This window comes from Procambarus clarkii, chromosome 85 (genome assembly GCF_040958095.1).
Source record: "Procambarus clarkii isolate CNS0578487 chromosome 85, FALCON_Pclarkii_2.0, whole genome shotgun sequence".
Lineage (NCBI taxonomy): Eukaryota > Metazoa > Arthropoda > Malacostraca > Decapoda > Cambaridae > Procambarus > Procambarus clarkii.
The window spans coordinates 21317471-21387961 of NC_091234.1; the positions used below are offsets into that span (position 1 = coordinate 21317471).

General features: G+C 50.9%; 3 protein-coding genes across 3 annotated transcripts; 1 reads left to right on the forward strand and 2 right to left on the reverse strand.

The window, feature by feature from the left end:
- Positions 1-10103: 10103 nt before the first annotated feature.
- On the reverse strand, positions 10104-40476 carry LOC138358731 (uncharacterized). The gene is made up of 2 exons (XM_069316896.1): positions 40444-40476; positions 10104-10667 (listed from the first exon to the last, which is right to left on the reverse strand). Exons 1-2 carry the CDS (start codon positions 40474-40476, stop codon positions 10104-10106), a joined length of 597 nt encoding a protein of 198 aa, XP_069172997.1.
- Positions 40477-40483: 7 nt separating this feature from the next.
- On the forward strand, positions 40484-46712 carry LOC138358732 (glycine and tyrosine-rich protein-like). The gene is made up of 2 exons (XM_069316897.1): positions 40484-40994; positions 46639-46712. Exons 1-2 carry the CDS (start codon positions 40484-40486, stop codon positions 46710-46712), a joined length of 585 nt encoding a protein of 194 aa, XP_069172998.1.
- Positions 46713-58353: 11641 nt separating this feature from the next.
- LOC123746660 (PE-PGRS family protein PE_PGRS26-like) lies at positions 58354-59190 on the reverse strand. Its single transcript, XM_045728326.1, has one exon. It carries the CDS (start codon positions 59188-59190, stop codon positions 58354-58356), a length of 837 nt encoding a protein of 278 aa, XP_045584282.1.
- Positions 59191-70491: the final 11301 nt, after the last annotated feature.

The following is a 70491-nucleotide window of genomic DNA, read 5'->3' on the forward strand; positions in this document are numbered from 1 at the left end:
CCCTGCATGGGTAACAGCTTCTCCCTGCATGGGTAAAAACTTCTCCCTGTATGGGTAACAGCTTCTCCCTGCATGGTTAACAGCTTCTCCCTGCATGGGTAACAGCTTCTCCCTGCATGGGTAACAGCTTCTCCCTGCGTGGGTAACAGCTTCTCCCTGCATGGGTAACAGCTTTACCCTGCATGGGTAACAGCTTCTCCCTGTATGGGTAACAGCTTCTCCCTGCATGGGTAACAGCTTCTCCCTGTATGGGTAACAGCTTCTCCCCGCATGGGTAACAGCTTCTCCCTGTATGGGTAACAGCTTCTCCCTGCATGGGTAACAGCTTCTCCCCGCATGGGTAACAGCTTCTCCCTGCATGGGTAACAGCTTCTCCCTGCATGGGTAACAGCTTCTCCCTGCATGGGTAACAGCTTCTCCCCGCATGGGTAACAGCTTCTCCCTGCATGGGTAACAGCTTCTCCCTGCATGGGTAACAGCTTCTCCCTGCATGGGTAACAGCTTCTCCCTGCATGGGTAACAGCTTCTCCCTGCATGGGTAACAGCTTCTCCCTGCATGGGTAACAGCTTCTCCCTGCATGGGTAACAGCTTCTCCATGCATGGGTAACAGCTTCTCCCTGCATGGGTAACAGCTTCTCCATGCATGGGTAACAGCTTCTCCCTGCATGGGTAACAGCTTCTCCATGCATGGGTAACAGCTTCTCCCTGCATGGGTAACAGCTTCTCCCTGCATGGGTAACAGCTTCTCCCTGCATGGGCAACAGCTTCTCCCTGCATGGGTAACAGCTTCTCCCTGCATGGGTAACAGCTTCTCCCTGCATGGGTAACAGCTTCTCCCTGCATGGGTAACAGCTTCTCCCTGCGTGGGTAACAGCTTCTCCCTGCATGGGTAACAGCTTTACCCTGCATGGGTAACAGCTTCTCCCTGTATGGGTAACAGCTTCTCCCTGCATGGGTAACAGCTTCTCCCCGCATGGGTAACAGCTTCTCCCTGCATGGGTAACAGCTTCTCCCTGCATGGGTAACAGCTTCTCCCTGCATGGGTAACAGCTTCTCCCTGCATGGGTAACAGCTTCTCCCTGCATGGGTAACAGCTTCTCCCTGCATGGGTAACAGCTTCTCCCTGCATGGGTAACAGCTTCTCCATGCATGGGTAACAGCTTCTCCCTGCATGGGTAACAGCTTCTCCATGCATGGGTAACAGCTTCTCCCTGCATGGGTAACAGCTTCTCCATGCATGGGTAACAGCTTCTCCCTGCATGGGTAACAGCTTCTCCCTGCATGGGTAACAGCTTCTCCCTGCATGGGTAACAGCTTCTCCCCCGTATCAACCAACCGTGGCTTTGCGCCCTGGAGAGGCCACTCCAGACCGACAACCAGAGAGAGGTGAGAGAGAGAGAGAGGGAGAGAGGGAGAGAGAGGGAGAGAGAGGGAGAGAGAGGGGGGGGCGGGGGCGGGGGAAGATAATGATATGTAGGGGTGCAGGAGGAGAGGGACTCAGCTGCACCTCCACATCGCGGCAGCTGGCAATATTCCAACGTGAGGGTGGAATAACATGTTATGGCCATGCTGGCCATAACACGCTGGCCATAACACGCTGGCCATAACATGCTGGCCATAACATGCTGGCCATAACACGCTGGCCATAACACGCTGGCCATAACACGCTGGCCATAACACCCTGGCCATAACATGCTGGCCATAACACGCTGGCCATAACATGCTGGCCATAACATGCTGGCCATAACATGCTGGCCATAACACGCTGGCCATAACACGCTGGCCATAACACGCTGGCCATAACACGCTGGCCATCACACGCTGGCCATAACATGCTGGCCATAACATGCTGGCCATAACACGCTGGCCATAACATGCTGGCCATAACACGCTGGCCATAACACGCTGGCCATAACACGCTGGCCATAACATGCTGGCCATAACATGCTGGCCATAACACGCTGGCCATAACATGCTGGCCATAACCTGCTGGCCATAACACGCTGGCCATAACATGCTGGCCATAACATGCTGGCCATAACATGCTGGCCATAACATGCTGGCCATAACATGCTGGCCATAACACGCTGGCCATAACATGCTGGCCATAACATGCTGGCCATAACACGCTGGCCATAACACGCTGGCCATAACACGCTGGCCATAACACGCTGGCCATAACACGCTGGCCATAACACGCTGGCCATAACATGCTGGCCATAACACGCTGGCCATAACACGCTGGCCATAACACGCTGGCCATAACACGCTGGCCATAACACGCTGGCCATAACACGCTGGCCATAACATGCTGGCCATAACCTGCTGGCCATAACACGCTGGCCATAACACGCTGGCCATAACATGCTGGCCATAACATGCTGGCCATAACATGCTGGCCATAACCTGCTGGCCATAACACGCTGGCCATAACACGCTGGCCATAACATGCTGGCCATAACACGCTGGCCATAACATGCTGGCCATAACCTGCTGGCCATAACACGCTGGCCATAACACGCTGGCCATAACATGCTGGCCATAACACGCTGGCCATAACACGCTGGCCATAACATGCTGGCCATAACACCCTGGCCATAACATGCTGGCCATAACATGCTGGCCATAACACCCTGGCCATAACCTGCTGGCCATAACATGCTGGCCATAACACGCTGGCCATAACATGCTGGCCATAACACCCTGGCCATAACACGCTGGCCATAACACGCTGGCCATAACACGCTGGCCATAACACCCTGGCCATAACATGCTGGCCATAACACGCTGGCCATAACATGCTGGCCATAACACGCTGGCCATAACACGCTGGCCATAACCTGCTGGCCATAACACGCTGGCCATATCCTGCTGGCCATAACCTGCTGGCCATAACACGCTGGCCATAACACGCTGGCCATAACACGCTGGCCATAACACGCTGGCCATAACACCCTGGCCATAACATGCTGGCCATAACACGCTGGCCATAACACGCTGGCCATAACACGCTGGCCATAACATGCTGGCCATAACACGCTGGCCATAACATGCTGGCCATAACATGCTGGCCATAACACGCTGGCCATAACATGCTGGCCATAACCTGCTGGCCATAACACGCTGGCCATAACCTGCTGGCCATAACCTGCTGGCCATAACACGCTGGCCATAACATGTTGGCCATAACATGCTGGCCATAACATGCTGGCCATAACCTGCTGGCCATAACATGCTGGCCATAACATGCTGGCCATAACCTGCTGGCCGTAACATGCTGGCCATAACACCCTGGCCATAACATGCTGGCCATAACATGCTGGCCATAACACCCTGGCCATAACATGCTGGCCATAACATGCTGGCCATAACATGCTGGCCATAACACCCTGGCCATAACACCCTGGCCATAACATGCTGGCCATAACCTGCTGGCCATAACACGCTGGCCATAACACGCTGGCCATAACACGCTGGCCATAACACGCTGGCCATAACATGCTGGCCATAACACGCTGGCCATAACATGCTGGCCATAACATGCTGGCCATAACATGCTGGCCATAACCTGCTGGCCATAACCTGCTGGCCATAACACGCTGGCCATAACCTGCTGGCCATAACACGCTGGCCATAACATGCTGGCCATAACCTGCTGGCCATAACCTGCTGGCCATAACATGCTGGCCATAACATGCTGGCCATAACACGCTGGCCATAACATGCTGGCCATAACATGCTGGCCATAACACGCTGGCCATAACACGCTGGCCATAACACGCTGGCCATAACACGCTGGCCATAGCACGCTGGCCATAACATGCTGGCCATAACATGCTGGCCATAACCTGCTGGCCATAACCTGCTGGCCATAACACCCTGGCCATAACACCCTGGCCATAACATGCTGGCCATAACATGCTGGCCATAACATGCTGGCCATAACACGCTGGCCATAACACGCTGGCCATAACACCCTGGCCATAACATGCTGGCCATAACATGCTGGCCATAACATGCTGGCCATAACCTGCTGGCCATAACATGCTGGCCATAACACGCTGGCCATAACCTGCTGGCCATAACACGCTGGCCATAACACGCTGGCCATAACACGCTGGCCATAACACCCTGGCCATAACATGCTGGCCATAACATGCTGGTCATAACCTGCTGGCCATAACCTGCTGGCCATAACACGCTGGCCATAACCTGCTGGCCATAACCTGCTGGCCATAACACCCTGGCCATAACACGCTGGCCATAACACGCTGGCCATAACCTGCTGGCCATAACACGCTGGCCATAACACGCTGGCCATAACATGCTGGCCATAACCTGCTGGCCATAACACGCTGGCCATAACACGCTGGCCATAACATGTTGGCCATAACCTGCTGGCCATAACACGCTGGCCATAACCTGCTGGCCATAACATGCTGGCCATAACACGCTGGCCATAACATGCTGCCCATAACACGCTGGCCATAACACGCTGGCCATAACACGCTGGCCATAACATGTTGGCCATAACACGCTGGCCATAACATGCTGGCCATAACATGCTGGCCATAACACGCTGGCCATAACATGCTGGCCATAACATGCTGGCCATAACATGCTGGCCATAACACGCTGGCCATAACATGCTGGCCATAACACCCTGGCCATAACACGCTGGCCATAACACGCTGGCCATAACACGCTGGCCATATCCTGCTGGCCATAACCTGCTGGCCATAACATGCTGGCCATAACACGCTGGCCATAACACGCTGGCCATAACACGCTGGCCATAACACCCTGGCCATAACATGCTGGCCATAACACGCTGGCCATAACACGCTGGCCATAACACCCTGGCCATAACACGCTGGCCATAACACGCTGGCCATAACATGTTGGCCATAACATGCTGGCCATAACACGCTGGCCATAACATGCTGCCCATAACACGCTGGCCATAACACGCTGGCCATAACACGCTGGCCATAACATGTTGGCCATAACACGCTGGCCATAACATGCTGGCCATAACATGCTGGCCATAACACGCTGGCCATAACATGCTGGCCATAACATGCTGGCCATAACACGCTGGCCATAACATGCTGGCCATAACACCCTGGCCATAACACGCTGGCCATAACACGCTGGCCATATCCTGCTGGCCATAACCTGCTGGCCATAACATGCTGGCCATAACACGCTGGCCATAACACGCTGGCCATAACACCCTGGCCATAACATGCTGGCCATAACATGCTGGCCATAACATGCTGGCCATAACATGCTGGCCATAACACGCTGGCCATATCATGCTGGCCATAACACCCTGGCCATAACATGCTGGCCATAACATGCTGGCCATAACATGCTGGCCATAACACCCAGGCCATAACACGCTGGCCATAACACGCTGGCCATAACACCCTGGCCATAACATGCTGGCCATAACACCCTGGCCATAACATGCTGGCCATAACCTGCTGGCCATAACACCCTGGCCATAACCTGCTGGCCATAACCTGCTGGCCATAACACGCTGGCCATAACACGCTGGCCATAACATGCTGGCCATAACACGATGGCCATAACATGCTGGCCATAACACGCTGGCCATAACACGCTGGCCATAACACGCTGGCCATAACACGCTGGCCATAACACGCTGGCCATAACACCCTGGCCATAACACGCTGGCCATAACACCCTGGCCATAACATCACCAGGCAGACAATGGCCAGGACTGACACCAAACACAACTTAACACATTAAAATATATAATAAATATATTCCAAAGCTATTAATTTATAATTTAATTTTTTTACCTTGGCCATTGGCTTGGCCCGAGAATAAACCAATTAGGTGTTGAAGGTTTAAATGCCGTTAAAAATATTACACATGATTTGGTGTTTATTATAAGGCCAAATGTAGAGTACCAGTTAGTAACTATATTTAGCTGAGGTGCTAGTTAACTTTGTGGGGCACACACAGCTAGGTTTACAGGACACATAAGGCAACTTTACGTGATACATGCAGCCAAGTTTACATGGCACTTACAGCCAAGCTTACATGACACTTACAGGCAACTTTACGTGATACATGCAGCCAAGTTTACATGACACTTACAGGCAACTTTACGTGATACATGCAGCCAAGTTTACATGACACTTACAGGCAACTTTACGTGACACATACAGCCAAGCTTACATGACACATACAGCCAAGTTTACATGACACTTACAGGCAACTTTACGTGATACATGCAGCCAAGTTTACATGACACTTACAGGCAACTTTACGTGATACATGCAGCCAAGTTTACATGACACTTACAGGCAACTTTACATGACACATACAGCCAAGCTTACATGACACATACAGCCAAGTTTACTTGACACTTACAGGCAACTTTACGTGATACATGCAGCCAAGTTTACATGACACTTACAGGCAACTTTACGTGATACATGCAGCCAAGTTTACATGACACTTACAGGCAACTTTACATGACACATACAGCCAAGCTTACATGACACATACAGCCAAGTTTACTTGACACTTACAGGCAACTTTACGTGATACATGCAGCCAAGTTTACATGACACTTACAGGCAACTTTACGTGATACATGCAGCCAAGTTTACATGACACTTACAGGCAACTTTACATGACACATACAGCCAAGCTTACATGACACATACAGCCAAGTTTACATGACACTTACAGGCAACTTTACGTGATACATGCAGCCAAGTTTACATGACACATACAGGCAAGTTTGCATGACACATACAACCAAGTTTACATGACACATACAGCCAAGTTTACATGACACATACAGCCAAGTTTACATGACACATACAGCCAAGTTTACCGGACACATACAGCCAACTTTACGTGATACATACAGCCAACTTTACATGACACATACCGCCAATCTTACATGACACATACAGCCAACTTTACATGACACATACAGCCAAGCTTACATGACACATACAGCCAAGTTTACCGGACACATACAGGCAACTTTACGTGATACATGCAGCCAAGTTTACATGACACATCCCGCCAAGTTTACATGACACATACAGCTAAGTTTACATGACACATACAGCCAAGTTTACATGACACATACAGCCAAGTTTACATGACACATACAGCCAAGTTTACATGACACATACAGCCAAGTTTACAGGACACATACAGCCAAGTTTACATGACACTTACAGGCAACTTTACGTGATACATGCAGCCAAGTTTACATGACACTTACAGGCAACTTTACATGACACATACAGCCAAGCTTACATGACACATACAGCCAAGTTTACTTGACACTTACAGGCAACTTTACGTGATACATGCAGCCAAGTTTACATGACACTTACAGGCAACTTTACGTGATACATGCAGCCAAGTTTACATGACACTTACAGGCAACTTTACATGACACATACAGCCAAGCTTACATGACACATACAGCCAAGTTTACTTGACACTTACAGGCAACTTTACGTGATACATGCAGCCAAGTTTACATGACACTTACAGGCAACTTTACGTGATACATGCAGCCAAGTTTACATGACACTTACAGGCAACTTTACATGACACATACAGCCAAGCTTACATGACACATACAGCCAAGTTTACATGACACTTACAGGCAACTTTACGTGATACATGCAGCCAAGTTTACATGACACATACAGGCAAGTTTGCATGACACATACAACCAAGTTTACATGACACATACAGCCAAGTTTACATGACACATACAGCCAAGTTTACATGACACATACAGCCAAGTTTACCGGACACATACAACCAACTTTACGTGATACATACAGCCAACTTTACATGACACATACCGCCAATCTTACATGACACATACAGCCAACTTTACATGACACATACAGCCAAGCTTACATGACACATACAGCCAAGTTTACCGGACACATACAGGCAACTTTACGTGATACATGCAGCCAAGTTTACATGACACATCCCGCCAAGTTTACATGACACATACAGCTAAGTTTACATGACACATACAGCCAAGTTTACATGACACATACAGCCAAGTTTACATGACACATACAGCCAAGTTTACAGGACACATACAGCCAAGTTTACATGACACGTAGAGCCAAGTTTACATGACACGTAGAGCCAAGTTTACATGACACATAGAGCCAAGTTATGACGTCTGCTGGTGGCGCGGGAAACTATATTCTACACCTTAAAACATCGCCTCAAGTCCACACAACATGGGGTGCCACACAACATGGGTGCCACACAACATGGGGTGCCACACATGGGGTTCCACACAACATGGGGTGCCACACAACATGGGTGCCACACAACATGGGGTGCCACACAACATGGGGTGCCACACAACATGGGGTGCCACACAACATGGGTGCCACACAACATGGGGTGCCACACATGGGGTGCCACACAACATGGGGTGCCACACAACATGGGTGCCACACAACATGGGGTGCCACACAACATGGGTGCCACACAACATGGGTGCCACACATGGGGTGCCACACATGGGGTGCCACACAACATGGGGTGCCACACATGGGGTGCCACACAACATGGGGTGCCACACATGGGGTCCCACACAACATGGGTGCCACACAACATGGGGTGCCACACAACATGGGTGCCACACAACATGGGTGCCACACATGGGGTGCCACACATGGGGTGCCACACAACATGGGGTGCCACACATGGGGTGCCACACAACATGGGGTGCCACACATGGGGTCCCACACAACATGGGTGCCACACAACATGGGTGCCACACAACATGGGGTGCCACACAACATGGGGTGCCACACAACATGGGTGCCACACAACATGGGTGCCACACAACATGGGGTGCCACACAACATGGGGTGCCACACATGGGGTGCCACACAACATGGGGTGCCACACAACATGGGTGCCACACAACATGGGGTGCCACACAACATGGGGTGCCACACAACATGGGGTGCCACACATGGGGTGCCACACAACATGGGTGCCACACAACATGGGGTGCCACACATGGGGTGCCACCCCACATGGGGTGCCACACAACATGGGGTGCCACACAACATGGGTGCCACACAACATGGGGTGCCACACAACATGGGTGCCACACAACATGGGTCCCACACAACATGGGGTGCCACACAACATGGGTGCCACACAACATGGGGTGCCACACAACATGGGGTGCCACACAACATGGGGTGCCACACATGGGGTGCCACACAACATGGGGTGCCACACAACATGGGGTGCCACACAACATGGGGTGCCACACATGGGGTGCCACACAACATGGGGTGCCACACAACATGGGGTGCCACACAACATGGGGTGCCACACATGGGGTGCCACACAACATGGGGGCCACACACCACAGTTCTCACTTCCCAAACGACCAAACATCTGAACCTGGGCTGAAACTGATCTCTTTTCACAGGCAGTCTTTATGGCCTAATTTAAGCCTATTGCCGTGTATTAGAGGACTGTTGTGGGTTGCATTACACGAGGTAGTGGTCGATGCTGTCACCAGCACTTCTGACTGTGAATGGCCCTTAATCGTTGGCAACTTTCTGCCCCCTTAATGTCAGCAGAAGTTTCTGACCCCTAATGTGGTACATCCTCCCTCAACACATCTCCCCATTTGGGCAATCCTGCCCATTTACCTTCCCGCTAATGGCGGGAAGGTAAATGGGTAGGCCGTGAAATAGGCCGTGAAATAGGCTCTTACAGAGCAGAAAGACCCGTGAAATGTAAGTTTAGAATGTAAGAAATGTAAGAGTTGGCCGATAACTACGTCATTACAGCTTCCCGATACTCAGCCAGGGCTTTCTGCCCCATCGCTTGCCCACATCAAGGTAAGTGTAGGGGAGATGACGAAGGCAAAGGGTCGTAGCAAGAGAGTTATCAAAATATAGAGAGGCAACGAGCGGAGTGCCTCAAGGATTGGTACTAAGGTCCATTCTGTTCCTGGCGGAGTAGATAATCTACCACAGGCTCGTGCTTGTCTACTTTTTGGTGAAGTAGCTTTAAGTTATAGCTCTCAGTCTTCACCTTCAAGTGACAGCTCTCTGTCTTCACCCTCAAGTGACAGTTCTCTGTCTCCACCTTCAAGTGACAGCTCTCTGTCTTCACCTTCAAGTGACAGCTCTCTGTCTTCACCTTCAAGTGACAGCTCTCTGTCTTCACCTTCAAGTGACAGCTCTCTGTCTCGACCTTCAAGTGACAGCTCTCTGTCTCGACCTTCAAGTGACAGCTCTCTGTCTCCACCTTCAAGTGACAGCTCTCTGTCTCGACCTTCAAGTGACAGCTCTCTGTCTCGACCTTCAAGTGACAGCTCTCTGTCTTCACCTTCAAGTGACAGCTCTCTGTCTTCACCTTCAAGTGACAGCTCTCTGTCTTCACCTTCAAGTGACAGCTCTCTGTCTCCACCTTCAAGTGACAGCTCTCTGTCTCCACCTCCAAGTGACAGCTCTCTGTCTTCACCTCCAAGTGACAGCTCTCTGTCTTCACCTTCAAGTGACAGCTCTCTGTCTTCACCTTCAAGTGACAGCTCTCTGTCTTCACCTTCAAGTGACAGCTCTCTGTCTTCACCTTCAAGTAACAGCTGTCAGCGTCACCAGGGGAGGCTGTCAGCGTCACTGGGGAGGCTCACAGCTGTCAGCGTCACCAGGGGAGGCTGTCAGCGTCACTAGGGGAGGCTCACAGCTGTCAGCGTCACCAGGGAAGGCTCACAGCTGTCAGCGTCACCAGGGGAGGCTGTCAGCGTCACTAGGGGAGGCTCACAGCTGTCAGCGTCACCAGGGGAGGCTGTCAGCGTCACTAGGGGAGGCTCACAGCTGTCAGCGTCTCTAGGGGAGGCTCACAGCTGTCAGCGTCACTAGGGGAGGCTGTCAGCGTCTCTAGGGGAGGCTCACAGCTGTCAGCGTCACCAGGGGAGGCTCACAGCTGTCAGCGTCATCAGGGGAGGCTGTCAGCGTCACTAGGGGAGGCTCACAGCTGTCAGCGTCTCTAGGGGAGGCTCACAGCTGTCAGCGTCACTAGGGGAGGCTGTCAGCGTCTCTAGGGGAGGCTCACAGCTGTCAGCGTCACCAGGGGAGGCTGTCAGCGTCACTAGGGGAGGCTCACAGCTGTCAGCGACACTAGGGGAGGCTCACAGCTGTCAGCGTCACTAGGGGAGGCTCACAGCTGTCAGCGTCACCAGGGGAGGCTGTCAGCGTCACTAGGGGAGGCTCACAGCTGTCAGCGTCACCAGGGGAGGCTGTCAGCGTCACTAGGGGAGGCTCACAGCTGTTAGCGTCTCTAGGGGAGGCTCACAGCTGTCAGCGTCACTAGGGGAGGCTGTCAGCGTCTCTAGGGGAGGCTCACAGCTGTCAGCGTCACTAGGAGAGGCTCACAGCTGTCAGCGTCTCTAGGGGAGGCTCACAGCTGTCAGCGTCACCAGGGCAGGCTCACAGCTGTCAGCGTCACTAGGGGAGGCTCACAGCTGTCAGCGTCTCTAGGGGAGGCTCACAGCTGTCAGCGTCACCAGGGGAGGCTCACAGCTGTCAGCGTCACCAGGGGAGGCTCACAGCTGTCAGCGTCACAAGGGGAGGCTCACAGCTGTCAGCGTCACCAGGGGAGGCTCACAGCTGTCAGCGTCACTAGGAGAGGCTCACAGCTGTCAGCGTCACTAGGAGAGGCTCACAGCTGTCAGCGTCACAAGGGGAGGCTCACAACTGTCAGCGTCACTAGGGGAGGCTCACAGCTGTCAGCGTCACTAGGAGAGGCTCACAGCTGTCAGCGTCACCAGGGGAGGCTCACAGCTGTCAGCGTCACTAGGGGAGGCTCACAGCTGTCAGCGTCACCAGGGGAGGCTCACAGCTGTCAGCGTCACCAGGGGAGGCTCACAGCTGTCAGCGTCACTAGGGGAGGCTCACAGCTGTCAGCGTCACTAGGAGAGGCTCACAGCTGTCAGCGTCACCAGGGGAGGCTCACAGCTGTCAGCGTCACCAGGGGAGGCTCACAGCTGTCAGCGTCACCAGGGGAGGCTCACAGCTGTCAGCGTCACTAGGGGAGGCTCACAGCTGTCAGCGTCACTAGGAGAGGCTCACAGCTGTCAGCGTCACCAGGGGAGGCTCACAGCTGTCAGCGTCACCAGGGGAGGCTCACAGCTGTCAGCGTCACCAGGGGAGGCTGTCAGCGTCACCAGGGGAGGCTGTCAGCGTCACTAGGGGAGGCTGTCAGCGTCACCAGGGGAGGCTCACAGCTGTCAGCGTCACCAGGGGAGGCTGTCAGCGTCACCAGGGGAGGCTCACAGCTGTCAGCGTCACCAGGGGAGGCTGTCAGCGTCACCAGGGGAGGCTCACAGCTGTCAGCAGAATATTCACACTGGTTGTGGACCAAGTTGTCCCTCGGAGGATTAACAGCTTGAGCGCCTCGCCTCCTCCAGTGCGGCCCGAGCCGCGAAGACTTGCTAAGTTGTTCTGGTTAAGTTATTGTTGGGGTCCCTAGGGACGGGGGGTCCGTGAGGGGCCCCTCCCTCACACCTTGTGAGGGAGCTGGGCCCCCCCTCACACCCTGTGAGGGAGCTGGACCCCCCCTCACACCCTGTGAGGGAGCTGGACCTCCCTCACACCCTGTGAGGGAGCTGGACCTCCCTCACGACCTGTGAGGGAGCTGGGCCCCCCCTCACACCCTGTGAGGGAGCTGGACCTCCCTCACGACCTGTGAGGGATCTGTGCCTCCCTCACACCCTGTGAGGGAGCTGGGCCTCCTTCAAACCCTGTGAGGGAGCTGGGCCTCCCTCACACCCTGTGAGGGAGCTGGGCCTTCCTCACACCCTGTGAGGGAGCTGGGCCTCCCTCACACCCTGTGAGGGAGCTGGGCCTCCTTCAAACCCTGTGAGGGAGCTGGACCTCCTTCACACCCTGTGAGGGATCTGTGCCTCCCTCACACCCTGTGAGGGATCTGTGCCTCCCTCACACGCTGTGAGGGATCTGTGCCTCCCTCACACCCTGTGAGGGAATTCATAGGGTTCACAATAAGGTATGGGGTATATCGACATACACATTCTAGAATATAACACATTCTGGAGTTACCATGTCCAGTGAGAGAGGCACATATGAGATATATTTAGCAAACTCAAAATAATAGAAAGTCTAACACTTGTAACAGAGTTCAGCCTTGTATTCCCCCCTTTTCCTGCATATAAGAGTCATAATTCCCTATCTGTAAATACCTAGAAGTTGTGGGTTGATTTTATGACACTTGTGAGGAAGCATAATGACCCAAACAGAAGAAATAACGATTTAAGTTTATTTTGGGATGAGGCTAGGAGCCGAGACATCGTCAAATATGGCGGAGGGAAGCAGTATTCCCGCCCGAGGGCGAGGCCCCCCGGTGCATTCTGGGTACGGCGCCAGCCGTGGCGTGATTGGCTGGCGGGTGGGGCTTGGCCGAGTGGACCAATGGCGTCGCGCCCCGGGCGTGACGTAGGCACGAGAGCAGGGCGCCCCTGCAGGGAACCGGAAAGTCTAACCTCACTTGCTACCAGGTGTCAGGCTGAGCGGAAGTGCGCTCGAGAACCCGTCAGTGAGACGTATAGGCCTCCAGAGCGGTATAATTCGAGCAGCTTATGTGTGCGCACGAAGAGGGTGACCTGTCGACTCCCGAGGGAGTATGAGGCAGAGCTGACCTGGTGTGGGGACGACACCAGGGGCTCGAGGACGGACGTGAGCCTCAGTACCTTCGAGGAGCGGCACAGGGAGAATTATTGGACTTCCTGCGGGTTGGAGGCCCAATAATGCTCCCAGTGCCGTCGGGATCTGTGTAGAGGACACCTGGGTACCAGTCCTGGTCCTCACAACACCTTTAATGTGAATATCACGAATTGTTTGGCTTAACATCAGATATAAACGGTTTTATATAATTATTATGTACTAGCTGTCCCCGGCCACGCGTTGCTGTGGCTCAGTTTGGTTATGTGGAAAAGAAAGAAAAGAGAAAGCGCACGTTTCTAATATGTTTAATTTCACAATGCTTGTGGGTATTCAATATTTTTGTTGTTAAATTGTTTGTGGAGATGTAGATATGTCTAGTTTGCCGACTCTAGAACTCCCTATCCTTCCCCTCGTCCTTCCCACCATCCCTCACTCCCTCGTCCCCTCGTCCTCCCCACCATCCCTCACTCCCTCGTCCCCTCGTCCTCCCCACCATCCCTCACTCCCTCGTCCCCTCGTCCTCCCCACCATCCCTCACTCCTTCGTCCCCTCGTCCTCTCCACCATCCCTCACTCCCTCGTCCTCCCCACCATCCCTCACTCCCTCGTCCCCTCGTCCTCCCCACCATCCCTCAGTCCATCGTCCCCTCGTCCTCCCCACCATCCCTCACTCCTTCGTCCCCTAGTCGTCCCCACCATTCCCTCACATGAAAAACAGTTTAAAAGAAACATGTTTTTAATGTCCCATGTGTGGCATCTATATAGTAGGTATATAAAAACACGCGCGTATTCGAATGAAACATTGAGTCAAAATTTTCAAAGCAATCTGTGAAGAACTTTCGGAGATTTGAGATTTTGAAATAACGAACATTTACATTTTAATTTATATAGATATATATAATTTATATAGATATATATTCATTTGTAGTTGATTAGAGTTTAGGTTTATAGCCTCATAATGGGTGATTTTGATACGGTGCAGCGTTGCCAGATGATGAGATTAATTTACAGTGTTGCCATCTAACTGATAAGAGAATGTGCAGATAGCTTAGCTTAGCCTCTTATCGTGTATATCAATCAGATTTTAAGTCCTACTTATCGTTCATGGTGTGTTGTGGTGTCTTATGGTGTGTTGTGGTGTGTTGTGGTGTGTTGTGGTGTTTTATGGTGTGTTGTGGTGTGTTGTGGTGTTTTATGGTGTGTTGTGGTGTGTTGTGGTGTCTTATGGTGTGTTGTGGTGTGTTGTGGTGTTTTGTGGTGTGTTGTGGTGTGTTGTGGTGTGTTGTGGTGTGTTGTGGTGTGTTGTGGTGTGTTGTGGTGTGTTGTGGTGTCTTATGGTGTGTTGTGGTGTGTTGTGGTGTGTTGTGGTGTTTTATGGTGTGTTGTGGTGTGTTGTGGTGTGTTGTGGTGTGTTGTGGTGTTTTATGGTGTGTTGTGGTGTGTTGTGGTGTGTTGTGGTGTGTTGTGGTGTGTTGTGGTGTGTTGTGGTGTGTTGTGGTGTGTTGTGGTGTTTTATGGTGTGTTGTGGTGTGTTGTGGTGTGTTGTGGTGTGTTGTGGTGTGTTGTGGTGTGTTGTGGTGTGTTGTGGTGTTTTATGGTGTGTTGTGGTGTGTTGTGGTGTGTTGTGGTGTGTTGTGGTGTTTTATGGTGTGTTGTGGTGTGTTGTGGTGTTTTATGGTGTGTTGTGGTGTGTTGTGGTGTGTTGTGGTGTGTTGTGGTGTGTTGTGGTGTTTTATGGTGTGTTGTGGTGTGTTGTGGTGTGTTGTGGTGTGTTGTGGTGTGTTGTGGTGTGTTGTGGTGTTTTATGGTGTGTTGTGGTGTGTTGTGGTGTTTTATGGTGTGTTGTGGTGTGTTGTGGTGTTTATGTGTGTTGTGGTGTGTTGTGGTGTGTTGTGGTGTGTTGTGGTGTGTTGTGGTGTGTTGTGGTGTGTTGTGGTGTGTTGTGGTGTTTATGGTGTGTTGTGGTGTGTTGTGGTGTGTTGTGGTGTGTTGTGGTGTTTTATGGTGTGGTTGTGGAGTGTTGTGGTGTGTTGTGGTGTGTTGTGGTGTGTTGTGGTGTTTTATGGTGTGTTGTGGTGTGTTGTGGTGTTTATGGTGTGTTGTGGTGTGTTGTGGTGTGTTGTGGTGTGTTGTGGTGTGTTGTGGTGTGTTGTGGAGTGTTGTGGTGTTTTATGGTGTGTTGTGGTGTGTTGTGGTGTGTTGTGGAGTGTTGTGGTGTGTTGTGGTGTGTTGTGGTGTGTTGTGGTGTTTTATGGTGTGTTGTGGAGTGTTGTGGTGTGTTGTGGTGTGTTGTGGTGTGTTGTGGTGTGTTGTGGTGTGTTGTGGTGTGTTGTGGTGTGTTGTGGTGTTTTATGGTGTGTTGTGGAGTGTTGTGGTGTGTTGTGGTGTGTTGTGGTGTGTTGTGGTGTGTTGTGGTGTGTTGTGGTGTGTTGTGGTGTGTTGTGGTGTGTTGTGGTGTGTTGTGGTGTTTTATGGTGTGTTGTGGTGTGTTGTGGTGTGTTGTGGAGTGTTGTGGTGTTTTATGGTGTGTTGTGGAGTGTTGTGGTGTGTTGTGGTGTGTTGTGGTGTTTTATGGTGTGTTGTGGTGTGTTGTGGTGTGTTGTGGAGTGTTGTGGTGTGTTATGGTGTTTTATGGTGTGTTGTGGTGTGTTGTGGTGTGTTGTGGAGTGTTGTGGTGTTTTTGGTGTGTTGTGGTGGTTGTGGTGTGTTGTGGTGTGTTGTGGTGTTTTATGGTGTGTTGTGGTGTGTTGTGGTGTGTTTGTGGAGTGTTGTGGTGTTTTATGGTGTGTTGTGGTGTGTTGTGGTGTGTTGTGGAGTGTTGTGGAGTGTTGTGGTGTTTTATGGTGTGTTGTGGAGTGTTGTGGTGTTTTGTGGTGTGTTGTGGTGTGTTGTGGTGTTTTTGGTGTGTTGTGGTGTGTTGTGGTGTGTTGTGGTGTGGTGTTTGTGTTGTGGTGTTGTGGAGTGTTGTGGTGTTTTATGGTGTGTTGTGGTGTGTTGTGGTGTGGTTGTGGAGTGTTGTGGAGTGTTGTGGTGTTTTATGGTGTGTTTGTGGTGTGTTGTGGTGTGTTGTGGTGTGTTGTGGTGTTTTTGGTGTTTGTGGTGTGTTGTGTGGTGTGTTGTGGTGTGTTGTGGTGTGTTGTGGTGTTTTTGGTGTGTTGTGGTGTGTTTGTGGTGTGTTGTGGTGTTTTATGGTGTGTTGTGGTGTGTTGTGGTGTCTTATGGTGTGTTGTGGTGTGTTTGGTGGTGTTGTGGTGTGTTGTGGAGTGTTGTGGTGTGTTGGGTGTGTTGTGGTGTTTTATATGGGTTGTGGTGTGTTGTGGTGTTTTATGGTGTGTTGTGGTGTTTTATGGTGTGTTTGTGGTGTGTTGTGGTGTGTTGTGGTGTGTTGTGTGTGTTTGGTGTGTTGTGGTGTGTTGTGGTGTTTTATGGTGTGTTGTGGTGTGTTGTGGTGTGTTTGGTGTTTTATGGTGTGTTGTGGTGTGTTGTGGTGTGTTGTGGTGTGTTGTGGTGTGTTGTGTGTGTTTTGGTGTTTTATGGTGTGTTGTGTGGTTTGTGTTTTGGTGTGTTGTGGTGTTTTATGTGTGTTGTGTGTGTTGTGGTGTGTTGTGGTGTGTTGTGGTGTGTTGTGGTGTGTTGTGGTGTGTTGTGGTGTTTTATGGTGTGTTGTGGTGTGTTGTGGTGTGTTGTGGTGTTTTGGTGTGTTGTGGTGTGTTGTGGTGTGTTGTGGTGTGTTGTGGTGTGTTTGTGGTGTTTTTGGTGTGTTGTGGTGTGTTGTGGTGTCTTATGGTGGTGTTGTGGTGTGTGTGGTGTGTTGTGGTGTCGTCTATGGTGTGTTGTGGTGTGTTGTGGTGTTTTGGTGTGTTGTGGTGTGTTGTGGTGTGTTTGTGGTGTGTTGTGGTGGTGTTGTGGTGTGTTGTGGTGTGTTGTGTGTGTTGTGGTGTGTTGTGGTGTGTTGTGGTGTTTTATGGTGTGTTGTGGTGTGTTGTGGTGTGTTTGTGGTGTTTTATGGTGTGTTTGGTGTGTTGTGGTGTGTTGTGGTGTGTTGTGGTTGTTGTGGTTGTTGTGGTGTTTGTGGTGTGTTGTGGTGTTTTATGTGTGTTGTGGTGTGTTGTGGTGTGTTGTGGTGTTTTATGGTGTGTTGTGGTGTGTTGTGGTGTCTTATGGTGTGTTGTGGTGTGTTGTGGTGTGTTGTGGTGTCTTATGGTGTGTTGTGGTGTGTTGTGGTGTTTTGGTGTGTTGTGGTGTTTTGGTGTGTTGTGGTGTGTTGTGGAGTGTTGTGGTGTGTTGTGGTGTGTTGTGGTGTTTTATGGTGTGTTGTGGATGTTGTGGTGTTTTGTGTGTTGTGGTGTGTTGTGGTGTGTTGTGGTGTGTTGTGGTGTGTTGTGGTGTGTTGTGGTGTGTTGTGGTGTTTTTATGGTGTTGTGGGTGTGTTGTGGTGGTTGTGGTGTTTATGGTGTGTTGTGGTGTGTTGTGGTGTCTTATGGTGTGTTGTGGTGTGTTTGTGGTGTTTTATGGTGTGTTTGGGGTGTTGTGGTGTGTTGTGGTGTTTTTGGTGTGTTGTGGTGTGTTGTGGTGTCTTATGGTGTGTTGTGGTGTGTTGTGGTGTCTTGGTGTGTTGTTGGTGTGTTGTGTGTGTTGTGGTGTGTTGTGGAGTGTTTGGTGTGTTGTGGTGTGTTGTGGTGTTTTTGGTGTGTTGTGGAGTGTGTTGGTGTTTTTTGTGTTGTGGTGTGTTGTGGTGTGTTGTGGTGTGTTGTGGTGTGTTGTGGTGTGTTGTGGTGTTTTATGGTGTGTTGTGGTGTGTTGTGGTGTGTTGTGGTGTCTTATGTGTGTTGTGGTGTTGTTGGTGTCTTATGGTGTGTTGTGGTGTGTTTGTGGTGTGTTGTGGTGTGTTGTGGAGTGTTGTGGTGTGTTGTGGTGTGTTGTGGTGTTTTATGGTGTGTTGTGGCGTGTTGTGGGTGTTTTATGTGTGTTGTGGGGTTTGTGGTGTGTTGTGGTGTTTTATGGTGTGTTGTGGTGTGTTGTGGTGTGTTGTGGGTGTTGTGGTGTTTTATGGTGTGTTGTGGTGTGTTGTGGTGTGTTGTGGTGTTTTATGGTGTGTTGTGGTGTGTTGTGGTGTGTTGTGGTGTGTTGTGGTGTTTTATGGTGTGTTGTGGAGTGTTGTGGTGTGTTGTGGTGTGTTGTGGTGTTTTATGGTGTGTTTGTGGTGTGTTGTGGTTTTTTTGTTGTGTGTTTGTGTGTGTTGTGGTGTTTTATGGTGTGTTGTGGTGTTGTGGGTGTTGTGGTGTGTTGTGGTGTGTTGTGGTGTTTTTATGGTGTGTTGTGGAGTGTTGTGGTGTTTTGGTGTGTTGTGGTGTGTTGTGGTGTGTTGTGGTGTTTTATGGTGTGTTGTGGTGTGTTGTGGAGTGTTGTGGTGTGTTGTGGTGTGTTGTGGTGTTTTATGGTGTGTTGTGGTGTGTTGTGGTGTGTTGTGGTGTGTTGTGGTGTGTTGTGGTGTGTTGTGGTGTTTTTGGTGTGTTGTGGTGTGTTGTGGTGTTTTTGGTGTGTTGTGTGTGTTGTGGTGTGTTGTGGTGTGTTGTGGTGTGTTGTGGGGTGTTGTGGTGTGTTGTGGTGTGTTGTGGAGTGTTGTGGTGTTTTATGGTGTGTTGTGGTGTGGTTTTGTGGTGTTGTGGGTGTTGTTGTGGTTGTGTGTTGTGGTGTGGTTTGTGGTGTTTTATGGTGTGTTGTGGTGTTTTATGGTGTGTTGTGTGTGTTTTTGGTGGGTGTGGTGTGTTGTGGTGTGTTGTGGTGTGTTGTGGTGTGTTTGGTGTGTGTTTGGGTGTGTGTGGAGTGTTGTGGTGTGTGTGGTGTGTTGTGGTGTGTTGTGGTGTGTTGTGGTGTGTTGTGGTGTGTTGTGGTGTGTTGTGGTGTGTTGTGGTGTGTTGTGGTGTGTTGTGGTGTGTTGTGGTGGTGTTGTGGTGTGTTTGGTGTTTTTCTGGTGTGTTGTGGAGTGTTGTGGTGTGTTGTGGTGTTTGTGGTGTGTTGTGGTGTGTTGTGGTGTGTTGTGGTGTGTTGTGGTGTGTTGTGGTGTGTTGTGGTGTGTTTTTGTGGTGTGTGTGGTGTTTTATGGTGTGTTGTGGTGTGTGTGGTGTGTGTGGAGTGTTGTGGTGTTTTTGTGTGTTGTGGAGTGTGTGGTGTTTTGGTGTGTTGGTGGTTGTGGTGGTGTTGTGGAGTGTTGTGGTGTGTTGTGGTGTGTTGTGGTGTGTTGTGGTGTGTTGGTGTTTTATGGTGTGTTGTGGTGTTTTATGGTGTGTTGTGGTGTGTTGTGGTGTGTTGTGGTGTGTTGTGGTGTTTTTATGGTGTGTTGTGTGTGTTGTGGTGTGTTGTGGAGTGTTGTGGTGTTTTATGGTGGTTTGTGTGTGTTTGTGGTGTGTGTGTGGTGTGTTGTGGTGTGTTGTGGTGTGTTTTGTGTTGTGGTGTGTTGTGGTGTGTTGTGGTGTGTTTGTGGTGTGTTGTTGTGTTGTGGTGTGTTGTGGTGTGTTGTGGTGTTTTATGGTGTGTTGTGGTGTTTGTGGTGTGTTGTGGTGTGTTTGTGTGTTGTGGTGTGTTGTGGTGTGTTGTGGTGTGTTGTGGTGTGGTTGGTGTTTTATGGTGTGTTGTGGTGTGTTTGTGGTGTGTTGTGGTGTTGTGGTGTTTTATGGTGTGTTGTGTGGTTGTGGTGTTTTATGGTGTGTTTTGTGGTGTGTTGTGGTGTGTTTGTGGGTGTTGTGGTGTGTTGTGGTGTGTTTGTGGTGTGTTGTGGTGTGTTGTGGGTGTTGTGGTGTGTTGTGGTGTGTTGTGTTGTGTGGTTGTTGTGGTGTGTTGTGGTGTGTTGTGGTGTGTTGTGGTGGGTGGTGTGTTTGTGGTGTGTTGTGGTGTGTTGTGGGTGTTGTGGTGTGTTGTGGTGTGTTGTGGTGTGTTGTGGTGTGTTGTGGGTGTTGTGAGTGTTGTGGTGTTTGTGGTGTGTTGTGGTGTGTTGTGGTGTGTTGTGGTGTGTTGTGGTGTGTTGTGGTGTGTTGTGGTGTGTTGTGGTGTGTTGTGGTGTTTTATGGTGTGTTGTGGTGTGTTTGTGTGTTGTGGTGTTGTGGTTTTTATGGTGTTTGTGGAGTGTTGTGGTGTTTTATGGGTGTTGTGGTGTGTTGTGGTGTGTTGTGGAGTGTTGTGGTGTTTTATGGTGTGTTGTGGTGTGTTGTGGTGTGTTGTGGTGTGTTGTGGTGTGTTGTGGTGTGTTGTGGTGTTTTATGGTGTGTTGTGGTGTGTTGTGGTGTGTTGTTGGGGTGTTGTGGTGTTTTTGGTGTGTTGTGGTGTGTTGTGGTGTGTTGTGGTGTTTTTGGTGTGTTGTGGATGTTGTGGTGTGTTGTGGTGTGTTGGGGTGTTTGTGGTGTGTTGTGGTGTGTTGTGGTGTTTTTGGTGTGTTGTGGAGTGTTGTGGTGTGTTGTGTGTGTTGTGGTGTGTTGTGGTGTGTTGTGGTGTGTTGTGGTGTGTTGTGGTGTGTTGTGGTGTGTTGTGGTGTGTTGTGGTTGTTGTGGTGTGTTGTGGTGTGTTGTGGTGTGTTGTGGTGTTTTTGGTGTTTGTGGTGGTTGTGGTGTGTTGTGGAGTGTTGTGGTGTTTTATGGTGTGTTGTGGTGTGTTGTGGTGTGTTGTGGTGTTTTTGGTGTGTTGTGGAGTGTTGTGGTGTGTTGTGGTGTGTTGTGGTGTGTTGTGGTGTGTTGTGGTGTTTTGTGGTGTGTTGTGGTGTGTTGTGGTGGTTGTGGTGTGTTTGGTGTGTTGTTGGTGTGTTGTGGTGTGTTGTGGTGTGTTGTGGTGTGTTGTGGTGTGTTGTGGTGTGTTGTGGTGTGTTGTGGTGTGTTGTGGTGTTTTATGGTGTGTTGTGGGTGTTTTGGTGTGTTGTGTGGGTGTTGTGGTGTGTTGTGGTGTGTTGTGGTGTGTTGTGTGTGTTGTGGTGTGTTGTGGTGTGTTGTGGTGTGTTGTGGTGTGTTGTGGTGTGTTGTGGTGTGTTGTGGTGTGTTGTGGGTGTTGTGGTGTGTTGTGGAGTGTTGGTGGTGTTGTGGTGTGTTGTGGTGTGTTGTGGTGTGTTATGGTGTGTTGTGGTGTGTTGTGGTGTGTTGTGGTGGGGTTGTTTGTGGTGTGTTGTGGTGTGTTTGTGGTTGTGTTGTGGTGTGTTGTGGTGTGTTGTGGGGTGTTTGTGTGTGTGGTTGTTGGTGTTTTATGGTGTGTTGTGGAGTGTTGTGGTGTGTTGTGGTGTGTTGTGGTGTGTTGTGGTGTGTTGTGGTGTGTTGTGGTGTGTTGTTGGTGTGTTGTGGTGTGTTGTGGTGTGTTGTGGTGTTTTGGTGTGTTGGTGTTTGTGGTGTCTTATGGTGTGTTGTGGTGTCTTATGGTGTGTTGTGGGTGTTGTGGTGTGTTGTGGAGTGTTGTGGTGTTTTTGGTGTGTTGTGGAGTGTTGTGGAGTGTTGGTGTGTGTGGTGTGGTGTGGTGTGTTGTGGTGTGTTGTGGTGTGTTGTGGTGTTGTGGTGTGTTGTGGTGTGTTGTGGTGTGTTGTGGTGTGTTGTGGTGTGTTGTGGAGTGTTGTGGTGTGTTTGTGGTGTGTTGTGGTGTGTTGTGGTGTGTTGTGGTGTGTTGTGGTGTTTTTGGTGTGTTGTGGAGTGTTGTGGAGTGTTGTGGTGTGTTGTGGTGTGTTGTGGTGTGTTGTGGTGTGTTGTGGTGTGTTGTGGTGTGTTGTGGTGTGTTGTGGTGTGTTGTGGTGTGTTGTGGTGTCTTATGGTGTGTTGTGGTGTCTTATGGTGTGTTGTGGAGTGTTGTGGTGTGTTGTGGAGTGTTGTGGTGTTTTATGGTGTGTTGTGGAGTGTTGTGGAGTGTTGTGGTGTGTTGTGGTGTGTTGTGTGTGTGTGTGTGTGTTGTGGTGTGTTGTGGTGTGTTGTGGTGTGTTGTGGTGTGTTGTGGTGTTTGTGGTGTGTTGTGGTGTGTTGTGGTGTGTTGTGGTGTGTTGTGGTGTGTTGTGGTGTGTTGTGGTGTGTTGTGGTGGTGTTTGGTGTCTTATGGTGTGTTGTGGTGTCTTATGGTGTGTTGTGGTGTCTTATGGTGTGTTGTGGAGTGTTGTGGTGTGTTGTGGAGTGTTGTGGTGTTGTAGGTGTGTTGTGGAGTGTTGTGTGTGTTGTGGTGTGTTGTGGTGTGTTGTGGTGTGTTGTGGTGTGTTGTGGAGTGTTGTGGTGTGTTGTGGTGTGTTCTGGTGTGTTGTGGTGTGGTTGTGGTGTGTTGTGGTGTGTTTGTGGTGTGTTGTGGTGTGTTTGTTGGTGTGTTGTGGTGTGTTGTGGTGTGTTGTTGGTGTGTTGTGGTGTGTTGTGGTGTGTTGTGGTGTGTTGTGGTGTGTTGTGGTGTGTTGTGGTGTGTTGTGGTGTGTTGTGGTGTGTTGTGGTGTGTTGTGGTGTGTTGTGGTGTGTTGTGGTGTGTTGTGGTGTGTTGTGGTGTGGTTGTGGTGTGTTGTGGTGTCTTATTGTGTGTTGTGGTGTCTTATGGTGTGTTGTGGTGTCTTATGGTGTGTTTGTGGCTGTGTTGTTGGTGTGTTGTGGAGTGTTGTGGTGTGTTGTGGTGTGTTGTGGTGTGTTATGGTGTGTTGTGGTGTGTTGTGGTGTGTTGTGGTGTGTTGTGGTGTGTTGTGTTGTGGTGTGTTGTGGTGTGTTGTGGTGTGTTGTGGTGTGTTGTGGTGTGTTGTGGAGTGTTGTGGTGTGTTGTGGTGTGTTGTGGTGTGTTGTGGTGTGTTGTGGTGTGTTGTGGTGTGTTGTGGTGTGTTGTGGTGTGTTGTGGAGTGTTGTGGAGTGTTGTGGTGTGTTGTGGTGTGTTGTGGTGTGTTGTGGTGTGTTGTGGTGTGTTGTGGAGTGTTGTGGTGTGTTGTGGTGTGTTAGTGGAGTGTTGTGGTGTGTTGTGGTGTGTTGTGGTGTGTTGTGGAGTGTTGTGAGTGTGTTGTGGTGTGTTGTGGTGTTTTCTGGTGTGTTTGTGGTGTTTTCTGTGTGTTGTGGTGTTGTGGTGTTTTCTGGTGTGTTGTGGTGTGTTGTGGTGTGTTGTGGTGTGTTGTGGTGTGTTGTGGTGTGTTGTGGTGTGTTGTGGTGTGTTGTGGTGTTTTTGGGTGTGTGTGTGTGTGTGTTGTTATGGTGTGTTGTGGTGTGTTGTGGTGTTTTATGGTGTGTTGTGGTGTGTTGTGGAGTGTTGTGGTGTGTTGTGGTGTGTTGTGGTGTGTTGTGGAGTGTTGTGGTGTGTTGTGGTGTGTTGTGGTTTTTGGGTGTGTGGTGTTTTATGGTGTGTTGTGGTGTGTTGTGGTGTTTATGGTGTGTTGTGGTGTGTTGTGGTGTGTTGTGGTGTTTTATGGTGTGTTGTGGTGTGTTGTGGTGTGTTGTGGTGTGTTGTGGTGTGTTGTGGTGTTTTATGGTGTGTTGTGGTGTGTTGTGGTGTGTTGTGGTGTGTTGTGGTGTGTTGTGGTGTGTTGTGGTGTGTTGTGGTGTGTTTGTGGTGTGTTGTGGTGTTTTCTGGTGTGTTGTGGTGTGTTGTGGTGTGTTGTGGTGTGTTGTGGTGTGTTGTGGTGTTTTTGGTGTGTTGTGGTGTGTTGTGGTGTGTTGTGGTGTGTTGTGGTGTGTTGTGGTGTTTTTGGTGTGTTGTGGTGTGTTGTGGTGTGTTGTGGTGTGTTGTGGTGTGTTGTGGAGTGTTGTGGTGTTTTATGGTGTGTTGTGGTGTGTTGTGGTGTGTTGTGGGTGTTGTGGAGTGTTGTGGTGTTTTATGGTGTGTTGTGGTGTGTTGTGGTGTGTTGTGGTGTGTTGTGGTGTTTTATGGTGTGTTGTGGAGTGTTGTGGTGTGTTGTGGTGTGTGTGGTGTGTTGTGGTGTGTTGTGGTGTGTTGTGGTGTGTTGTGGTGTGTTGTGGTGTCTTATGGTGTGTTGTGGTGTGTTGTGGTGTGTTGTGGTGTTTTATGGTGTTGTGGTGTGTTGTGGTGTGTTGTGGTGTGTTGTGGTGTGTTATGGTGTGTTGTGGTGTGTTGTGGTGTGTTGTGGTGTGTTGTGGTGTTTTATGGTGTGTTGTGGTGTGTTGTGGTGTGTTGTGGTGTGTTGTGGTGTTTTTGTGTGTTGTGGAGTGTTGTGGTGTGTTGTGGTGTGTTGTGGTGTGTTGTGGAGTGTTGTGGTGTTTTGGTGTGTTGTGGTGTGTTGTGGTGTGTTGTGGTGTGTTGTGGTGTTTTGGTGTGTTGTGGAGTGTTGTGGTGGTGTGTGTGGTGTGTGGTGTGTTGTGGTGTGTTGTGGTGTGTTGTGGTGTGTTGTGGTGTGTTGTGGTGTGTTGTGGTGTGTTGTGGAGTGTTGTGGTGTGTTGTGGTGTGTTGTGGTGTTTTATGGTGTGTTGTGGTGTGTTGTGGTGTGTTGTGGTGTGTTGTGGTGTGTTGTGGTGTGTTGTGGTGTTTTTGGTGTGTTGTGGTGTGTTGTGGTGTGTTGTGGTGTTTTATGGTGTGTTGTGGTGTGTTGTGGTGTGTTGTGGTGTGTTGTGGTGTGTTGTGGTGTGTTGTGGTGTTTTATGGTGTGTTGTGGTGTGTTGTGGTGTGTTTGTGGTGTTTGTGGTGTTTTATGGTGTGTTGGTGGTGTTTTATGTGTTGTGGTGTGTTGTGGTGTGTTGTGGTGTGTTGTGGTGTTTTATGGTGTGTTGTGGTGTGTTGTGGTGTGTTGTGGTGTGTTGTGGTGTGTTGTGGTGTGTTGTGGTGTGTTGTGGTGTTTTATGGTGTGTTGTGTGTTTGTGGTGTGTTGTGGTGTGTTGTGGTGTTTTATGGTGTGTTGTGGTGTGTTGTGGTGTGTTGTGGTGTGTTGTGGTGTGTTGTGGTGTTTTATGGTGTGTTGTGGTGGTTGTGTGTGTGTTGTGGTGTGTTGTGGTGTGTTGTGGTGTTTTGGTGTTTTTGGTGTGTTGTGGTGTGTTGTGGTGTGTTGTGGTGTGTTGTGGTGTGTTGTGGTGTTTTGGTGTGTTGTGGTGTGTTGTGGTGTTTTGGTGTGTTGTGGTGTATTGTGGTGTGTTTGTGGGTGTTGTGGTGTGTTGTGGTGTTTTATGGTGTGTTGTGGTGTGTTGTGGTGTGTTGTGGTGTTTTATGGTGTGTTGTGGTGTGTTTGTGGTGTTTTGGTGTGTTGTGGTGTGTTGTGGTGTTGTGTGGTTGTTGTGGTGTGTTGTGGTGTGTTGTGGTGTGTTGCAGTGTGTTGTGGTGTGTTGTGGTGTGTTGTGGTGTGTTGTGGTGTGTTGTGGTGTGTTGTGGTGTGTTGTGGTGTTTTATGGTGTGTTGTGGTGTGTTGTGGTGTGTTGTGGTGTGTTGTAGTGTGTTGTTGTGTTGTGTGTTTGTGGTGTGTTGTGGAGTGTTGTGGTGTGTTGTGGTGTGTTGTGGTGTGTTGTGGTGTGTTGTGGTGTTTTTGGTGTGTTTGTGGTGTGTTGTGGTGTGTTGTGGTGTGTTGTGGTGTGTTGTGGTGTGTTGTGGAGTGTTGTGGAGTGTTGTGGAGTGTTGTGGTGTGTTGTGGTGTGTTGTGGTGAGGGGGGGGTCTGAGCACCCACACAGTTATTACAAGAGTGCTACACTGCCAGAATTAATGTACCATCGAGTTTCAAGTGGCACTTGGCCTCGAGGTGAAGCGAGTCAAGTTGGAGACCTTGTATGAACTCTTACGGGCGAGCGACCCCCACCAGGAGTGAACATTGAGTTCCCGTGTTGAAGGCGCCCCAGTAACTCAGGAGTGGCCGGGTCACGCCACTCCCTGCGGGGTGTCGGGTAGGGAACTCTGCCCCGCAGGTCGACTGAGGGGCTGCCTCCCCGGAGGTAAAGAGTGGAACAAATCCACAAGGGCCGTGACGAGGATTCGAACCAGCGTCAGAGAGCATCCCAGACGCTGCGTTAATCGACTGAGCTACGACATGGTAAAAGAATTGCAACCAGAATCCTGGTTGGTGTCTCGGAGAGGCTCGGAGAGTTTTTAGCAAGGGATTTTCTTTTGTTTTCTTTCAAGTGGTTTGGATTTTCTAGCAGCCATAAGGTTTTCTGCGCCTGGCAAGTTAGGCCAAACACAAGACTGGTGCTTGACAGTTCCGTCAAGCATTTGTTTTTATTCTCAAACACGCTTAACATTGTTTGGATTCGGGTTATTTTAATGGAATTATAAATAAAGGTTTTGTTATCGTGCGAGAGAATGACTGTCATTAAGGTCCATGTGTGTACTTATCCTTAATGTAACTCTGGTTATTATTGTCCTCGTCTGACTGTGTGGCAGGCAATGTGTACACACCACACACACACCACACACACACCACACACACACACACACACACACACACGCACACACACACACACACATTAGACAGTGATGTGGTGGAGGCTGACTCCATACACAGTTTCAAGTGTAGATATGATAGAGCCCAATAGGCTCAGGAACCTGTACACCTGTTGATTGACGGTTGAGAGGCGGGACCAAAGAGCCAGTGATCAACCCCCGCAAGCACAATTAGGTGAGTACAATTAGGTGAGTACACACACACACACACACACACACCACACCACACACACACACACACACGATTCCCAGATAAATTGGGAATCAAGGAATCCCCATCTAGGGGAAGAAACGTGGGAGCAAAGTTAGTAGATGTTATAGACAGGAATTTCCTAACACAACATGTGAAGGAAGACACAAGGGAAAGAGGAGGGGATGCACCGAGCCCATTAGACCTGATTTTCACCCAGAACGTAGAAGACATCGAGAATTTGGAACATAAAATACCTCTAGGGGCCAGCGACCATTGTGTCCTAGTCTTTGACTACATGATGGAACTCAAACTTGTGACCATGGACAAGAGGTCTGGGAAAGGAGAGTTGACTACAGGAAAGGGGATTACAGAAGGATTATCTTGAGATCTTGAGGTTATCTTGAGATGATTTCGGGGCTTAGTGTACCCGCGCCCGGTCCTCGACCAGGCCTCCACCCCCAGGAAGCAGCCCGTGACAGCTGACTAACTCCCAGATACCTATTAACTGCTAGGTACAGGAGCATCAGGGTGAAAGAAACTCTGCCCATTGTTTCTCGCCGGCGCCTGGGATCGAACCGGGACCACAGGATCACGCGTCCAGTGTTCTGTCTACTCAGCCGCCGGCTCCCTAAGGGACTACCTGGTGAAGGTCAGTGGGAGGAAGAAATTAGAGGAAAAACAGCCCAAGATATGATGGACCAAGTCATAGGGAAATGCCAGGAGGCCGAAGAGAGATTTATTCCAACAGTAAAAAAAAATAAAGTAGGAGGGAATATAAATTAATATAATAGTTTAATAGACAGTGTCAGGAAGCAAAAGTGAGAAGCAGGAGGGAGTGGAGGAAGTACAGAAGACAAAGGACAACAGGATCAACAGAGCAACAGAGCTAGGAACGATTACATTAGCATAAGAAGAGCATCGGAAAGTAATTATAGAACGATATTGCGATCAAAGCGAAAAACAACCTAAGTTACTACACAGTCATATAAGAAGAAAAATGTCGGTGAACGACCAAGTGACAAGACTAAGGAAGACAGAGGGGGCATATACTGAAAGTGACAAGGAAATCTGCGAGGTACTGAATGCCAGTTTCCATGGAGTGTTCACTACCGAGCCTGAGCAGCTCCCATTGTTGGAAGGGGTTACCCTAGATGAAAGACTATCAGATATAGAGGTGACAGCAGAGGAGGTAATGAAACAGTTGACAACACTGGATGCAACTAAAGCAGTTGGACCAGACAAAGTATCACCGTGGATACTAAAAGAAGCAGCGCAGGGCCCTCAGTGTGCCTCTGGCAATGATCTTTAATGAATCACTTATGTCGGGAGAATTGCCCAGTTGCTGGAAGAAGGCAAATGTCGTGCCGATCTTCAAGAAAGGTGATAGGGAGGAGGCACTTAACTATAGACCTGTATCACTGACAAGCATCCCCTGTAAAATACTGGAAAGAATAATTAGGCTACGACTGGTTGCACACCTGGGTTTGTGAACAAACATCAACATGGGTTCTGGACAGGGAAATCGTGCCTAACAAACCCTTTGGAATTCTATGATAAAATAACGAGGATAAGACAGGACAGAGATGGTTGGGCAGACTGCATATTTCTGGACTGCCAAAAAGCCTTTGGTACAGTACCGCACATGAGACTGCTGTTCAAGCTCGAGAGGCAGGCGGGGGTGGGAGGAAAGGTCCTAGCATGGGTAAGGAACTACCTAACAGGAAGGAGCCAGAGAGTTACGGTAAGGGGCGAGAAGTCGGACTGGCGAACAGTAACAAGTGGAGTACCAAAAGGATCGGTGCTGGGACCAATTCTATTTCTAATATATGTTAACGACATGTTTACAGGCGTAGAGTCCTACATGTCGATGTTTGCGGATGACGCAAAGTTGATGAGAAGAGTTGTGACAGATGAGGATTGTAGGATCCTCCAAGAGGACCTGAACAGGTTGCAGAGATGGTCAGAGAAATGGCTACTGGAGTTCAACACGAGCAAATGTAAAGTTATAGAAATGGGACTAGGAGATAGGAGACCAAAGGGACAGTACACAATGAAGGGGAACAGCCTACCTGTGACGACGCGCGAAAGAGACCTGGGGGTGGACGTAACACCTAATCTATCTCCTGAGGCACATATTAATAGGATAACGACAGCAGCGTACTCTACACTGGCAAAAGTTAGAACATCATTCAGAAACCTAAGTAAGGAGGCATTTAGGGCGCTTTACACTGCCTACGTAAGGCCAGTCTTAGAGTATGCCGCCCCATCATGGAGTCCCCATCTGAAGGAACACATAAGATTGCCAGTGCCAGGGAGATTGCCAGTGCCAGAGAGTGCCAGTGCCAGAGAGAGTACCAGTGCCAGGGAGAGTGCCAGTAAGAGTGAGAGTGCCAGTGAGAGTGCCAGTGCCAGGAAGATTGCCAGTGCCAGAGAGAGTGCCAGTAAGAGTGAGAGTGACAGGGAGAGTGCCAGTAAGAGTGAGAGTGACAGGGAGAGTGCCAGTGCCAGAGAGAGTGCCAGTGCCAGGAAGATTGCCAGTGCCAGAGAGAGTGCCAGTGCCAGGGAGATTGCCAGTGCCAAAGAGATTGCCAGTGCCAGAGAGAGTGCCAGTGCCAGGGAGTGCCAGTGCCAGGGAGAGTGCCAGTGCCAGGGAGAGCCAGTGCCAGAGAGAGTGCCAGTGCCAGGGATGGTGCCAGAGAGTGCCAGTGCCAGTGAGAGTGCCAGTGCGAGTGCCAGTGCCAGGGAGAGTGCCAGTGCCAGGGAGAGTGCCAGTGCCAGGGAGAGTGCCAGTGGCAGGGAGAGTGCCAGTGCCAGTGCGAGTGCCAGTGCCAGTGAGAGTGCCAGTGCGAGTGCCAGTGCCTGGGAGAGTGCCAGTGGCAGGGAGAGTGCCAGTGGCAGGGAGAGTGCCAGGGAGAGTGCCAGTGGCAGGGAGAGTGCCAGGGAGAGTGCCAGTGCCACAAGCAATAATAAAGGTCTAGCACAATTATTATACCACTTCTCCGGCTCAACACGGCCTCCACTTTAAACATATTGCTTTTTCCAGCTCATGAGCTTATGGGAGTGGGGTGTGGGGGTGTGGGGGGTGTGTGGGGGTGTGGGGGTGTGGGGGTGGGGGGTGTGTGGGGGTGTGGGGGTGTGTGGGGGGTGTGGGGGGTGTGTGGGGGTGTGGGGGTGTGGGGGTTGTGGGGTGTGTGGGGTGTGGGGGGTGTGAGGGTGTGGGGGTGTGGGGGGTGTGTGGGTGTGTGGGGGTGTGAGGGTGTGGGGGTGTGTGGGGTGTGTGGGGGGGTGGTGTGTGGGTGTGTGGGGTGTGTGGGGGTGTGTGGGGGTGTGGGTGTGTGGGTGTGTGGGGGTGTGTGGGGGTGTGTGGGGGTGTGGGGGTGTGTGGGTGTGTGGGGGGTGTGTGGGGTGGGGTGTGGGGATGTGTGGGGTGTGTGGGGGGTGTGGATGTGTGGGTGTGTGTGGGGGTGTGGGGTGTGTGTGGGGTGGGGGTGTGCGGGTGTGTGGGGGTGTGTGGGGGTGTGTGGGGTGTGGGGGTGTGGGGGTGTGTGGGGTGTGTGGGGGGTGTGGGTGTGTGGGTGTGTGTGGGGGTGTGTGGGGTGTGTGGGGGTGTGTGGGGGGTGGTGGGTGTGGGTGTGGGGTGTGTGGGGTGTGTGGGGGTGTGCGGGTGTGTGGGTGTGGGGGTGTGTGGGGGTGTGTGGGGGTGTGGGGGTGTAGGGGTGTGTGGGGGTGTGGGTGTGTGGGGGTGTGTGGGGGTGTGGCGGTGTGGGGTGAGGGTGTGTGGGGTGTGGGTGTGTGGGGTGAGGGTGTTTATGTCCTGGGTGTGGGTGGGAAGGGGTGGTTGACAGTGGGCGGGGTGGGCGGGGGCGGGTGCATTGGCCGTTGAGAATATGATCCGCTATGGTCCCCCTCCCACCTCACCATCCTCACCACCCTCACCACCATCACCACCCTCACCACCATCACCACCCTCACACCATCACCACCATCACCACCCTCACACCTCACCACCATCACACCCTCACCACCCTCACCACCATCACCACCCTCACCACCATCACCACATCACCACCCTCACCACCATCACCACCCTCACCACCATCACCACCCTCACCACCATCACCACCCTCACCACCCTCACCACCATCACCACCCTCACCACCCTCACCACCATCACCACCCTCACCACCATCACCACCATCACCACCATCACCACCCTCACCACCCTCACCACCATCACCACCCTCACCACCATCACCACCATCACCACCCTCACCACCATCACCACCATCACCACCCTCACCACCCTCACCACCCTCACCACCCTCACCACCATCACCACCCTCACCACCATCACCACCATCACCACCCTCACCACCATCACCACCCTCACCACCATCACCACCCTCACCACCCTCACCACCATCACCACCCTCACCACCATCACCACCCTCACCACCCTCACCACCCTCACCACCTCACCACCCTCACCACCATCACCACCATCACCACCATCACCCCCTCACCACCCTCACCACCCTCACCACCCTCACCACCATCACCACCATCACCACCCTCACCACCCTCACCACCATCACCACCCTCACCACCATCACCACCATCACCACCCTCACCACCCTCACCACCCTCACCACCCTCACCACCATCACCACCCTCACCACCCTCACCACCATCACCACCCTCACCACCCTCACCACCCATCACCACCCTCACCACCATCACCACCCTCACCACCATCACCACCTTCACCACCCTCACCACCATCACCACCCTCACCACCCTCACCACCCTCACCACCATCACCACCATCACCACCATCACCACCTTCACCACCCTCACCACCATCACCACCCTCACCACCCTCACCACCCTCACCACCATCACCACCATCACCACCATCACTAACCATCACCACCATCACCACCATCACCACCATCACTAACCATCACCACCATCACCACCATCACCACCATCACTAACCATCACCACCATCACTAACCATCACCACCATCATGTAACACTGTAAAAGTGTTTGAGTTAGTTTATTTAAAATATATATAGAGTACATGAGTCACAGACAAGGATCTGAGAGGCGCCAGTTGTCTGCCTGAGATCTCACACCTCAAAGCGTTAATGACCTCAAGTGACCTGAGGTCAGATCATGAGAATTTCACCTTGCTTCCGCTAAGCTCTTAATTGTAGTCTGGTAGCCTTCAAACAAGCCGACGTTTAAGGAGTGGCTTGGTAGTGCCGGAGGCTATCTATTTGTGGGCGGAGTTAGCTACTAGGTTCCCCAATATAAACTCGGAGAGCTATCCAGAAAGGAGCATTAATCAAGAGAACAGCAGACGAGCAGAGCAGGGAGGCTGTCGGCCGGCAGGGCGGGAGTCTCTGTCAACTACAGACCCCCCCCCCCTCTCTATCCAGCTATAGGCAGAGACACTTGGTGAGTTGAGCAGTAAGGTGACTTGGTCGTGTTTACAAGTGTTGTGTGATGATCAGGGGCAGTCAAGTTGTAGGGTTCTCGAATTCTTGGATGATGACTCACTTTGCATATTAAACTGGAACATTTTAATTGAATTGCTAAATTATGATACTTCATGTGAAATATAATTATGAATTTATTATTTAAATTGTGTTTAACTTTGTTCCCTAGAGATTTTGAGTTGAGGTGAGAAAGCCTCTGTAGTTACTGGTTTCATGGTTTAGAATGAGTACATGATAAAGATGGGAACTACTAATAATGAACTCATGATAACATCTTTGGTGAATTTTGTGATACAGGCAAGTTCCATTCCTTGTCTTGTATGTAATGATCATGAATGGATGGTGGCAGCATTTCGTCTTCTACTATCTACTCTTCTACTACTACCTATCTATTCCTCTCCCTCCACCCCTCTCTAAACTCTCACTTTCAACTAATGACCCTCCTCGCCCCTCCCACCTCTCTCCCTCTCACCCCAAACCCTCACTAATTACTTCACTATTCATTTCTTTCCTTTCGTTTTCTCTTTTACGTTTGTGGCAATGATTCAGTATTCTAGAGTTCTCTCTAGAGTTTCGGGTAGCTGATCCAGTTACGGCGCCTTGTAGTCTTAGCACCTAGGTAGTCAAATACCTAGGTTACAAGGTGTTGAACCAGAGAGGTTGCCTTAGGAACTCTGGAGGTGCTCTAGAATAGTTAGCTAACTGGGGACGGGATAACGGACTAGAGAGAGCTGTTTCCCCCGGCCTCGTTAGTTAACTGGGGGGGTGGAATAATGGACAAGATAGAGGTATTTCCCCCGCCCCCCCGTTACAATGGTGGCAGCTTGCCTGTATCACAAAATTCACCAAAGATGTTATCATGAGTTCATTATTAGTAGTTCCCATCTTTATCATGTACTCATTCTAAACCATGAAACCAGTAACTACAGAGGCTTTCTCACCTCAACTCAAAATCTCTAGGGAACAAAGTTAAACACAATTTAAATAATAAATTCATAATTATATTTCACATGAAGTATCATAATTTAGCAATTCAATTAAAATGTTCCAGTTTAATATGCAAAGTGAGTCATCATCCAAGAATTCGAGAACCCTACAACTTGACTGCCCCTGATCATCACACAACACTTGTAAACACGACCAAGTCACCTTACTGCTCAACTCACCAAGTGTCTCTGCCTATAGCTGGATAGAGAGGGGGGGGGGTCTGTAGTTGACAGAGACTCCCGCCCTGCCGGCCGACAGCCTCCCTGCTCTGCTCGTCTGCTGTTCTCTTGATTAATGCTCCTTTCTGGATAGCTCTCCGAGTTTATATTGGGGAACCTAGTAGCTAACTCCGCCCACAAATAGATAGCCTCCGGCACTACCAAGCCACTCCTTAAACGTCGGCTTGTTTGAAGGCTACCAGACTACAATTAAGAGCTTAGCGGAAGCAAGGTGAAATTCTCATGATCTGACCTCAGGTCACTTGAGGTCATTAACGCTTTGAGGTGTGAGATCTCAGGCAGACAACTGGCGCCTCTCAGATCCTTGTCTGTGACTCATGTACTCTATATATATTTTAAATAAACTAACTCAAACACTTTTACAGTGTTACAATCACCACCATCACCACCATCACCACCTTCACCACCATCACCACCATCACCACCACCCTCACCACCATCACCACCATCACCACCATCACCACCCTCACCACCATCACCACCATCACCACCATCACCTCCCTCACCACCATCACCACCTTCACCACCATCACCACCATCACCACCACCACCACCCTCACCACCATCACCACCATCACCACCATCACCACCATCACCACCATCACCACAACCCTCACCACCATCACCACCATCACCACCATCACCACCCTCACCACCCTCACCACCATCACCACCCTCACCACCCTCACCACCATCACCACCATCACCACCCTCACCACCCTCACCACCATCACCACCATCACCACCATCACCACAACCCTCACCACCATCACCACCCTCACCACCATCACCACCCTCACCACCATCACCACCATCACCACCACCCTCACCACCATCACCACCATCACCACCCTCACCACCATCACCACCATCACCACCACCCTCACCACCACCACCACCATCACCACCCTCACCACCATCACCACCATCACCACCATCACCACCATCACCACCACCCTCACCACCATCACCACCCTCACCACCCTCACCACCATCACCACCATCACCACCACCCTCACCACCATCACCACCATCACCACCCTCACCACCATCACCACCCTCACCACCATCACCACCATCACCACCACCATCACCACCATCACCACCATCACCACCCTCACCACCATCACCACCACCCTCACCACCATCACCACCCTCACCACCCTCACCACCATCACCACCATCACCACCATCACCACCCTCACCACCCTCACCACCATCACCACCATCACCACCCCTCACCACCTTACCACAACCCCTCACTCAATCTCTCAACACACACCTGGAGACTGTACCCACACCTGGAGACCATACACACACCTGTAGACCATACACACACCTGTAGACCATACACACACACCTGGAGACCATACACACACCTGTAGACCATACACACACACCTGGAGACCATACACACACACCTGGAGACCGTACACACACCTGGAGACCATACACACACCTGGAGACCATACACACACCTGGAGACCATACACACACCTGGAGACCATACACACACACCTGGAGACCATACACACACACCTGGAGACCATACACACACCCCTGGAGACCATACACACACCCCTGGAGACCATACACACACCCCTGGAGACCATACACACACCCCTGGAGACCATACACACCCCTGGAGACCATACACACACCTGGAGACCATACACACACACCTGGAGACCATACACACACCTGGAGACCATACACACACCTGGAGACAATACACACACCTGGAGACCATACACACACCTGGAGACCATACACACACCTGGAGACCATACACACACACCTGGAGACCGTACACACACACCTGGAGACCATACACACACCTGGAGACCATACACACACACCTGGAGACCATACACACACACCTGTAGACCATACACACACACCTGTAGACCATACACACACCTGGAGACCATACACACACCTGGAGACCATACATACACACCTGGAGACCATACACACACCTGGAGACCATACACACACACCTGGAGACCATACACACACACCTGTAGACCATACACACACACCTGTAGACCATACACACACCTGGAGACAATACACACACCTGGAGACCATACACACACACCTGGAGACCATACACACACACCTGTAGACCATACACACACCTGGAGACCATACACACACCTGGAGACCATACACACACCTGTAGACCATACACACACACCTGTAGACCATACACACACCTGGAGACAATACACACACCTGGAGACCATACACACACACCTGGAGACCATACACACACACCTGTAGACCATACACACACCTGGAGACCATACACACACCTGGAGACCATACACACACCTGGAGACCATACATACACACCTGGAGACCCTGAAGCAGGAAATACAGGAAACTCTACGGACTCTGTGTGTAACAGTTTCACTTAGTTATCTTGCTCAATTATATATTATATATTACTATATTATATTATATTCGATTATATACTTTAACTGCCTTCATGGCAGTTAAAGTATAATAATTGTCAGTCTAATCACCCAGTAATACGCTAATATAGGTCCCCAAGCATGACCTCGTAAGGGAGGCCTCCTGGAGCGGGGGTGAACATGGCTGGTGGAACTAAGTGATGCCCGCTGGAATAACTTTCCACTTACTGTCATCAGTCCTCAAGTGATATTTTCCATCCTTGTTCCCTTTCCGTTTTTCTTTTCACTTGTGTTCCTATTTACAATCACACCCATATCATGGGGGGATACGGGGAGACGTCTTCGACGTACGTTACGTGGTACTGCTGCGTAACGGGGCTGCGTTACGTAGACGTAACTGTGATTAAATCGATAACGTTAATATTTCAGCAGCTGTTGTTGCTATTGTGAATGGTTGTAAGATAGCCAATATCGACCAGGAGGTGTAATTATATGACTGGTTAGACAAAGATTCCTCCCATTATGAGACATTCTTCTGCAGATCACATTCTAATTACTTCAGTAATGTTTGAATACACTCGCATACACTAGATACACACACACACATACACACACATACTGGGGGCCTGGTAGCCTGGTGGATAGCGCGCAGGACTCGTAATTCTGTGGCGCGGTTTCGATTCCTGCACCAGGCAGAAATAAATGGGCACAGTTTCTTTCACCCTGAATGTCCCTGTTACCTAGCATTAAATAGGTACCTGGGAGTTAGTCAGCTGCTACTGAGCTGCTTCCTCCCAGAGCCCTGGCAGCTGTCAGTCATACAGCTTCCCAGAGCCCTGGCAGCTGTCAGCCACACAGCCTCCCAGAGCCCTGGCAGCTGTCAGTCACACAGCCTCCCAGAGCCCTGGCAGCTGTCAGCCACACAGAGCCCTGCCAGCTGTCAGTCATACAGCTTCCCAGAGCCCTGGCAGCTGTCAGCCACACAGCCTCCCAGAGCCCTGGCAGCTGTCAGTCACACAGCCTCCCAGAGCCCTGGCAGCTGTCAGTCACACAGCCTCCCAGAGCCCTGGCAGCTGTCAGCCACACAGAGCCCTGGCAGCTGTCAGTCATACAGCTTCCCAGAGCCCTGGCAGCTGTCAGCCACACAGCCTCCCAGAGCCCTGGCAGCTGTCAGCCACACAGCCTCCCAGAGCCCTGGCAGCTGTCAGCCACACAGCCTCCCAGAGCCCTGGCAGCTGTCAGCCACACAGAGCCCTGGCAGCTGTCAGCCACACAGAGCCCTGGCAGCTGTCAGCCACACAGAGCCCTGGCAGCTGTCAGCCACACAGAGCCCTGGCAGCTGTCAGCCACACAGAGCCCTGGCAGCTGTCAGCCACACAGAGCCCTGGCAGCTGTCAGCCACACAGAGCCCAGGCAGCTGTCAGCCACACAGAGCCCTGGCAGCTGTCAGCCACACAGAGCCCTGGCAGCTGTCAGCCACACAGAGCCCTGGCAGCTGTCAGCCACACAGAACCCTGGCAGCTTTCAGCCACACAGAGCCCTGGCAGCTGTCAGCCACACAGAGCCCTGGCAGCTGTCAGCCACACAGAGCCCAGGCAGCTGTCAGCCACACAGAGCCCTGGCAGCTGTCAGTCATACAGCTTCCCAGAGCCCTGGCAGCTGTCAGCCACACAGCTTCCCAGAGCCCTGGCAGCTGTCAGTCACACAGCCTCCCAGAGCCCTGGCAGCTGTCAGCCACACAGGCAGTTACGCATGTTCGGCCTGACAGCTATAACAACCGTCACTCACTGTCAGGAAGCACAAATGGTAGATGCAAACACTCAATATTTTCATGTATACGAGCAATGATTAGTTGTTTGACTTCAAAATTACAATGCAATTGTTGGAATTATTGTCGGCAGATGGTAGTACTGTAAGGTAATACTGGCTGGGTTGTTGTGGTGGTAGAGTGGTGGTTGTGTAGACTCACCTAGTTGTGCTAGCGGGGGTTGAGCTCTGGCTCTTTGGTCCCGCCTCTCAACTGTCAATCAACAGGTGTACAGGTTCCTGAGCCTACTGGGCTCTATCATATCTACACTTGAAACTGTGTATGGAGTCAGCCTCCACCACATCACTGCCTAATGCATTCCACCTGTTAACTACTCTGACACTGAAAAAGTTCTTTCTAATGTCTCTGTGGCTCATTTGGGTACTCAGTTTCCATCTGTGTCCCCTTGTTCGTGTTCCACCCGTGTTAAATAGTTTGTTTTTGTCCACCCTGTCAATTCCTCTGAGAATTTTGTAAGTAGTGATCATGTCTCCCCTTACTCTTCTGTCTTCCAGTGTCGTAAGGTGCATTTCCCGCAGCCTTTCCTCGTAACTCATGCCTCTGAGAGATCAATAGTGATCAATAGATCTACCATTGTCTGAGACTTAATGAGTCAGGTCTAAGAATATCTTGAAGCAAATGTCAGGAGGGATAAGATGTGGAGGAGTGCAGCCTTCCTCTCGTGAGTGTGTGTGTACTCACTTAGTTACTCACCTAATGTGCTTGTATCAGTTGGTCTTCAGGGGGCCAGATTCACGAAGCAGTTACGCAAGTACTTACGAACGTGTACATCTTTCCTCAATCTTTGACGGCTTTGGTTACATTTATTAAACAGTTTACAAGCATGAAAACTTGCCAATCAACTGTTGTTATTGTTATAAACAGCCTCCTGGTGCTTCCGAGCTCATTAACTGTTTAATAATTGTAAACAAAGCCGCCAAAGATTGAGGAAAGATGTACAGGTTCGTAAGTACTTGCGTAACTGCTTCGTGAATCTGGCCACAAGTTCTTTGACCCCACTTTTCAACTTTCAATTAATTGGTGTAGAGGTTCCCCAAGCGTATTGGTCTGTTATGTCTACATTTGGAGGTGTGTGTGTGTGTGTGTGTGTGTGTGTGTGTGTGTGTGTGTGTGTGTGTGTGTGTGTGTGTGTGTGTGTGTGTGTGTGTGTGTGTGTGTGTGTGTGCCTCCACCAGTTCGGTGGCTAATGTATCTGCGTGTTCACTACTCTGACACTAACAGTGTTTACAGTGTCTTTGTGGCCCAATTACGTATTTAGTTTTCACCTGTATCTGTTTGTTCGTGCACCAATCATGCCTCTGTGTTGCTGTCTGTCACGTCAGCTCCTGCTTAGAATTTTAGATGTGGTAATCATGTCTCTCCTGAATCGTATCTCTCTCACTGATGTGAAGTTTAATTTCCTTTGACTTTTCTGATAGCTCATACTTCCCATTTGAGGGACTTTGGTGGTCTACCTAAACGCTCTTCTTCACTATCCTGTACATGGCCTGGACGGTAGAGCGACGGTCTCGCTTCATGCAGGTCGGCGTTCAATCCCCGAGTGCTGTGTACTGTGTCTTTTATTCCTGGCCCTCTTTGGCACTAATTCCTGGCTGTGCTTTACATCTCTGTTGGTGTTGTTCAGGTGATCTTCCCAGGCTGTGGTGAACATGTGAATTGCTTCCATACATCATGGACTAAACTACGGGTCATTCATTGTAATCATCTTGCACCATGACAAGGAACTTTCATTGTTTTCCCTGAGTGTGTGAGGGAGTGCACCTTGTCTGTGCTGGCCCCTCTCAGGTCTGTGGCCGGCTCTCTTCCTCATACACGCTTCCTAATTTCCTCATAATTTCCTCATTGGTGTGTCAGCCTCGAAGCCCCCAGTGTGTGTGTGTGTGTGTGTGTGTTGTGTGTGTGTGTGTGTGTGTGTGTGTGTGTGTGTGTGTGTGTGTGTGTGTGTGCGTGTGGGGTCATAACACACTACGAGTCGTTCCATCTGACTTATTCAGCCTCCTCAAAGGTCACCGGCTGCTACGTCCAAGAGTGAAGGTGTTTTGTGGGTCGCGTCTCCCCCTCACGCACTCACCTTAAGGGTGAGTGTGTTGGGACACACTTGAAACCCTCACATGAGATGCACTCACAAGACCAGTGCTTCACTCTTTATGTTGCTGTGTCTTACGCACATACGACAACTGAACGCTTCACTGGGGTGCCCGTCATCTTAAGTATGTTCGACACCCTAGGTGCACCAGACACCCTAGGTGTACCAGACACCCTAGGTGCACTAGACACCCTAGGTGTACCAGACACCTTAGGTGCACCAGACACCCTAGGTGTACCAGACACCCTAGGTGTACCAGACACCCTAGGTGTACCAGACACCCTAGGTGTACCAGACACCTCAGGTGTACCAGACACCCTAGGTGCACCAGACACCCTAGGTGCACCAGACACCCTAGGTGTACCAGACACCCTAGGTGTACCAGACACCCTAGGTGTACCAGACACCTTAGGTGCACCAGACATCCTAGTTGTCCCAGACACCCTAGGTGTACCAGACACCCTAGGTGTACCAGACACCCTAGGTGTACCCGACACCCTAGGTGTACCAGACACCCTAGGTGTACCCGACACCCTAGGTGTACCCGACACCCTAGGTGTACCCGACACCCTAGGTGTACCCAACACCCTAGGTGTACCCGACACCCTAGGTGCACTCCCAGAACCCCATGAACCAGGTAAGGCACCACACTTACCTTACACTCAGTCGACTTCTCGGGGGACTGTGGAAGAGAAACAGGTGTTACACACGAGACTTACACAGGATCACAGGTGTGGTATGGTAGAGTGAGGGAGCCATGGCAGGTGTGGGACGGTTGTGTATGTGCCATGGCAGGTGTGGGATGGTAGAGTACAGGAGCCATGGCAGGTGTGGCACAGTAGTGCATGTGCCATGACAAGTGTGGGATGGTAGAGTACAGGAGCCATGTCAGGTGTTGCACAGCAGTGCATGTGCCATGACAGGTGTGGGACGGTAGAGAGAGGGAGCCATGGCAGGTGTGGGATGGTAGAGTGAGGGAGCCATGGCAGGTGTGGGATGGTAGAGTGAGGGAGCCATGGCAGGTGTGGTATGGTAGAGTGAGGGAGCCATGGCAGGTGTGGTATGGTAGAGTGAGGGAGCCATGGCAGGTGTGGGATGGTAGAGTGAGGGAGCCATGAAAGGTGTGGGATGGTAGAGTGAGGGAGCCATGACAGATGTGGGATTTTAGAGTGAGGGAGCCATGGCAGGTGTGGGATGGTAGAGTGAGGGAGCCATGGCAGGTGTGGGATGGTAGAGTGAGGGAGCCATGGCAGATATGGGATGGTAGTGCATGTGCCATGACAGGTGTGGGATGGTAGTGAGGGAGCCATGGCAGGTATGGGATGATAGTGCATGTGCCATGACAGGTGTGGGATGGTAGAGTGAGGGAGCCATGAAAGGTGTGTTATGGTAGAGTGCGTGAGCCATGACAGGTGTGGGACGGTAGAGTGCGTGAGCCATGACAGGTGTGTGACGGTAGAGTGCATGAACCATGACAGGTGTGGGGGCAGTAGAGTGCGTGAGCCATGACAGGTGTGGGGGCAGTAGAGTGCGTGAGCCATGAAAGGTGTGGGGGCAGTAGAGTGCGTGAGCCATGACAGGTGTGGGACGGTAGAGTGAGGGAGCCATGGCAGGTGTGGTATGGTAGAGTGAGGGAGCCATGGCAGGTGTGGTATGGTAGAGTGAGGGAGCCATGGCAGGTGTGGGATGGTAGAGTGAGGGAGCCATGACAGGTGTGGGATGGTAGAGTGAGGGAGCCATGACAGATGTGGGATTTTAGAGTGAGGGAGCCATGGCAGGTGTGGGATGGTAGAGTGAGGGAGCCATGGCAGGTGTGGGATGGTAGAGTGAGGGAGCCATGGCAGATATGGGATGGTAGTGCATGTGCCATGACAGGTGTGGGATGGCAGTGAGGGAGCCATGGCAGGTATGGGATAATAGTGCATGTGCCATGACAGGTGTGGGATGGTAGAGTGAGGGAGCCATGACAGGTGTGTGACGGTAGAGTGCGTGAGCCATGACAGGTGTGGGACGGTAGAGTGCGTGAGCCATGACAGGTGTGTGACGGTAGAGTGCATGAACCATGACAGGTGTGGGGGGCAGTAGAGTGCGTGAGCCATGACAGGTGTGGGGGCAGTAGAGTGCGTGAGCCATGAAAGGTGTGGGGGCAGTAGAGTGCGTGAGCCATGACAGGTGTGGGGGCAGTAGAGTGCGTGAGCCATGAAAGGTGTGGGGGCAGTAGAGTGCGTGAGCCATGACAGGTGTGGGGGCAGTAGAGTGCGTGAGCCATGACAGGTGTGGGGGCAGTAGAGTGCGTGAGCCATGACAGGTGTGGGACGGTAGAGTGAGGGAGCCATGACAGGTGTGGGACGGTAGAGAGAGGAAGCCATGACAGGTGTGGGGGCAGAAGAGTGCGTGAGCCATGACAGGTGTGGGACGGTAGAGAGAGGAAGCCATGACAGGTGTGGGGGCAGTAGAGTGCGTGAGCCATGACAGGTGTGGGACCACAAACAACACTCACCTGCAGGAGACGCGGGAGGAGCCACTGTGGGAGTGGGCGCGGTGGTGGGAGACAGGTGTGAGGTGCTCCAGCAGGCTTGTAGTGGCCCGCCGGCGCCCCAGGCCGCCCACACCTGCGCCCACACTCCCAGACCTGACACTCTTGAAGCTCATGCCGTGCAGGTGGGTGACAGGTGAGTGACAGGCGGGTGACAGGTGGGTGAGAGGTGGTTGACAGGTGTCTCTCCCACCCAGCTGGGCGGCGCTTCCATCTTCTGTCTAAATACTGTCCACCTCACCGACAACCCTGTCACTGTCAGTCAGACTGTCAGCGGCTATCCTGAGGCTGTCAGCGATTATCCTGAGGCTGTCAGCGGCTATCCTGAAGCTGTCAGCGGCTCCATGATCACAAACATTAGCCCACGTGACTTTGTTTACAACTGTTAGTCCACGTGGCTTTGTTTACAACTGTTAGTCCACGTGGCTTTGTTTACAACTGTTAGTCCACGTGTCTTTGTTTACAACTGTTAGTCCACGTGTCTTTGTTTACAACTGTTAGTCCACGTGGCTTTGTTTACAACTGTTAGTCCACGTGGCTTTGTTTACAACTGTTAGTCCACGTGGCTTTGTTTACAACTGTTAGTCCACGTGGCTTTGTTTACAACTGTTAGTCCACGTGGCTTTGTTTACAACTGTTAGTCCACGTGGCTTTGTTTACAACTGTTAGTCCACGTGGCTTTGTTTACAACTGTTAGTCCACGTGGCTTTGTTTACAACTGAAACACGAATACATAAACATAATACACTCTAGCGTGTATATTTTGAACCATTATCAATATACGTATGTATGCTCTTTATCTCCTCTCTCTCTGTGTTCTCTTTTAGCGGTTATTTATACATACATACATGTATGTATACGGTATACATTCCCCTCACCCCTCACGACTCCTCACCAGTCGTTCAGGAGAGAGGTCGGAAGAGGTTGGGTTGTGTGGTGACGATACTGCCTCACTCTGCAAGGGAAAAAAAAGTTGTATAAGCAATACTGGAAGAGTCTTTGATTTGGTTATGCCAGCTCCCTCACCAGTCAGGGGGTGACTGACTATGTCAGCTCCCTCACCAGTCAGGGGGTGACTGACTATGTCAGCTCCCTCACCATTCAGGGGGTGACTGACTATGTCAGCTCCCTCACCAGTCAGGGGGTGACTGACTATGTCAGCTCCCTCACCAGTCAGGGGGTGACTGACTATGTCAGCTCCCTCACCAGTCAGGGGGTGACTGACTATGTCAGCTCCCTCACCAGTCAGGGGGTGACTGACTATGTCAGCTCCCTCACCAGTCAGGGGGTGACTGACTATGTCAGCTCCCTCACCAGTCAGGGTGTGACTGACTATGTCAGCTCCCTCACCAGTCAGGGGGTGACTGACTATGTCAGCTCCCTCACCAGTCAGGGGGTGACTGACTATGTCAGCTCCCTCACCAGTCAGGGGGTGACTGACTATGTCAGCTCCCTCACCAGTCAGGGGGTGACTGACTATGTCAGCTCCCTCACCAGTCAGGGGGTGACTGACTATGTCAGCTCCCTCACCAGTCAGGGGGTGACTGACTATGTCAGCTCCCTCACCAGTCAGGGGGTGACTGACTATGTCAGCTCCCTCACCAGTCAGGGGGTGACTGACTATGTCAGCTCCCTCACCAGTCAGGGGGTGACTGACTATGTCAGCTCCCTCACCAGTCAGGGGGTGACTGACTATGTCAGCTCCCTCACCAGTCAGGGGGTGACTGACTATGTCAGCTCCCTCACCAGTCAGGGGGTGACTGACTATGTCAGCTCCCTCACCAGTCAGGGGGTGACTGACTATGTCAGCTCCCTCACCAGTCAGGGGGTGACTGACTATGTCAGCTCCCTCACCAGTCAGGGGGTGACTGACTATGTCAGCTCCCTCACCAGTCAGGGGGTGACTGACTATGTCAGCTCCCTCACCAGTCAGGGGGTGACGACTGCTACTCTGAGAATTAGGATCATTAGCTTTGTCCGGCCATCATTGTATATTGAGCGAGTTATAATGGCCAGTTGAATGTGTGTGTACTCACCTAGTTGTGTTTGCGGGGGTTGAGCTCTGGCTCTTTGGTCCCGCCTCTCAACTGTCAATCAACTGGTGTACAGGTTCCTGAGCCTATTGGGCTCTATCATATCTACACTTGAAACTGTGTATGGAGTCAGCCTCCACCACATCCCTGCCTAATGCATTCCATTTGTCAACCACTCTGACACTGAAAAAGTTCTTTCTAATATCTCTGTGGCTCATTTGGGCACTCAGTTTCCACCTGTGTCCCCTAGTGCGTGTGCCCCTTGTGTTAAATAGCCTGTCTTTATCTACCCTATCAATTCCCTTCAGAATCTTGAATGGGGTGATCATGTCCCCCCTAACTCTTCTGTCTTCCAGCGAAGTGAGGTTTAATTCCCGTAGTCTCTCCTCGTAGCTCATACCTCTCAGCTCGGGTACTAGTCTGGTGGCAAACCTTTGAACCTTTTCCAGTTTAGTCTTATCCTTGACTAGATATGGACTCCATGCTGGGGCTGCATACGCCAGGATTGGTCTGACATATGTGGTATACAAAGTTCTGAAAGATTCCTTACACAAGTTTCTAAAAACTATGTGTGTGTGTGTGTATTCACCTAGTTGTACTCACCTAGTTGTGCTTGCGGGGGTTGAGCTTTGCTCTTTCCGCCCGCCTCTCAACTGTCAATCAACTGTATACTAACTACTATTTTTTTTAACACCACACACACTCCCCAGGAAGCAGCCCGTGACAGCTGACTAACTCCCAGGTACCTATTTACTGCTAGGTAACAGGGGCATTCAGGGTGAAAGAAACTTTGCCCATTTGCTTCTGCCTGGTGCGTGAATCGAACCCGCGCCACAGAATTACGAGTCCTGCGCCCTATCCACCAGGCTTCCAGCCCCCCCCCCCCTGTATGTGTGTGTGTGTGTGTGTGTGTGTGTGTGTGTGTGTGTGTGTGTGTGTGTGTGTGTGTGTGTGTGTGTGTGTGTGTGTGTGTGGGTGTGGGTGTGTGTGTGGGGTGGGTGTGTGTGGGTGTGGGTGTGTGTGTGTGTGTGTGTGTGTGGGGTGGGTGTGTGTGGGTTTGTGTGTGTGTGTGGGTTTGTGTGTGTGTGTGTGTGGGTTTGTGTGTGTGTGTGTGTGTGTGTGTGTGTGTGTGTGTGTGTGTGTGTGTGTGTGTGTGTGTGTGTGTGTGTGTGTGTGTGTGTGTGTGTGTGTGTGTGTGTTGGTCGCTGGCTCCCACACAGTTCACTGTCTCAAACGACCAGACCATTCTTGTTCCGACAGAAACAAGCCCTTGCTGACCATTCCTGGTGGACTGCCGACCCCAGTCCTACGGACCTCTCACATAACCTCTCATGATAGAAAATCGTATAGTAAGAAGAAGACTACGCCTGTTTAGTGCGACCACAGCCGTCCACCGGGGGTCAGAAAATGGGGTCAGGTGTGCTCAACAGATGGCGTTAATATCGTCCCAGTTGGTGACCCACACAGGTGTCCCCTGGCACTCAGGAGTGTCCCCTGGCACTCAGGGCTGCCTAGTTCAGGCGCTGGGAGATCACTCAGATCCCAGATCACCTGAACAGGTGTTCCTCAATGTCAATCAAATTTACATTATTTATACAAATTAAAAACATTCACCTGAACATTATTGTGTTTGATTAAAGTAATTAAAGTAATCAGATTAATATATATTGATTAAAAGACTGTGTATATGCTTAATAAATTAAGTTTTCTAGAACAGCTTGAAGTTCTTCATAAACCGAGTCAGTTGAATCATGACTCGGATGAACACGGTGACCACAAGCTGTGAACGTGATGAACACGGTCAAGGGGTCGTGTTCACCAGCTAGGCTCAGCTACCCAGCTAGGCTCACCTACCCAGCTAGCTCAGCTACCCAGCTAGGCTCAGTTACCCAGCTAGGCTCAGCTACCCAGCTAGGCTCAGCTACCCAGCTAGGCTCAGCTACTCAGCTAGGCTCAGCTACCCAGCTAGGCTCAGGTACCCAGCTAGGCTCAGCTACTCAGCTAGGCTCACCTACCCAGCTAGGCTCAGCTACCCAGCTAGGCTCAGCTACCCAGCTAGGCTCAGCTACTCAGCTAGGCTCAGCTACCCAGCTAGGCTCAGGTACCCAGCTAGGCTCAGCTACTCAGCTAGGCTCAGCTACCCAGCTAGGCTCAGCTACCCAGCTAGGCTCAGCTACCCAGCTAGGCTCACCTACCCAGCTAGGCTCACCTACGCAGCTAGGCTCACCTACCCAGCTAGGCTCACCTACCCAGCTAGGCTCACCTACACAGCTAGGCTCAGCTACCCAGCTAGGCTCAGCTACCAGCTAGGCTCAGCTACCCAGCTAGGCTCAGCTACCCAGCTAGGCTCAGCTACCCAGCTAGGCTCACCTATCCATCTAGGCTCAGCTACGCAGCTAGGCTCAGCTACCCAGCTAGGCTCCTCTTGAATGTGCTAAGAATTTTTGCACAATGAATTAATTAATGCATTCAAGGAGAAGTGTAAGCTAGGGTGATAACAGTTGGTGTAAGCTAGGGTGATAACAGCTGGTGTAAGCTAGGGTGATAACAGCTGGTGTAAGCTAGGGTGATAACAGTTGGTGTAAGCTAGGATGATAACTGCTGGTGTAAGCTAGGGTGATAACAGCTGGTGTAAGCTAGGGTGATAACAGCTGGTGTAAGCTAGGGTGATAACAGTTGGTGTAAGCTAGGATGATAACTGCTGGTGTAAGCTAGGATGATAACAGTTGGTGTAAGCTAGGATGATAACTGCTGGTGTAAGCTAGGGTGATAACAGTTGGTGTAAGCTAGGGTGATAACAGCTGGTGTAAGCTAGGGTGATAACAGCTGGTGTAAGCTAGACTGATAACAGTTGGTGTAAGCTAGGGTGATAACACCTGGTGTAAGCTAGGGTGATAACAGCTGGTGTAAGCTAGGGTGATAACAGTTGGTGTAAGCTAGGGTGATAACAGCTGGTGTAAGCTAGACTGATAACAGCTGGTGTAAGCTAGGGTGATAACAGTTGGTGTAAGCTAGGGTGATAACAGTTGGTGTAAGCTAGACTGATAACAGCTGGTGTAAGCTAGGGTGATAACAGCTGGTGTAAGCTAGACTGATAACAGCTGGTGTAAGCTAGGGTGATAACAGCTGGTGTAAGCTAGACTGATAACAGCTGGTGTAAGCTAGACTGAAAACAGCTGGTGTAAGCTAGGGTGATAACAGCTGGTATAAGCTAGGGTGATAACAGCTGGTGTAAGCTAGACTGATAACAGCTGGTGTAAGCTAGGGTGATAACAGCTGGTATAAGCTACGGTGATAACAGCTGGTGTAAGCTAGGGTGATAACAGCTGGTATAAGCTAGACTGATAACAGCTGGTGTAAGCTAGACTGATAACAGCTGGTGTAAGCTAAGGTGATAACAGCTGGTATAAGCTACGGTGATAACACCTGGTGTAAACTAGACTGATAACAGCTGGTGTAAGCTAGGGTGATAACAGCTGGTGTAAGCTAGACTGATAACAGCTGGTGTAAGCTAGGGTGATAACAGCTGGTATAAGCTACGGTGATAACAGCTGGTGTAAACTAGACTGATAACAGCTGGTGTAAGCTAGGGTGATAACAGCTGGTATAAGCTAGACTGATAACAGCTGGTGTAAGCTAGACTGATAACAGCTGGTGTAAGCTAGGGTGATAACAGCTGGTATAAGCTACGGTGATAACAGCTGGTGTAAGCTAGACTGATAACTTACAAGGTTAAAGAGCTGTTAAACATATAGTTTAGGAATTTATTGAACAATCAACCACGTAAAGTGATTGTTGTGCTTTAAGAATATAGACGATATGTCTAATCTTTACAAACTTTGTAAAATCTCTTTATGTATGTACCTTACCTAAATAAAAATTATTATTATTATTATTATTATAATCTTTCGTACATAAATGAGGGGGCGCTGGTGGCTAAGTGGATAGCACGCTGTCACGTAATCCTGCGGACTGGGGTTCGATTCCCGGCGCCGGCGGAAACAAATGGGTAGAGTTTCTTCCACCCTGATGCCCTCTGTTTCTTCCGCCATCGCCCGGGATCGATCCCCCGGATCACAGGACTACAAATCCCGAGCGCTGTCCACTCAGCTGTCAGGCCATTCTGTTGCCACCCACAAGTGAAGCAGTGACGGTGACAGGTATGAATTGCTTACAGTTGTGAAGGAGAAATTAAACAAGTCTCCGTCTAAGACCATTTTCATTTATCAACAAGTTTGTCAAAGAAAACTTGGCCAGCCTGAGACCACAGACTCTCCTAGATATCTGAAGGTTGGATTGGAAACTTACGTTGATGTTCGTGAATCCTCTTGATAATATACATATATATATGTATTTTTTCCTTGTGATTTGAGATTCGAGGGATGGTTATTTGACCTGATGGTTTGCTTGGGAATCTGATGGTATGTTATGGCATATTATGATATCTAAATTGTGTTTAAATATGATATGTGTGTACCTTAGTGTACTCACCTATTAGTGCTTCCGGGGGTTGAGCTCTGGGTCTTTGGTCCCGCCTCTCAACTGTCAACCAACTGGTGTACAGATTCCTGAGCCTATTGGGCTCTATCATATCTACACTTGAAACTGTGTATGGAGTCAGCCTCCACCACATCACTGCCTAATGCATTCCATTTACTAACTACTCTGACACTGAAAAAATTCTTTCTAACGTCTCTGTGGCTCATCTGGGTACTAAGTTTCCACCTGTGTCCCCCTTGTTCGTGTCCCACCCGTGCTGAAGAGTTTGTCTTTCTCTACCCTGTCAATTCCCCTGAGAATTTTGTAGGTGGTTATCATGTCTCCCCTGACTCTTCTGTTTTCCAGGGATGTGAGGTTCAGCTCCTTTAGCCTTTCCTCGTAGCTCAATCCTCTCAGTTCCGGGACGAGCCTGGTGGCATTCCGCTGAATCTTCTCTAACTTTGTCTTGTGTTTAAGTAGGTATGGAATCCAGGCTGGAGCTGCATACTTCAGGTTTGGTCTGACATAAGTGGTATACAGGGTCCTGAACGATTCCTTACACAAGTTTCTAAAGGCAGTTCTTATATTGGCCAGTCTAGCATATGCCGGTGATGATATCCTCTTGATGTGTGTGGGAGAGTGTGTGTAGGAGAGTGTGTGGGAGAGTGTGTGGGAGAGTGTGTGGGAGAGTGTGTGTGGGAGAGTGTGTAGGAGAGTGTGTGGGAGAGTGTGTGTGGGAGAGTGTGTGTGGGAGTGTGTGTGGGAGAGTGTGTGTGGGAGAGTGTGTGTGGGAGTGTGTGTGTGGGAGAGTGTGTGTGGGAGAGTGTGTGTGGGGGAGTGTGTGTGGGAGAGTGTGTGGGAGAGTGTGTGTGGGAGAGTGTGTGGGAGAGTGTGTGGGAGAGTGTGTGGGAGAGTGTGTGGGAGAGTGTGTGGGAGAGTGTGTGGGAGAGTGTGTGGGAGTGTGTGGGAGAGTGTGTGGGAGAGTGTGTGGGAGAGTGTGTGGGAGAGTGTGTGGGAGAGTGTGTGGGAGAGTGTGTGTGGGAGAGTATGTGGGAGAGTGTGTGGGAGAGTGTGTGGGAGAGTGTGTGGGAGAGTGTGTGGGAGAGTGTGTGGGAGAGTGTCCATCACCCACATGCATCACGGGTTAATTACCTCAACTATAGTATGGGTTTCCGCCATGTCGCCCCAATCGCTTCCAGCTCTTGATTCCTGCAATTTGGGTGAGATTGCCTGGCCGGAGATCTTGCAAGATGTTCAACACTCTCCGGCAGCCAGATCACTCCGCCAGATGCCTCGCAAGATGCTGTGGACTCGAAAGCATGAGTGCCAAGCCGGAGGCACCTATAATGCCGTGAACTCTCCTGGAGCTTGCTGTTCAGAGTACAGTTAAATTCAACTTGATAGGTTGCAAGTAATTACCTAAGTGTAGTTACCTAAGTGTAGTTACAGGATGAGAGCTACGCTCGTGGTGTCCCGTCTTCCCAGCACTCTTTGTCATATAACGCTTTGAAACTACTGACGGTCTTGGCCTCCACCACCTTCTCCCCTAACTTGTTCCAACCGTCTACCACTCTGTTTGCGAAAGTGAATTTTCTTATATTTCTTCGGCATCTGTGTTTAGCTAGTTTAAATCTATGACCTCTTGTTCTTAAAGTTCCAGGTCTCAGGAAATCTTCCCTATCGATTTTATCAATTTCTGTTACTATTTTGTATGTAGTGATCATATCACCTCTTTTTCTTCTGTCTTCTAGTTTTGGCATATTTAATGCCTCTAACCTCTCCTCGTAGCTCTTGCCCTTCAGTTCTGGGAGCCACTTAGTAGCATGTCTTTGCACCTTTTCCAGTTTGTTGATGTGCTTCTTAAAATATGGGCACCACACAACAGCTGCATATTCTAGCTTTGGCCTAACAAAAGTCATGAACAATTTCTTTAGTATATCGCCATCCATGTATTTAAATGCAATTCTGAAGTTAGAAAGCATAGCATAGGCTCCTCGCACAATATTCTTTATGTGGTCCTCAGGTGATAGTTTTCTATCTAGAACCACTCCTAGATCTCTTTCTTTATCAGAATTCTTTAAAGATTTCTCACATAATATATAGGTTGTGTGGGGTCTATGTTCTCCTATTCCACATTCCATAACATGACATTTATTAACATTAAATTCCATTTGCCAGGTGGTGCTCCATATACTTATTTTGTCCAGGTCATCTTGAAGGGCATGACAATCATCTAAGTTTCTTATTTTCCCTATTATCTTAGCATAATTTAGCAAAATAACTTAGCATAATATGCACATGTGTTTATGTGTGTGTGTGTGTGTGTGTGTGTGTGTGTGTGTGTGTGTGTGTGTGTGTGTGTGTGTGTGTGTGTGTGTGTGTGTGTGTACTCACCTAGATGTGCTTCCAGGCTGGAGCTAGGCTCCTGGCCCCGCCTTCCGAACGATCGTAGATTAATGCAATGATTCATTTCTCACGCTTTTATCATATTCATATTAACAAAATAGAATGTCATTTATTTCCACAACTTCTACGTCCCACGTGTTCCACGTACTGACAGCTCTGACACTGAAAAAGTTCTTTCTGACGTCTCTGTGGCTGCAGAAATAGAGCGGGAAAAGCAGACAGACTTCTGGAGACAGATAAACGGGAGAAGACAGACGCGAGACGGCAGACAGACGAGAGACGGCAGACAGACGCGAGGCGGCAGACAGACGAGAGACGACAGACAGACATCCATCATATCTGTCACTTGGGCTCCGGCATCACGACGTTAGGAACTCACTGAAAGAATCACTCAGAGCGGACGCCCTCTGCCGCCCTGGAGCGGTTACGAAACTCTACCTCCAGATTCCCCGCCAAAAAATCTGATTTTGATGCGTCCCAAAACGTTCCGGTGATGGTCTGAGCCGTGTGTTGTTCATTGTCATGATGAACGGGTGAACTGTCGCACACAACAGCACACTTAGCGGAGAGGAGAGATGGCGCAACACCCCACTATAACACAGTGTTTCCGAAGAGGCGCGGACCAGTGTGTTGTGGTCCAGCATCTGGTGAAGCGGTCTCTTCGCTCGAGGGGAAACTTGTTTATACTTAAACTTTAAGTCTTGTAGCCATAGTGGTTGTCTAGGAGACATGAGTCGTGCTAGGAGACATGTTTCTCTGGTGACGCCAAGGACCAGACCCTCCAGCTGGTGACACCAAGGACCAGACCCTCCAGCTGGTGACAGGTAGCGAGCGGCTGCTCGCTGGAGCCTGACAGAGTGGCGCAAAAATTCTGTGAAGTCGTGACGGCGGTGCGGGGAAAAATCTTAACTGGCTATGGGATTGACGGTGTGGTGTGGCTGGTGTGTGGTTAACCACACCACCACAGTGAGCCACACCGCCTAGTGTGGCTCCCAGGCACCTACCACACCCAGTCTCCACCACCCGTCGTGTCGTGTGTAAAGCAGGAACTGCAAATTAGACGACCACACTAATGGTGGTGGAGGCGGACCTCTACAACTTTACACTCCGGATTAAACTCTACTTTTCCCCCTCAAGATTTTTCCCTCCACTTTGCTACATATGTGTCGAGTTGAGGGGCGGTCGTGGACACATATTTTATAGACACATTTCCCTGCACGCACCCCCTCTTGCCCCCTCCCTCCCCTCTCTCTCTCTCACATTTTGGAGGACACCTTGATACATTTCCAGAATCACCTGTATATAAAACTAATATTTCGGTTATAATTCAGACTTCTTGCAGGTTAGAGTTCGATCCCTGACGGTTGAAATGGTTGGTCGGACCACACCTGCCTTGACAGGTGGGGTCAGACACGTGTCTCAGCCTCTATCAGGAGTTACCTGGTCCAGATAAACCACAGTAACTGTCTCCTAAGTCATTCCCAGCATCTTTGTGGCTCTCCTTGTCTGCTAGGTATCTTACACTCCCCTAACATATCTCTCCTTCTCTCTGCCTGCCACCAGACTCCCCACCAACACCCCCTACCTGCACCCGCTGGTAATCTTCCCTTGGTAGTGGAGGCTTGACTGCCCGACCGATCAAACTGTACAATTGACTGAACGTTCGATTTCCTTGAGGACGCCAGCACATGTGGGGGACTTCCTGGGTCAGTGGGGGGTGTGGGGGTTGGGGGAGTGGGTGATGGTGGGGGCAGGTGTCAAGGGGGTATGGAGAGCAAGCTAAGCTTACCTGCCAACACCCATATATTGTGACAGCAAGGCGGACAGCCCGCCTATCACGACACACTATTTCACTATATCTGATTACATTATCTCCTACTGATGTTTCTCTCCTTGTATGGGTGTACGTGTGGGAGGTGGTTGGGCATGCGGGAGGAGGGTCAGTACTGTGGGTGCTCACTGTGGGAGGGTCAGCTCCCTCCCACCTGTACTGGGCCGCCGTGGGGGTATATATTACACCTGTATGACACTTGTCTGTCACCTGGGTGACCATTCACTCATGTGTGATGTCAATCAATGGACGCCAGATGTCGCTCACTGCATCAGTGTTATTGCTGGTCCCGCTCCCATGTACTCCCACCTGCCTCAGTGGCCCCCCCTCCCTTGTACTCCCACCTGCCTCAGTGGCCCCACACCCATGTACTCCCACCTGCCTCAGTGGTCCCACACCCATGTACTCCCACCTGCCTCAGTGGCCCCCCTCCCATGTACTCCCATCTGCCTCAGTGGCCACGCTCCCATGTACTCCCACCTGCCTCAGTGGCCCCCCTCCCATGTACTCCCATCTGCCTCAGTGGCCGTGCTCCCATGTACTCCCACCTGCCTCAGTGGCACCCCTCCCATGTACTCCCATCTGCCTCAGTGGTCCCGCTCCCATGTACTCCCACCTGCCTCAGTGGCCCCCCTCCCATGTACTCCCACCTGCCTCAGTGGCACCCCTCCCATGTACTCCCACCTGCCTCAGTGGTCCCGCTCCCATGTACTCCCACCTGCCTCAGTGGTCCCGCTCCCATGTACTCCCACCTGCCTCAGTGGCACCCCTCCCATGTACTCCCATCTGCCTCAGTGGCCCCCTCCCATGTACTCCCATCTGCCTCAGTGGCCCCCTCCCATGTACTCCCATCTGCCTCAGTGGCCCCCTCCCATGTACTCCCATCTGCCTCAGTGGCCCCCCTCCCATGTACTCCCACCTGCCTCAGTGGTCCCGCTCCCATGTACTCCCACCTGCCTCAGTGGTCCCGCTCCCATGTACTCCCAATGGCCTCAGTGGTCCCCGTCCCATGTACTCCCACCTGCCTCAGTGGTCCCCCTCCCATGTACTCCCACCTGCCTCAGTGACCCCGCTCCCATGTACTCCCACCTGCCTCAGTGACCCCCCTCCCATGTACACAGACAAGTAAGTGGGACAGCCATAAACAACTTTAGACAGAACGATGTAAACAGAGGCACGTGCGCCCACGATGTAAACAGAGGCACGTGCGCCCACGATGTAAACAGAGGCACGTGCGCCCACAATGAAAACAGAGGCACGTGCGCCCACAATGTAAACAGAGACACGTGCGCCCACAATGTAAACAGAGGCACGTGCGCCCACAATGTAAACAGAGACACGTGCGCCCACAATGTAAACAGAGACACGTGCGCCCACGATGTAAACAGAGACACGTGCGCCCACGATGTAAACAGAGACACGTGCGCCCACGATGTAAACAGAGACACGTGCGCCCACGATGTAAACAGAGACACGTGCGCCCACGATGTAAACAGAGACACGTGCGCCCACGATGTAAACAGAGACACGTGCGCCCATGAGTGTCCATAAAAATCCGTAAAAAAAATAAAAATCCGTAAAAAAAATTAAAATCCATCAACAAAAAATGGCAAACTCCACAAAAACAAAAAAATCCAAATTCGGCAACAAAGAAATTCGAAATTTTCAAACAAAAAATATCCAAATCTGCCAAAAAATTACGCCCCATGAAAAAAAAAATTAAATAAAAATCCGTCAATATCAAAATTACAATCCGGGACACTTGTAGGATTGTGGGTTGTGAACACTGTGCTACAACACTCTCCCCCTGGACGCTGGGTTGTGAACACCGTGCTACAACACTCACCCCCTCTGGACGCTGGGTTGTGAACACTGTGCTACAACACACACTCCCTCTGGTCGCTGGGTTGTGAACACTGTGCTACAACACACACTCCCTCTGGACGCTGGGTTGTGAACACTGTGCTACAACACTCACTCCCTCTGGACGCTGGGTTGTGAACACTGTGCTACAACACTCACCCCCTCTGGACGCTGAGTTGTGAACACTGTGCTACAACACTCTCCCCCTCTGGACGCTGAGTTGTGAACACTGTGCTACAACACTCACCCCCTCTGGTCGCTGGGTTGTGAACACTGTGCTACAACACTCTCCCCCTCTGGACGCTGAGTTGTGAACACTGTGCTACAACACTCACCCCCTCTGGACGCTGGGTTGTGAACACTGTGCTACAACACTCTCCCCCTCTGGACGCTGAGTTGTGAACACTGTGCTACAACACTCACTCCCTCTGGACGCTGGGTTGTGAACACTGTGCTACAACACTCTCCCCCTCTGGTCGCTGGGTTGTGAACACTGTGCTACAACACTCTCCCCCTCTGGTCGCTGGGTTGTGAACACTGTGCTACAACACACACTCCCTCTGGACGCTGGGTTGTGAACACTGTGCTACAACACTCACCCCCTCTGGACGCTGGGTTGTGAACACTGTGCTACAACACTCACCCCCTCTGGACGCTGGGTTGTGAACACTGTGCTACAACACTCACCCCCTCTGGACGCTGGGTTGTGAACACTGTGCTACAACACTCTCCCCCTCTGGACGCTGGGTTGTGAACACTGTGCTACAACACTCACCCCCTCTGGACGCTGAGTTGTGAACACTGTGCTACAACACTCTCCCCCTCTGGACGCTGAGTTGTGAACACTGTGCTACAACACTCACTCCCTCTGGACGCTGGGTTGTGAACACTACTACAACACTCTCCCCCTCTGGTCGCTGGGTTGTGAACACTACTACAACACTCTCCCCCTCTGGTCGCTGGGTTGTGAACACTGTGCTACAACACTCACTCCCTCTGGACGCTGGGTTGTGAACACTATACTACAACACTCACTCCCTCTGGACGCTGGGTTGTGAACACTGTGCTACAACACTCACCCCCTCTGGACGCTGGGTTGTGAACACTACTACAACACTCTCCCCCTCTGGACGCTGGGTTGTGAACACTGCTACAACACTCACCCCCTCTGGACGCTGGGTTGTGAACACTGTGCTACAACACTCACCCCCTCTGGACGCTGGGTTGTGAACACTGTGCTACAACACACACTCCCTCTGGACGCTGGGTTGTGAACACTGTGCTACAACACACACTCCCTCTGGACGCTGGGTTGTGAACACTACTACAACACTCACTCCCTCTGGACGCTGGGTTGTGAACACACTGAAGCGGGCCGAGCTTCAGCTCTTGGGCCCCATGCCGTTTTAACTCTTGTTTGTCTCATAGAAGAAATGACGTTCGAATTTTTCTTGAACTCTATTTGGTAAAAGTTGACGCATGCGCCTTTATGTCAAGCTTCGACTAGGACGAGGACCTCCGCTCCTCTCACACACCTGTATAACCCTGCTGTGACTGTCACGATAGAGAGGACAGGTGTGGCAGGTGTGACAGTCACATTGGACAGTGATGGACAGTGTAAGCGGACGACAGAGAACGTGAAGGACTGCTCCAATATCACCTTAAAGTAGCCTTGGAGTCTACCGTCAACCCGAGATCTAGTAGCCTTGGAGTCTACCGTCAACCCGAGACCTATGAGAAAGATCTAACAGTATGCCTACTGCTCCTACACCCACCACAGCTCTCTTGACCTATTGCCTGGCTTCTTCCTCTTCAATTCCAACCCTCTTCTTCAATTTAATAAATTTGTATCATCCTCTTCTTCCGTTTCTCCACTATTTCCAATCTTATTTATTTTATCTAATGTCGGCCTCCTTATCGACCCGTGAGAGACAAGGGGCATCAATCATTGCTGTCGGACGCTCGTAAGGAGGTTACCATTTACGGTAGTTCACAGTCGTTGAAGGGAAAGGACCATTACAGCCTGGGGGCGACAGTGGGAGGGGAGCAGCGCCCCCCATTCAGCGGGTATAATGGGTGTTTAAGGGTAGACTTGGTGTGGGAGCGGGTGCAGAAGGCGGTGAAGGGGGCGGTGCCTCTGATATGTGATAGTGTAGTTACCACTTGTAATGACAGCACAACTCTGTAGGACTTTGTGGGATTGCAGGGTTGCAGGGTTGCAGGGTTGCATGGTTGCATGGTTGCAGGGTTGCATGGTTGCATGGTTGCAGGGTTGCAGGGTTGCAGGGTTGCAGAGTTGCAGAGTTGATGGATTGTGTTCGACTATGTAGTGAGTGGAAAAGAGCGATAAACAGACAGAAACAAAGAGACAGAGAAACTGTTGCAACTAGCGAACAGGAAAACCTGACTTATTGACAGACCATTTTGCTACTAGATAGAGATCTCTGATCCAGACTGACAGCCTTCCCAGCCTGAGCCACACAGTGTTTAATCACTCATCAGTAACGATAAATAACACGGTTCCCTACCTCATAGCTACTACCTCCTACTACTGCCTACCCCTCCGGTTCGTAAATTACCTCATCTGCATACCTTTCCAAACGTCTGGTAACTCTTCTGTTTCTAGTGTGGTGAATACTCTAGGAAGGAGCTACAGAGACTGCTCCACCTGCCTCACTCACTCCTACTGTTATCTTATCACTTCATCCGTCTGATATCAGTGGTTCATCTGAGTCTCTGCTCACTTAAGACTCTAAACTTACGGGGCAAATAAGACTCCATCTTGGAAATGTTCTTGAAATTTGATAGAGTCTAGGAGTAAATTTTATTATTCTTGTCTATATCCTTACTATGTGTCCGGACAGGTCCCTGCCTGGCCACCAAGACTGATACACTGGCCAGTGTCCGGACAGTTCCCTGCCTGGCCACCTGCAGTGATATACTGGCCAGTGTCAGGACAGTTCCCTGCCTGGCCACCAACACTGATATACTGGCCAGTGTCCGGACAGTTCCCTGCCTGGCCACCAAGACTGATATACTGGCCAGTGTCCGGACAGTTCCCTGCCTGGCCACCAACACTGATATACTGGCCAGTGTCCGGACAGTTCCCAGCCTGGCCACCAACACTGATATACTGGCCAGTGTCCGGACAGTTCCCTGCCTGGCCACCAAGACTGATATACTGGCCAGTGTCCGGACAGCTCCCTGCCTGGCCACCTGCAGTGATATACTGGCCAGTGTCAGGACAGTTCCCTGCCTGGCCACCAACACTGATATACTGGCCAGTGTCCGGACAGTTCCCTGCCTGGCCACCAAGACTGATATACTGGCCAGTGTCCGGACAGTTCCCTGCCTGGCCACCAACACTGATATACTGGCCAGTGTCCGGACAGCTCCCTGCCTGGCCACCTGCAGTGATATACTGGCCAGTGTCCGGACAGTTCCCTGCCTGGCCACCAACACTGATATACTGGCCAGTGTCCGGACAGTTCCCAGCCTGGCCACCAACACTGATATACTGGCCAGTGTCCGGACAGTTCCCTGCCTGGCCACCTGCAGTGATATACTGGCCAGTGTCAGGACAGTTCCTAGCCTGGACATCCTGCCTTGGTCTCGTCCCTTTACCCAACTTCCAGACCATTGACCAATGAGCATTATTCATCCTGTGGCCACCTCTGGCCTCCATGGCTCCCTCTCCTGGCTGGCCACACTGTGTGTGTAGACTGTCCTGGCTGGCCACACTGTGTGTGTAGACTCTCCTGGCTGGCCACACTGTGTGTAGGCTGTCCTGGCTGGCCACACTGTGTGTGTAGACTGTCCTGGCTGGCCACACTGTGTGTGTAGACTCTCCTGGCTGGCCACACTGTGTGTGTAGACTCTCCTGGCTGACCACACTGTGTGTGTAGACTGTCCTGGCTGGCCACACTGTGTGTAGACTCTCCTGGCTGGCCACACTGTGTGTAGGCTGTCCTGGCTGGCCACACTGTGTGTGTAGACTGTCCTGGCTGGCCACACTGTGTGTGTAGACTCTCCTGGCTGGCCACACTGTGTGTGTAGACTCTCCTGGCTGGCCACACTGTGTGTGTAGACTCTCCTGGCTGGCCACACTGTGTGTGTAGGCTGTCCTGGCTGGCCACACTGTGTGTGTAGACTCTCCTGGCTGGCCACACTGTGTGTGTAGACTCTCCTGGCTGGCCACACTGTGTGTGTAGACTCTCCTGGCTGGCCACACTGTGTGTGTAGACTGTCCTGGCTGGCCACACTGTGTGTGTAGACTGTCCTGGCTGGCCACACTGTGTGTGTAGACTCTCCTGGCTGGCCACACTGTGTGTGTAGACTGTCCTGGCTGGCCACACTGTGTGTGTAGACTCTCCTGGCTGGCCACACTGTGTGTAGGCTGTCCTGGCTGGCCACACTGTGTGTGTAGACTGTCCTGGCTGGCCACACTGTGTGTGTAGACTGTCCTGGCTGGCCACACTGTGTGTGTAGACTCTCCTGGCTGGCCACACTGTGTGTGTAGACTGTCCTGGCTGGCCACACTGTGTGTGTAGACTCTCCTGGCTGGCCACACTGTGTGTGTAGACTCTCCTGGCTGGCCACACTGTGTGTGTAGACTCTCCTGGCTGGCCACACTGTGTGTGTAGACTCTCCTGGCTGGCCACACTGTGTGTGTAGACTCTCCTGGCTGGCCACACTGTGTGTAGACTCTCCTGGCTGGCCACACTGTGTGTGTAGACTGTCCTGGCTGGCCACACTGTGTGTGTAGACTCTCCTGGCTGGCCACACTGTGTGTGTAGACTCTCCTGGCTGGCCACACTGTGTGTGTAGACTCTCCTGGCTGGCCACACTGTGTGTGTAGACTGTCCTGGCTGGCCACACTGTGTGTGTAGACTCTCCTGGCTGGCCACACTGTGTGTGTAGACTCTACTGGCTGGCCACACTGTGTGTGTAGACTGTCCTGGCTGGCCACACTGTGTGTGTAGACTCTCCTGGCTGGCCACACTATGTGTAGGCTGTCCTGGCTGGCCACACTGTGTGTGTAGACTGTCCTGGCTGGCCACACTGTGTGTGTAGACTCTCCTGGCTGGCCACACTGTGTGTGTAGACTCTCCTGGCTGGCCACACTGTGTGTGTAGACTCTCCTGGCTGGCCACACTGTGTGTGTAGACTCTCCTGGCTGGCCACACTGTGTGTGTAGACTCTCCTGGCTGGCCACACTGTGTGTGTAGACTCTCCTGGCTGGCCACACTGTGTGTGTAGACTCTCCTGGCTGGCCACACTGTGTGTAGACTCTCCTGGCTGGCCACACTGTGTGTGTAGACTCTCCTGGCTGGCCACACTGTGTGTGTAGACTCTCCTGGCTGGCCACACTGTGTGTGTAGACTCTCCTGGCTGGCCACACTGTGTATGGGACACTGCACGCAGAGTTAAGTGAAACTGACAGTGATGAACGAGCTAAGACGTACAGTGGTCGACGACATACGGGACCTGGGTTACAAAGTTCTCTACTATCTTGAGGTTATCTTGAGATGATTTCGGGGCTTTAGTGTCCCTGCGGGCCGGGCCTCGACCAGGCCTCCACCCCCAGGAAGCAGCCCGTGACAGCTGACTAACACCCAGGTACCTATTTTACTGCTAGGTAACAGGGGCATAGGGTGAAAGAAACTCTGCCCATTGTTTCTCGACGGCGCCTGGGATCGAACCCGGGACCACAGGATCACAAGTCCAGCGTGCTGTCCGCTCGGCCGACCGGCTCCCAAATGTTCCGGGCAATAGTGACCTATCTTACCTCACAATCAAAAGAAACCCCGATATTTTAAACATTTCCTTTGTATGACCAAAAGATTTCTCAGAAAGACATAAACCGTGAAATATGCGCAGTGAACTATCGCTGTGGTGGTCCGTGGAGGCTGGTGGACGATGCTGTGGTGGTCCATGGTGGTCCGTGGTGGTCCATGGTGGTCCGTGGTGGTTTGTGGTGGTCCGTGGTGGTCCGTGGTGGTCCGTGGTGGTTTGTGGAGGTCTGTGGTGGTCTGTGGAGGTCCGTGATGGTCCGTGTAGATCAATGGTGGTCCGTGGTGGTCTGTGGTAGTCCGTGGTGGTCTGTGGAGGTCCGTGAAGGTTCGTGGTAGTCCGTGGTGGTCTGTGGTGGTCCGTGGTGGTCTGTGGTAGTCCGTGGTGGTCGTCCGTGGTGGTCTGTGGAGGTCCGTGAAGGTTCGTGGTAGTCCGTGGTGGTCTGTGGTGGTCCGTGGTGGTCCGTGGTGGTCAGTGGAGGTCCGTGTTGGTCCGTGGAGGTCTGTGGAGGTCCGTGAAGGTTCGTGGTAGTCCGTGGTGGTCTGTGGTGGTCTGTTGTGGTCTGTGGAGGTCCGTGGTGGTCTGTGGAGGTCCGTGATGGTCCGTGTAGATCAATGGTGGTCCGTGGTGGTCATCCGTGGAGGTTTGTAGTGGTCTGTGGAGGTCCGTGAAGGTCCGTGGTGGTCTGTGGTGGTCCGTGAAGGTTCGTGGTGGTCCGTGGTGGTCCGTGGAGGTCCGTGGTGGTCCGTGGTAGTCCGTGGTAGTCCGTGGAGGCTGCAGCAGCAGCTGGACGCACACAAGGACCAGCTGCTCCCCAGGTGACTGCGTCGTAACTGTGATAGACTTCTAGACTGTAATTGTGTGGTATTAATTACTAACCAGAGTCCCTGAAGGGGGCGGGGCTCAGGGACGTAGGACACCGTAATGGGAGACTTTAGGGACACCCAGCAGTCCCTGGCATGAAGGTCCCAGCCCCTTGACCTGGGGAAGGAACTTGGGGAATTCCGTCCAATAGGGGAATGAAGAGTTTGCATTTACATTGATCAGACACAAAGTTTTTCTTTAGGAAATTATGACAAAAGTCGAGAGTTGTGAATAGTGTCGTGTGTGAGGAGGAAGGTCTGTGGAGGCTGCCATTCGTGTCTGTCTGTGGAGGCTGCCATTCTTGTCTGTGGAGGGTGCCATTCGTGTCTGTCTGTGGAGGTTGCCATTCTTGTCTGTGGAGGGTGCCATTCGTGTCTGTCTGTGGAGGGTGCCATTCTTGTCTGTGGAGGCTGCCATTCGTGTCTGTCTGTGGAGGTTGCCATTCTTGTCTGTGGAGGCTGCCATTCTTGTCTGTGGAGGGTGCCATTCTTGTCTGTGGAGGCTGCCATTCGTGTCTGTCTCTGGAGGTTGCCATTCTTGTCTGTGGAGGCTGCCATTCTTGTCTGTGGAGGGTGCCATTCGTGTCTGTCTGTGGAGGTTGCCATTCTTGTCTGTGGAGGGTGCCATTCGTGTCTGTCTGTGGAGGGTGCCATTCTTGTCTGTGGAGGCTGCCATTCGTGTCTGTCTGTGGAGGTTGCCATTCTTGTCTGTGGAGGCTGCCATTCTTGTCTGTGGAGGGTGCCATTCTTGTCTGTGGAGGCTGCCATTCGTGTCTGTCTGTGGAGGTTGCCATTCTTGTCTGTGGAGGCTGCCATTCTTGTCTGTGGAGGCTGCCATTCTTGTCTGTGGAGGCTGCCATTCTTGTCTGTGGAGGCTGCCATTCGTGTCTGTCTGTGGAGGTTGCCATTCTTGTCTGTGGAGGGTGCCATTCTTGTCTGTGGAGGCTGCCATTCTTGTCTGTGGAGGCTGCCATTCTTGTCTGTGGAGGCTGCCATTCGTGTCTGTCTGTGGAGGTTGCCATTCTTGTCTGTGGAGGGTGCCATTCGTGTCTGTCTGTGGAGGGTGCCATTCTTGTCTGTGGAGGCTGCCATTCGTGTCTGTCTGTGGAGGGTGCCATTCTTGTCTGTGGAGGGTGCCATTCGTGTCTGTCTGTGGAGGGTGCCATTCGTGTCTGTCTGTGGAGGGTGCCATTTGTGTATGTCTGTGGAGGGTGCCATTCTTGTCTGTCTGTGGAGGGTGCCATTTGTGTATGTCTGTGGAGGGTGCCATTCTTGTCTGTCTGTGGAGGGTGCCATTTGTGTATGTCTGTGGAGGGTGCCATTCGTGTCTGTCTGTGGAGGGTGCCATTTGTGTATGTCTGTGGAGGGTGCCATTCTTGTCTGTCTGTGGAGGGTGCCATTCGTGTCTGTCTGTGGAGGGTGCCATTTGTGTATGTCTGTGGAGGGTGCCATTCGTGTCTGTCTGTGGAGGGTGCCATTTGTGTATGTCTGTGGAGGGTGCCATTCGTGTCTGTCTGTGGAGGGTGCCATTTGTGTCTGTCTGTGGAGGGTGCCATTTGTGTATGTCTGTGGAGGGTGCCATTCGTGTCTGTCTGTGGAGGGTGCCATTTGTGTATGTCTGTGGAGGCTGCCATTCGTGTCTGTCTGTGGAGGCTGCCATTCGTGTCTGTCTGTGGAGGCTGTCATTCGTGTCTGTCTGTGGTGGCTGTCATTCGTGTCTGTGGAGGCTGCCATTCGTGTCTGTCTGTGATGGCTGCCATTCGTGTCTGTGGAGGCTGCCATTCGTGTCTGTCTGTGATGGCTGCCATTCGTGTCTGTGGAGGCTGCCATTCGTGTCTGTGGAGGCTGCCATTCGTGTCTGTGGAGGCTGCCATTTGTGTCTGTCTGTGATGGCTGCCATTCGTGTCTGTGGAGGCTGCCATTCGTGTCTGTGGAGGCTGCCATTCGTGTCTGTGGAGGCTGCCATTCGTGTCTGTCTGTGGAGGCTGTCATTCGTGTCTGTGGAGGCTGCCATTCGTGTCTGTCTGTGGAGGCTGCCATTCGTGTCTGTGGAGGCTGCCATTCGTGTCTGTGGAGGCTGCCATTTGTGTCTGTCTGTGATGGCTGCCATTCGTGTCTGTGGAGGCTGCCATTCGTGTCTGTGGAGGCTGCCATTCGTGTCTGTCTGTGGAGGCTGCCATTCGTGTCTGTATAGGCTGCTCTCGGAAAACTTGGTCCAACAATGAACTTTTCTTCGGCTGCATTTTCTGGATACGAATAAAACTCTTCATATAAGAAGAGAAGAAGGCCTGCTGGCTCATACGAGGTCACTTCTTTGCCCAATCGCTTGGGATGCATACTCTGAGACTGGTCTCACGTAGGTAGTGTAAAGCGCCCTAAATGCCTCCATACTTAGGCTTCTGAATGATGTTCTAACTTTCGCCAGTGTAGAGTACGCTGCTGTCGTTATCCTATTAATATGTGCCTCAGGAGATAGATTAGGTGTTACGTCCACCCCCAGGTCTCTTTCACGCGTCGTCACAGGTAGGCTGTTCCCCTTCATTGTGTACTGTCCCTTTGGTCTCCTATCACCTAGTCCCATTTCTATAACTTTACACTTGCTCGTGTTGAACTCCAGTAGCCATTTCCCTGACCATCTCTACAGCTTGTTCAAGTCTTATTCGATAATCTTACAATCCTCATCTGTCACAACTCGTCTCATAAATTTCGCGTCATCCAAATACATCTACATATAGAACTCGACTCCTGTAGACAAGTTGTTCACGAATATTGGTAATAGAACTGGTGCCAGCACCGATCCTTGTGGTACTCCACTCGTTACTGTTCGCCAGTCTGACTTCTCGCCCCTTACCGTAACTCTCTGACTCCTTCCTGTTAGGTAGTTCCTTATCCATGCTAGGACCTTTCCCCCCACCCCCGCCTGCCTCTCGAGCTTGAACAGCAGTCTCATGTGCGGTACTGTATCAAAGGCTTTTTGGCAGTCCAGAAATATGCAGTCTGCCCGTGATCTGTCCAGTCTTATTCTTGTTACTTTATCATAGACTTCCAGAAGGTTTGTTAGGCATGATTTCCCTTCCCTGAACCCATGTTGGTGTTTGTTTACATACCTGATGTTCTCCAGGTGTGTAACCAGTCTTAACCTGATTAGTCTTTCATGTACTTTACAGGGGGGATGGTTGTTAGTGGTACTGGTCTGTAGTTAAGTGCCTCTTCCCTATCTCCTTTTTCAAAAATTGGTACGACATTTGCTTTCTTCCAGCAGTGTACTCACCTAATTGTACTCACCTAATTGTGCTTGCGGGGGTTGAGCTTTGGCTCTTTGGTCCCGCCTCTCAACTGTCAATCAACTGGTGTACAGATTCCTGAGCCTACTGGGCTCTATCATACCTACATTTGAAACTGTGTATGGAGTCAACCTCCACCACATCACTTCCTAGTGCATTCCATTTATTAACTACTCTGACACTGAAAAAATTCTTTCTAACGTCTCTGTGGCTCATCTGGGTACTAAGTTTCCACCTGTGTCCCCTTGTTCGTGTCCCACCCGTGCTGAAGAGTTTGTCTTTGTCCACCCTGTCAATTCCCCTGAGAATTTTGTAGGTGGTTATCATGTCTCCCCTTACTCTTCTGTTTTCCAGGGATGTGAGGTTCAGCTCCTTTAGCCTTTCCTCGTAGCTCAATCCTCTCAGTTCCGGGACGAGCCTGGTGGCATACCGCTGAATCTTCTCTAACTTTGTCTTGTGTTTAACTAGGTATGGACTCCAGGCTGGAGCTGCATACTCCAGGATTGGTCTTACATAAATGGTATACAGGGTTCTGAAAGATTCCTTACACAAGTTTCTGAAGGCAGTTCTTATGTTGGCCAGTCTAGCATATGCCGCTGATGATATTCTTTTGATGTGGGCCTCTGGGGACAGGTTCGGTGTGATATCAACCCCCAGATCCTTCTCTCTATTTGATTCTTGCAGGATTTCCCCTCCCAGATGATACCTTGTGTTCAGCCTCCTGCTCCCTTCGCCTAATTTCATCACCTTACACTTTCCAGAGTTGAACTTCAGCAGCCATTTTCTAGACCATTCCTCCAGTTTATCCAGGTCATCCTGTAGTCTCTGTCTATCTTCATCCGTCTTGATTCTTCTCATAATTTTTGCATCATCAGCAAACATCGAGAGGAATGAGTCTATACCCTCTGGAAGATCGTTCACATATATTAGAAACAGGATGGGTCCAAGTACTGAGCCCTGTGGGACTCCGCTGGTGACATCTCGCCACTCTGATGTCTTCCCCCTCACCGTTACTCGCTGTTTCCTGTTGCTTAAGTACTCCCTTATCCACTGGAGCACCTTCCCTTTTACTCCTGCCTGTTGCTCCAACTTTTTTAACAGCCTTTTATGGGGTACTGTGTCGAAGGCTTTTTGGCAATCCAGGAAAATGCAGTCGGCCCACCCTTCTCTTTCCTGCCTAATTTTCGTTGCCTGGTCATAAAATTCTATTAACCCTGTGAGGCACGATTTACCATCTCTGAACCCATGTTGGTGGTGCGTTACAACGTTATTTCCCTCCAGATGCTCTACGAGCCTTTTCCTCACGATCTTCTCCAGCACCTTGCATGGTATACAAGTTAAGGAAACTGGCCTGTAATTCAGTGCCTCTTGCCTGTCACCCTTTTTGTATATTGGGACCACGTTAGCTGTCTTCCAACTTTCTGGCAAGTCTCCTGTTTCCAGTGACCTGTTATACACCATAGAGAGTGGCACACTTAGTGCTTCTGCACCTTCCTTTAGTATCCATGGTGAGATTCTATCAGGCCCAACAGCCTTTGTCACATCTAGCTCCAGCAGACACCTTTTGACCTCATCACTGGTGAGGTCAAATTCCTCCAAGGTTTCCAAGGTTGCCGCCTCCTCATTTAGTGCAGGGGCTTCTCCTTGTTCTATTGTGAAGACCTCCTGGAATCTCTTGTTGAGTTCTTCACACACCTCCTTGTCATTCTCTGTGTATCTGTTCTCCCCTTTCCACAGCTTCATCACTTGTTCCTTCACTGCTGTTTTCCTCCTGATATGGCTGTGGAGCAGCTTTGGTTGGGTCTTGGCTTTACTCGCGATGTCATTTTCAAACTGTCTCTCTGCTTCCCTCCTCACTCTGATGTACTCATTTCTGGCCCTCTGGTACCTCTCCCTGCTCTCTGGTGTTCTGTTATTTCTGTAGTTTCTCCATGTTCTTTTACTCAGTTGTTTCGCTACCTTACATTCCTGGTTGAACCATGGGTTTTTCTGTTGTTTTTCGTTTTTCTCCTTTTGGACGGGGATAAACCTGTCTGCAGCTTCCTGGCACTTTTGGGTGACAATATCCATCATGACCTGCACATTCTTGTCTCTAAGTTCTGTTTCCCATGGTATTCCCATTAGGAAGTTCCTCATCTCGTCATATTTTCCTCTTCGGTAATTCAGTCTTTTCCCCTCCACTCCCATCCTTGGATAGGTTATCCCTACCTCCACCAAGTACTCAAAGGTCAGTACACTGTGGTCACTCATTCCTCTGGGGGCTTCAACTTTGACTTCCCTTATTTCTGACTCATTCAGGGTGAATATTAAGTCGAGTCTAGCTGGTTCATCATTGCCTCTCATTCTTGTGGGTTCCTTGACATGTTGGCTCAGAAAATTCCTTGTTGCCACTTCCAAGAGTTTAGCTCGCCACGTATCTGCACCACCATGTGGGTCCCCATTCTCCCAGTCTATCTTTCCATGGTTGAAATCACCCATGATTAAGAGTCTTGAGCCATTCCTGCAGGCAACTGAAGCTGCTCTCTCTATTATATTAATAGTTGCCATGTTGTTCCTATCAAACTCCTGTCTAGGTCTTCTGTCATTTAGGGGAGGGTTGTAAATGACTGCCACTATTATCTTAGGTCCACCCATTGTTATAGTTCCTGTTATGTAATCTCTGAATCCGTCACAGCCCGGAATTTCCATCTCATCAAAACTCATCAAAACTCAGTGTGTGTGTGTGTGTGTGTGTGTGTGTGTGTGTGTGTGTGTGTGTGTGTGTGTGTGTGTGTGTGTGTGTGTGTGTGTGTGTGTACTCACCTATTTGTGCTTGCGGGGTTTGAGCTCCGGTTCTTTGGTCCCGCCTCTCAACTGTCAATCAACTGGTGTACAGGTTCCTGAGCCTACTGGACTCTATCATATCTACACTTGAAACTGTGTATGACGGACCGAATACAGATCCCTGTGGGACTCCACTGGTGACTTCACGCCTTTCTGAAGTCTCACCCCTCACCGTAACTCTCTGCTTCCTATTGCTTAGGTATGAATGTGTGTGCGCGTGTGAATGTCTCCATCTTCCCTGATGTAGCTGTTTCTGTTATTTGCACTACTAGTAACGTTAGTAAACAAAGCACAATTCACTCGAGCATTAACGCCGGACAGTCAGGAACGCAAACATCTCCCCAGAAAACAGCCACTTGTCAAGAACCACCACATCTAACGACCCTAGACAATGGCCACATTGGCAGTTAGTCTGAAGACTAACTGCCAATGTGGCCAGTTAGTCTTAAGACTAACTGCCAATGTGGCCAGTTAGTCTGAAGACTAACTGCCAATGTGGCCAGTTAGTCTGAAGACTAACTGCCAATGTGGCCAGTTAGTCTGAAGACTAACTGCCAATGTGGCCAGTTAGTCTGAAGACTAACTGCCAATGTGGCCAGTTAGTCTGAAGACTAACTGCCAATGTGGCCAGTTAGTGTGAAGACTAACTGCCAATGTGGCCAGTTAGTCTGAAGACTAATTGCCAATGTGGCCAGTTAGTGTGAAGACTAACTGCCAATGTGGCCAGTTAGTCTGAAGACTAACTGCCAATGTGGCCAGTTAGTGTGAAGACTAACTGCCAATGTGGCCAGTTAGTCTGAAGACTAACTGCCAATGTGGCCAGTTAGTCTGAAGACTAACTGCCAATGTGGCCAGTTAGTCTGAAGACTAATTGCCAATGTGGCCAGTTAGTCTGAAGACTAACTGCCAATGTGGCCAGTTAGTCTGAAGACTAACTGCCAATGTGGCCAGTTAGTCTGAAGACACACAAGCGCCCCTGGGTGCCATCTTGGCCCTCAACACTGGCAAAGTTTGGGGAGTGAATAACACTGGTGGTCTCCACATCCTGCCAGGGCCACCGGTGTTGGGATGCTCATCTGACCACGGAGTAGGAGTCTACAACACCCAAGTCTGGTCCCATTCTCTTGGTTGTTCTGGGAGGGTGTTCTGGGAGGTTGTTCTCAGTCACACCACTCACTATAGGAAGCACCTCTGCCCTCACAATACATATATAACAACATAAGAACATTAAGACCTCTAAATGACCCAACCAGGATTCGAACCCATGCCGCTCTAGATCACCATCTAAACGTACACAATACTGTGCCCACGTCACCAATGATAGTCTATTATCATTCTACTATCATATCACCAAGACTATCATTGATGAAATGGTCACAGTACTGTGCACATTTAGGGGTGATCCAGACCAGCATGGGTTCGAGTCCTGGTTGGGTCATTTAGAATTCTTAGTGATCTATGGCTTGTGCGTTCATGCATATATAGCGGACAGAGTGTATCGTGATCCGGCCTGTACTCCTCTTGACATACCAGAAAATATTCTGAGGAAACTACTCCAAGCTTGTACTAAAGAGGCACCCTTCTTGAGCCCGGATGGCCACATGTATAAGCAAGTAGATGGGGTCGCCATGGGTTCTCCCCTAGGTGTCCTGTTTGCATACTTCTACATGGGCACCATCGAGCAGAGGGTCTTAGTTGATATGGACTTGAAACCTGTCATATACTTCAGGTATGTTGACGACATTTTAACACGGGTACCTGATGTCAGACATCTGCAGGAGCTGAAGGAGGCGTTTGAGCGGAATTCTGTTTTGAATTTCACTTACGAGATGGAGAAGGATGGGAAGCTGCCCTTTCTAGATGTAACAGTCATGGAAAAGGGCGGAGGTTTCCACACTGCAGTCTACACTAAGGAAACAAACATAGGAATGTGCCTCAATGCCAACAGCGACTGCCCAGACAGGTACAAGAGGAGTGTTGTTAACGCTTATGTCGACCGTGCTCTCAGCCACAGCTCAGGACGGAAGCAAGTCGACGAAGAACTCTGTAGGGTAAGGCAGGTCCTAGTCAACAACAGCTTCTCTAATGATCTTGTTAAAAACATCATAAGAAGGAAAGTGAAACGCCATGCAACCTCTGAAGAGACAACTAACACAACACATGTACCCCGTATTAGACTATTTTACAGGAACTTCTTTTCCACAGCCCATAAAACGGGGGAAA

Excerpts from the sequence above, each read along its gene's own strand:
- LOC138358731 (XM_069316896.1), bottom strand. The coding sequence starts at position 40,476 with ATGACGGGCACCCCAGTGAAGCGTTCAGTTGTC. Across the intron at positions 10,668-40,443 it reads CAGTGAAGCGTTCAGTTGTC|CTGTTACTTGAAGGTGAAGA; the intron begins GTATGTGCGTAA and ends TGACGCTGACAG.
- LOC138358732 (XM_069316897.1), top strand. The coding sequence starts at position 40,484 with ATGTTCGACACCCTAGGTGCACCAGACACCCTAGGTGTACCAGACACC. Across the intron at positions 40,995-46,638 it reads CCCAGAACCCCATGAACCAG|AACAGCTTGAAGTTCTTCAT; the intron begins GTAAGGCACCAC and ends TAAGTTTTCTAG.
- LOC123746660 (XM_045728326.1), bottom strand. The coding sequence starts at position 59,190 with ATGGAGGCCAGAGGTGGCCACAGGATGAATAATGCTCATTGGTCAATG.